This window comes from Hordeum vulgare, chromosome 2H, assembly GCF_904849725.1.
Source record: "Hordeum vulgare subsp. vulgare chromosome 2H, MorexV3_pseudomolecules_assembly, whole genome shotgun sequence".
In the NCBI taxonomy this organism is placed as follows: domain Eukaryota; kingdom Viridiplantae; phylum Streptophyta; class Magnoliopsida; order Poales; family Poaceae; genus Hordeum; species Hordeum vulgare.
The window spans coordinates 616,366,753-616,438,841 of NC_058519.1; the positions used below are offsets into that span (position 1 = coordinate 616,366,753).

The window sequence follows — 72,089 nt, forward strand, 5'->3', positions numbered from 1 at the left end:
GTTCTTTAGTATAGGGATCCCACACTATTAAAGGGGATCGATAGGGCTAGTAAAAGACATGCTCAAGTCATTGCAAACTCCTTACCTCTTCTAAAATCTACATAGTTATTCAAACAATTGTGGGGTAAAATCTTGTCTTACTCTTTTCCCCACTGCCCATTGCAAAAGTGCACATAACTGAGGTGGCCGGATGTCCGGCCCCTGCGCCCGATGTCCGGGCCTTCCTAAGTGGCCTGATATCTCGGAGACCCCCAGATTTCTGGCTCTTGATATCCAGAGGGCATCAACTTTTGCATAAAATGAGTCGCATGTCCGGCTTATCGATCGATGTTTGGGATGCTGGATATCCGGGGTCTCGCGCCGAATATCCGACCTGCCACGACCAGAAACGTGGTTTCCTGACCCACTCTCACACCAGATGTCCGGGCACTTGCCGGATGTCCAGGACCTCACAGGAGGGACGGATGTTTGGTCACCCCTCGAACATCCGGATGCTCTGTTTTTCTTCTGTGCATCAGTTCCCTCGTGTGATATTGTCTACACGCCGGATGTTTGGCCTGTGGCCCGGATGTCCAGCCTATGTTAACTACTTACTCCACAATGGCCTTATCTTCACTACCACTATATATAGTCTTCTTCCACCTCAATATAAGGTTGACCATTCATTTTGAGCTAACCCTAGAACACATATTTTTCTCACTTACATCCTCATACACCAAATCCAAGATCTCGGAGGCATTTGAGAGTATTTGTGAGATGTTCTCCAATCAAGTGATAGATCCACTCTTTCCCCTTCTCTTGACCAAAGGAATTGGTGATTTGAGAAAGTCTTGAGCTTTTCCCCGTCGTCGTTATTATTCTTGGAGGTTGGAGACTCCTAGGCAGTAGGAGTACTTCGGTGAGTAATCAACCATTGTGATAACCCCTGGAAATTTTGTGTGGGTTTGAAGACCACCACAAGGTCTACCACTAGTGGATGAGAAACGCCTTTGTGGTGTTGTCTCAAAGAGAGACTAGAGTGAGCCTTCGTGGCGTTGGTGTCCCTTTGTGGTAACATCCACCTCTCTAAATGGTGGCGTAGCTTCCCTTCAAGGAATTGAACATCGACACACAACCTTGTTTCTCATAGTTGCGGTTATTCGTAACCTTAACTCCCTACTTGTGGTTACTCGTCTCTTGCACTTACTTGTATTACATTGTGCTTTCCTATCTTATTACTTGTTGCTGTGGTAATCTACTTTGCACCGTTATCACCTTAGCAATTGTTAGGATCACTTTCATATTCCGCGGTATTGCCAAAAATTGCTAAGTAACAATTAAAAGTTTGAATTATACTTGTTCGCCCCCCCCCCCCTCTAGGTCCATTTTCCATCCTTTCACTAAGACAAACCATGTCTAGCTGAATGCATGGGTGCATGCCAACTTTCAACTTTCTCGGTGTGGTGTATTTTTTATAAAATGATTGAGAGTGGGCATCCCTTTTACCAACTCTCTTGCAAATTAAATGAGCGTGTATTTCATGCTCACTCGGAAGAAAACACATTAGGATAGAAGATAAAGACTTCCCTTGCCGTTTCCATGAGTTGTATGCGGACACAATTTTTTTTTTTTTGAAATTTAGAGATGAGACGTGCAAGTTTACTTGGAATGGCCATGAAGTACCATGCGTAGGTAAGTATATATTAGACACTTCTCAAAGAACCTTGGCTCAAAGATTTCAAATGCATAACCAGTATTTCTGCTTTGTGCGGATGTATTTGGCAAGCAAATGTTATAAACAAACATCGTGATGTTGAAGCATCCATGATAATATAATTTCTATGCAAATATACACAAACATAACCAATACCCCGTCTTCCTTGCCTAACATCAACTATTTCATTATTTATAAAGTAATATTCATTGAGGGTTCACAATCAAAGAAGATGTTCAACATAGTGTATTTGCACGGAAGTTTCTCTTCTTTGCACTAAGCTTCCATGAACTGTTCAGATTACCAATGATGTGTTTGCTAAACTTTACTTCCTAAACCCAATGTACCGTCACTACTCCGCACAAGATGAGCATACGAGATTGCTTTGCAATGCTAGAGTAAATAATAAGGAAAAAAAAGCAAGGAAGATACTCAAGCTATTCTTTATTATAAATACTCACACCAACGGATACAATAATATATAAACATTGAAAAGACGATTGCACGGGTTGCAAGTATCTCATACTGTAACTCCTAAATCATGATATCTATTATTAAAGGACAGTCTGTAGTTAACTATAGAGAGTATCATTTTTTTGATGGGTGTATCATATTAATTGTAGAAAATCTATTTTTTTGACAAAAAGATTATGTTGACTATAGAAAGTAGCATCGAGCGTGAGATGGAAGGATCAAGTTAAATATGAAGAGTATCATTCTTTTGACAGGAGTATACTGTTACTTGAAGAGTATCACTCTTTGAACGAAAAGATCATGTTAAGTATGCAAAGCATCATCAAGTGTTGGACATGGATCACTAAAATATGTATGTTTTCATTACGCATGAACAATTAGGTAATATAACCAATAGTCAAGCTAAAAGATAATAAAAATGATAAATATAGTGATACGATGCCGGGATACCTCTTCAAGATTGACAACTCGTCTGGTATGCGGCCTCGCGACCGGCATGGATGCTAGAGCAGCGACTCCGGAATCTAAGTTTTTGTTTGTGAAGTCTCGTCTTTCGCCATTTAAGTGACGTCGTCACGTCGGGTGATGCGGTCTGTCGTAGATGTATTGATTTTGGATTATTTTCCTTTATCAGATAATCAAGTTTCTTCTTCTTAGTAAAACGGTAGAGCGCGCGTCGGTTGCTTGAAAAAAAAACGCAGTTGCCTACGCGTCGCCAGGCACAAAGTCACAGGGTAGGTTTATGCCCGTTGCCACGCACGGCACGTCCCGGCAGCAACACGAGCGAGCGCTGGAGGTAGAGAAAGCAGTGACCGTTCTACCAGGCCACCCGTACCGTACCCAATCGTTTTCGCCCGTTTCTCGTGCGCACGTTCCGTTTCCAGCACATGAGATGAAAGTGGGTAACCCCAGCTGCAAAGTGAACCGAACGCGCGCGAACCGGCCTGAATCTGACGGACGACGGTCAGATCGCATCCCTCCCCGGTCGGCGATGTCGTCGGCATTCAGTGCGGTCGCGGCTAGCCAAGGCCGAGCTGACGTGATTTGGTCAACCACTCTATCCGTGACGGGTGACGGCAGCAGAATTCTGGTGCGGTTTCCCGAGTGCTGGTCAAACCCACGGCACGAGCGCTCCTTTACGCAACGAGAAGCAGAGCTGCTCTGCTTTTCGATCTCTGTTGGTTTGGTGCAACGGTTCCAAACAAGCGCGGTAATTTCACCCCTGCTAGGAGATTCTTCTGTGAGTGATCACCGCTGACCTAGTGCTCTACTGTACGTGATTCCGTGGGCAGCGAGTGATTTACCGAACTTGGATCACTCGTTTCTCAACGGAACCATATTTTCAATAAAGAGTGTCTTTATTGATTCATAATGAAGCATCAAGCGGATACAATCACAATATAAACTTTCGAATTTTGTATAGCTAAGATGTAACAGTAAACGGTTAACAACAACAAAAATCACACCGACAAAAGGCAAAGTCATGAAAGACCGAAGCTATATTTTGATGGACATAAGAAAAAATCCCGAGGCGATCAAACAAAGATAGACAATATACAACAACGAGACTCATCAACGGAACCATATGCATGATAAGGTCACAATGTGTAATAGAAACAGATACAACCCTTGAGATTATGTTTAGGATTGCACTTGATTGTAATAATATTCTTTGGCTAGACAACTTTTTCATATTTTATCACTTGTCTAACCAATCTTCTTTTCGTTTTCACGGTTGCGTATTTTTTTTCTAACACGAGATTGAACCTCCGGCCTCTGCATCGGGTGATGCACACCAACCATATTATTATGTTATTTACTCCTTTTATCTATTAATACGAGGCCACTTCATATTTTTATGTCTAGCTTTGAACACTAATTTTACCAACAAAACATGACTCATATGTCATAAAATGTATGTCACTGGATGCACATTTGAAAGAACTTTTCAATAATCTATTTTTTATGAATTATATCCCATATTTTATTGAGCAAAATTATAAATCAAAGCTTGACACGAAAAACGAAATGGCCTTGTATACAAATATGAAGAAAGTAACAATGCTTTACAAGTTAAAACATATATCCTTATGAATCCCAATCTATGCCATAAATGATACTTCATCTACAAAACTGATGATAATGGTGCTTATGATCAGGGTTGCTTGGCTGACATCACTCCTACACATACCATCTAAACTCGAAGCACCGGTCCAGCAGACCCTTAACGCACACATCATACACGCATTTCAGAAGTCGCCACCGTCATCTTTCACGAACCCATTTTCGGTGTAGGGATCAATGAAATGGTCTTATTAGGCCTGTCGTCGATGTACCACGACGCCATATAATGCCACTGTCATGCGCTCGTCCATCATCAAGAGTTTGCTGCCAAGACCCACCTACACCACGCCATCGAGACTCGTCGACTTCGACTCAGAAGACCACACCGCTCCACCTTAGGACCCCTCGACCAACACTCCAAAAAAGTTGATGCCCCATGAGGGAAAAACGGCGCCGTGCCACCATCATCCAATCCGGGAGACCCATATCAAAGTGAGCGGTTAGACGACAACTGCAGTAATGATGCCTCCGACAAGAAGATGATGTAAATACACCGCCATCGTCCATAAACACTGAAGTCAACACAGTTTTCAACAGCGGCCGCACCTCCCTGTACGCACAACTGGTTTCCGATCCACAAACCTAGGAGGGTTGTGGATCTCCCACATCAAGTGTTGTTGAGGCCGGAGACTGCTCTGACCACGACGCACCTCCGGAGGACAACATGCAAAAGAACAAACTTAAAAAAGTATGATCTCAGGTGGTCAGAAAGTGGAACCATTCAACACATTATGGTATGAGACTCATCGGCTTACAAGTTTGGATACCAAATCACTCCTTCACTCTTATACCCCTTGGGAAAGACGATTGCTAACATAGAAATAAAAAAGCTATTGTCTAACTCAAAAATGAGACCAACATTGTTGGCACCATCGCTAAGTCGGGTTGAGCCTCGAGGCTACAACATCGGTGAAAAGAAAGCCCTCCTTTTGAAGGCTAGGTTTTTTCCTTTGCCTTTCATTCTTTTCCCAGGAGAGGCTTTATGATTTTTTAAGGGCGGCTTTATGATATCTTCTCATGGAGTAAAACATATATGCCTCCTTTGGTTTACGTAAATTTTGTACGAATTCTAAGTACTAGCATTTTTGTAGGAAAAATTTCTTTGGAGCTCTTTGGTTTGTAGGAATGAATTTATATTCTTACGTAAGATAGGAACCAATGCTTCACATTTGAAATGATTCGAATGACATTACTATCATATGAACCAAAGGAGACTATAGTAGATGGCTAGACGTGTAGCAAGTGCCTGTTTTTTTAGTAGAGTCCAATTCCTCAATCTGTTAATTAAGAAAAATAAAATTACCCTCATCAGTTTGTACAAATCAATGACATGGAACATGGCATGACACTAGGCAGCAATGCAAAATGCGCACACACACACGCCAAAAAGACCACAATCGAGTCTAATAACTAGCTCTCTTCTAACCAATAACTCCAGATTGTGGCTGCACGATCCCCATATCGGTATATGCCAGACACCCGATCATGCTTGTTGAAGACCAGACCTCTAATTTTGATGTCAAGCTATGGAAGAGAAAAATAGAAGTTTTCATGTAACAAAACCCCAGTTACCACCCAAGTCGCCTATCCTCGGATAGAGCCTATTTCGAATAACATGGTGTATAGTTGCACCCCCACCCCCGTTGTGCCCGCCCCGCTGTCACTAGTTAGAACGGACGAATGCGAGGCAGGGCATCGTTATTTTTCCCTGTTATTCTTCTATTATTTTTCTTCCCACACCATAGCCAGGAAAAGTCAAAAGAGAAAGAAGTCCAATAAATCTTTTAACGCTCGTTCCAAGTTGGGAGTACATTTTTGCTAGGCCAGGGTGCCAAATTTTCCTTAATTTCAGTCTCTTGTTTCCCATATTTCCCCTTTTTCCCAGTTTCTTCTGATTTGGTGTTTCTTTCACTTTGTTATCCTTTCCAATTAATATTTCCCTAAAATACTGAATACTATGTTAGAAAAATCCACGAATATTTATTTAGACAATAAAGGAATATGTTTTGAAATTCATGACTATTTTCATAAATTCACGATTTTTAAAATTCATGAACATTTTGTAAAATATTATTAATGTTTTGTGAATATTGAGAAAATCATAAGAATTTTGCAATTTACATATATATACGAACCACGAATAAATAGAAAATAAAAAAAACAAAATAATTTTTTGAGACATAGAACCAAAATAAATAAATATAGAACTCGGGCACCATAGTGGGTCGGCCGAAGAGCGCTGTGGACATTGTGGCTTCTTCAGCACCACTATAGTGGGTCGGGCCGATGCGCTTGCCGACGATGGGCTACTCATGTACGCACAGGTATAACCCAGCTCGGTTCAAAGGCCTAGGTTAAGCTCGAGAAGTTTCCTCTTTTAAAACAAGCAAATCCCTACTTCTGCTATTTCTGGAAGTAAATAATTCGAATTACGCACCTATTTATAGCAAGAAATCAACGTCCATTAAACCCTGCCATTTTGCTCCTATTTATCTCGATGACGGTCTTGTACATATATACCATCCACATACAACTCCATTTGCTGCGAACACAAACATCGAAAACCATGGGGCCTTCACGAGCTCTCCCTTGCCTCGTCCTCCTCTTCCTCCTCTCCATGTCCAGCGCTTCCGTTTTAGAAGACACGTGCAAGTCCTTCGGCGCCGGCAACCCGGACATCGGCTACGACTACTGCATCAAGTTCTTCCAGGCCAGCAAGGACAGCGCCACCGCCGACAAGCGTGGCCTGGCCGTCATCGCGTCGAAGCTCGCCGGAGCGGCAGCCAAGAGCATCGGCAAGCGCATCCAGGCCCTCAAGGCCTCGGAGAAGGACAAGCACATCCTGTCGGGCCTCAACGACTGCGGCGATCTGTACTCGCAAGACGTGGACTTGCTCGACGTGGCGGCGAAAGGCCTCGCGGCGGGCACACCGCGAGGCAAGCAGGACGCGGCGGCGAACCTCAGCGGCGCGCTGGTCGGCCCCCAAACCTGCGAGGACGGCTTCAGCGAATTGGGCGTCAAGTCGCCGCTCGCAGCCGAGGACTCCGAGTTCACTAAGGATGTCTCCATCGCGCTCGTCATAACGAACTCCCTATAACTGGCTTCATTATAAGTGCATCGTTTCAAATCACCCCTTCATATGAGTGCACTTTTTGTTGGAATTACCGTGTGTGGTCGATTTGAAACAGAAATAATTTAATTAATGACGCCCAATCTGCTATGAGCATGGCGATCATGGCCTCATGGGGAATTTTTTTTTCTGTTTGAGATTTGCTTATACCGCACTCTCCGCGTGGTATGGCCTTCTGGGGATATTCGTGCATTCATAATTTGCGTGTTGATACGCAATATAGGATGTCTACGGAATGAGACACGCCCTATTTTAATTTCGGGTGCAGCCTGCCCGTTGAGTACTAGTACTATTTTCTACTTCCTCCGTTTCTAAATATAAGTCTTTTAATCGATTTCACTAAAGGTCTACATACGAAACAAAATGATTGAATCTATACTTTAAAATATGTCTATATACATCCGTACGTAATCCATTAGTGAAATCTCTACAAAGACTTATATTTAGGAACGGAGGAAGTACGTTTCAAAATTCTTGTCTTAGATCTGTGTAGAAATAAATATATTTAAATACTAAAATGTGATTAGATACATTTGTATTTAGACAATCTAGAAAAAATAATTAAAACGGAGTATATTTCTTTACGGAGGAAGTACATTGTAAATCATCGCAGCGACCATGGCCTCGTGGTGAACTATTGCCCTTAGTCTTTTAATACTTTTCAGGTTGGCCGTTAACATTATCCTTTTGGTTTCCGCTGCCTCTGCCCCTTCATGCAAACTGTGCATGCGGTGAAATGATCATTTGGAACCTGATGGGGTGTTTAGTTTCAACACTGTTCATCTTTCAGTTTGCGCAAAGTGTTCACACTTAAATGAAGGCCGTGCACGCTTCGAGGAAGGTGGCGGCCGAGCGTTCTCTGGCCTTCATGTCCATCCAATTGCCCGAGGAGGGGCGATTGGATCTGGAGGCCGACCTCTGGGTCGGGCAGCTGTGACTGGCCTGTTGACGGTGACGGGGTGGTGGCTGACCCGTTGACGGCGGTGGGGTGGTGGCCGGCGGGGCGGTTTGGAGCGGTGCGTCGGAGCGGCGGTGGCCCGTTGGTACGGCTGCGGGACAACACAGATCTGGTTGGCTTCATCGGCGAGGTGGACAGTAGGGGCTCCTCGACGCGGCTCCGGGATGACCCCGTGCTGGGCACAAGGAGGCGTGAGCATGCAAGGACGAGGGGCTCGGGCATGGTCTGGTCCCGCTTGAGTGTGGATGGTGCAATGGTCTTCGACGAGGCGTGCGGCCAGCAAGGGGCCTGTGGCGTCGTGCGGTGGGGCCAACAGATGTGGTTCTTCGTCCACGGGCAAGTTTGATGGTGGTGAGGGTGCTGATGATTGGTGGGCTTGTCGACGCCAATGCGGAATGATGTGCGGCTGAGGTGGCATGGAACTGGGTGAAAATCATGTCATGGCCTCGTGCTATGACCAGCAATGGCGGCGGCTATGGCCATCGTTGACCTTCTTGGAGGCATCGTTGCTTCGGGCTCCCACCCCTCGTGCACCCACCCCTCCTGCACAAATCTAGCCATTTCGGCCTCTTCGAGGGAAACCTTGATCTGTGATCAGACGATGGCGGCGCCTTGGTGTTGTATTCCCTCTTGGGGGCTTCGTCTTGGGAGCTTGGCATCGGCGAGAAGGGCCGATGGATGGCGGTTGACGGCGGGTGTGGCGTCCTGGCTTTTGCAGCAACGATGATGCTAGAAGCGATGTCGGCGACGCGGCAATGGTTGCGGTAGTCGGCTCTCCTTTGTCGTGTCCGTGGTTTTGCCTCGGTTTGTTTGTTGTTATGGAGTCGAAGCTACGGCGGCGGGGCCCTGTGGTATACGATGACTGGCTGCATGTAGCCCGTTCAGCGATCTCCCGTGGCACCAGTTGTGCCTGGTTTTATCTTAGAGTCTTCTCCGTCGTAGTCGGAGTTGCGTCGTCAGGCCGTAGGTGGTTCAGTCTTTGACACAGATCTTGTAGCTTCAGGTGTCCTTTTCAGCGTGCGTTGAGTCGATGATCGCCTGCGGTGGAGTTGGAGTTGTTTGCTTAGAGTGTAGGGATGGCGTTGACGCCTCTAGGGGAGGAGTGATGACGATGACGCGTGTGTGCTGTCTCGTCGAGTCCCTCTTTGGAGTGGTGTGCGTGGGCTTTCTTATGTGTGCCGCTCAACGATTGTAACGGTTGTCACCCGGTTTTCCATAATTAACCGGACAATCTGGTTTTCGCTCGGTTTTTTCCAAATTAACTGAGCAACTATTTCTTTTTAATAAATGCAGGACAACTGTCACTTAAAAAAAATCTTTCAGTTTGCGTCAAAGACACGGTTTTGCGTTGAGGTAATTGCATCGGTGGTAACTGAAATTGCCATGGATGTTCAACTTAATGCCTGAACTTAAAAAAACATCAAACTAATTCTAAAACTTGGCAGATGAGTGTAAATATGATGCTAATGCCAAACGTTCGGTGTGCCAAAATGGCACTGTCTGTCAGTATATTAATGTAAATTAAAATTAAAAACATTACACCACGACTCAAATCTGCAGCTTCAAGACAAGCAGCGCTGAGCAGTACACTAACAACGCTTCTATGCGAATTTTGCTCGCTCAGACTTTATGAATTCTAAATGAATAGGCTCTATGTTAGATGCGCTGCAGCCAGTGGCCCATTTAGCACATGTTAACTGTTTTACAGAAATGTATAACGTCTGTAAATAATTGTCAGAATAATAAAAGTTAGATTCAAATATTCATGCGTTATTCATAATTACAGTTTGAATTTTTTTACTTACTAATTTTTATTTAATGAACATTCTTGTATAATCCATGACTGTATATTTTAAATGTTTGTATTTATTAAAGATTTTTTCAAACAATCATGTAAATTTTTTAAATATTATTTCTTATATCATAATTGAATATTTTGAAAATTATAGGAACATTTTTAGCTAATTTATTTTATTGTATACCTCGATATATCTACTTGGTGTGCATACAAATATTTGTGTACCATGAGGTTATTATTTATTTACAACATATATTTATTAACCCACAATGAGGCAAGGGGCCTGGTGTATAGAATTCTTTTTAAAACAATACATGCACACAAATATTTGTATACGTCAAATTAATTACTATTAACACACGAATATTTGTACACCACGAGGTAATTATTAATAACACATGAATATTTGAACCTAAATATTATTATTTTCTTTATAATTTACAGACTTTGATTTTTAAAAGTTAACATGTGCAAAATGGGTCTATGGCTGCAATGCATTTAAGCACGAGAGCCCTTTACATTGACATTGGAGGTATATTATGTACACTGATGCCCCTTCGTTGTACTCCCTCCGTAAACTAATATAAGAGCATTTAGATCACTGTTTTAATTATCTAAATATTCTTATATTAGTTTACAGAGGGAGCAGTGGTTAGCTCATGCAACCTGGCTGCAGCAGGTCGCCGGTACGAGATATTTCAAGATTAATTTTTAGTTTCGATTTTCCCTCTATACTGATTTAGGTGGGACCCACTAGGCATAGATACATAAAGTACTTAAATAATCATATTTCATCACTGATTAGGTGGGACCCACTAGGCATAGATACATGTAGTTCTCAAATAATCATATTTCATCATTACAAGTGGAAGATATGCCACATCAGTCAAAACAATGCCATGTCAGCACATTTTACATCTACATATTTGTTTAGCACCATATTTCCACGCTTCAGTCAAGTTTAGAACTAATTCGATGTATTTTTTAAATTCAATCATTAAACTAAATGTTCAGGACAAGTTAAAGTATCATCGGTGTATTACCTCTTTCGCCTTTCTGTTCTCTTCTCTAATGATAGTGGAACCTGTTCCAAATGTTGTATTAAAGTGCCCCTTCCAAGCGTTCACACGCATACATGCTCAGCATTCCAAGATTTTTGCGTTGAGTACCAAATGAGCTCAAGGAGAAAAACTGCATGCATGCAATGCACGTCTGGCTGGTGCTAATTACGTGATAATTAGGCCCTCTTAATGCTTCACTTTTTTACAGGTAATAAGGTTGTCATATAGGCGAAAAATATGATATGACAAGCTAATTAATAAGAAAGAGGTGAGTGTGATGATCGTAGAAAGAAACATTGCTAAACGCGTGAACGTAGGCAAAACACTTAAATAAAAGGAGCCTAACAATGCATGAACAATTTCAGTTACAAAATCATTAAATGAAGAATGCTTAGTAACAATAAGTGAAGCACCAATTTGTTGGGGGCTTAAGTTGCTATTCTTTTAATGTGCTTAGCACCTCATGTAAGCACATTTGCCTTGAAATAGGCCTTAGTTCCCACCCTTAGGAGAAGTGCAATTAATCTCACGTTTCTAAATACTTAAGCCACTTACAGTTTTGAAATTTCTATTATTTCTTGGATACCCAACACATCCGGACGGAGGGAGTACAATGTTTTCTATAATGTGCGCGCATTGCATCAAACACTTTACATGCATTAAACAATCTAAAGTGGGAGAAACATATCTAGTAACATAGATGACAACTAATCGAAAAATATGACGTGGTGGCTAATTAATGAGAATTGAGAGAAATTGAGTAACATAACTAGCTACTCATACTACGAGTAACATCAAGAGACCAACACAAGATGAATCTATAAGGTAATAAATAAAAGACAGTGCATGTTACTACCCCTATGTTACTACCCACTATGGAGGTAGTAACTTAGACTAGTAACATATGCATGTTACTCACTCCTTAAACTAATATAAGAGCATTTAGAATACTACTTTAATAATATAAATGCTCTTATATTAGTTTACAGAGGGAGTATTACTCTATGTTACTTCTCATCGTGGATAGTCTTACAATAAGGAATACTATCAATCACAACGACGATAGACCATGAATTAAAAAAAAATAGTGTGTGTTGCATCGAACACTTGACATGCATATTACATGGTTGCATCGAACACTTGACATGCATGTTCCATAGGGGATGGGGGTTTAGGGCATCTCCAACGCGGACCTTGAAACTACTCACAACCATCTGGACTATGCACCTTTTTGTAAATCGAAGACAAATGTGGGGGTTGGGGGACGGGGGGGGGGGGCCTTGGGGCGCCCGGACCACAACCACACCCATTTATGACTGCTCTGACCCACCCAAAATCTGACCCCTCACACGCACGTGTTCCCGTCCAACGCGAGTTACCCATGTCCATGCTGATGTAGAGTGGCCGTTGCGCATCGATGCCGGTCCGTGACCTCTCACTCGCACCGACATTGAAATGGTGCGTCGGCCAAAAGAGCACCGCCCGCTACATGCCCGAGTGAATACACCTCCTCGCCGCATTGAAACACCTCTATTGAACTCGTGTGTGTGTGTGTGTGTGCTGAGAAACCTACTTCGGCCACCTGTCCGTCCATTTGCCGCCCATCATTAACCACTTCGTGACGGCACATTGCCATCCACCCTCTATATAAACTCCAGCCTAGGCCATAGTCGTATTCATTCTGCTCCGGCCCATTTCCCCTCTTCTACACCAAGCTCGTCATGTCTTCCTCGTGGTCCAAAGCCCCATGGGACAACCTTTCGTTCGAGCAGAAAAAGGAGATGGCCGCCATGGATGCTGGCTAGAAGGCAAACACAGTCTGACGATGACATCATGGAGGACGCGGGTGAGCACGAGCCGCTGTCACCCTCCTCGCTGGTGCAAGCCGGCATAACCATCATTGAGGCCATTGCCCACTACATGTACATCGGTACATGGTGCGGGAGGAGTGGGAGGCCAAGTTCCGACAAGCGCACGGCCGACCAGGCCTACAACCTCCACCTCCTCAATGAGCAGTTACATGCAGAGGAGCAACTCGCACTCGGCACTGCCATCACACCTTACTTAGACATGGCGGGGTAGGAGGCGCTCCTCGCATCCTAACGCCCCGACGGCGAATTTGGTCGTGCCTAGTAGCGGTACATCTAGCATCATCCGGAGTTAGAAGACACTTACAAGGAGTTTGATGAGGCAGCAGATGAGGTGCTCGGCAAGAGCGAGGATGAGGCCCACAACGCCAGCACCTCCACGACCACGAATACGACACATCCACGAGCGCCACCGATAATGAGGAAGAGTAGCTCATGGGAGGTCACGGGACCTCGTGTCCCATGAAGGCCACCGCTCCTCTACTCCCACTACTAGGAAAAGGGCTATAGATGATATAGATACTAATGGCGCACCACACAAGCAGTGCACCACTACTATATAATAGTGACGCACCATGTGAGGTGTGCCATTAGTGTGGTGGACACTAATGGCGCACCACACACTCGGTGCGCCACTACTATATATTTTTTATTTTTTTTGCAAAACTACTAATGATGCACCAGCAGCTGGTGCGCCATTAGTAAGCAGGGTTACTAATGGCGCATGTGTTAGTAGTGCGCCACTACTATAATTTTTTTTTGCAAACTACTAATGGCGCACCACAACTAGTGCGCCATTAGTAACCAGTGTTACTAATGGCGCATCTGTTGGTGGTGCGCCACTACTATTTTTTTTTTGCAGAACTACTAATGGCGCACCAGAGGAGGTGCGCCATTAGTAACCAGGGTTACTAATGGCGCATATGTAGGTGGTGCGTCATTAGTAACATGGGAAAATCGACGCTTTCCTGCCCCTGTCCGCCACACACATGAAAATAGACCGCAAAAATAGACGCGCGTAGACGAAAATGGACCGCCAAATGTTTTTTTTTCAAACCCCCAAAACCGAGCCGTGCCCGTGTCATGCTCTGTGTTTCCTCGCCGAGCCGATCTGCTCCCCGCGCCACCGCCTGCTCCCCGTGCCGCCCACCGCACCTCCACCCACCGGCCACCCACCGCATCTCCACCTACCGGCCGCACCCTCCTCCGCGCCGCGCCCCCAGTCGCCGTCACCATGAGCTACCGTGAGCCGGCCCTCCCATCGGCGCCGCCGCACCTCCCTGTCAGCTAGGGTTGAGGTCGCCGCGCCCCTGACTGCTCCGCCGCGCCACCTTCCCTCCGTCGGCAGGTACCCCCCCCCCTCTCTCTCTCTCCCTCTCTCTCTCTCTCTCTCTGACCATCCTATTTCTTCTTTCTTCACCAGATCCGGCTTCTCCGTCAGCACGGTGCTCTGGTGGATCTCCTCCTCGTCTGCAACATCAACAGCAGAAGGGCAGCAGCAGGACCGCCAAGCTCGCGAGCCACTGCTGGACGGCGGGGCTTGACGGTTTCCTCATCTACTGGGACTTTGCCACCACCGAGCTGGTGCGGAAGACATTCACGGAGCTCAAGACGGCCACCCGCAACTTCCGGCCCGACAGCGTGCTCGGCGAGGGCGGCTTCGGGTCCGTCTTCAAGGGCTGGGTCGACGAGACCACCTTCGCCCCCGCACGGCCCGGAACCGGCATGTTCATCGCCGTCAAGAAGCTCAACCAGGAGGGCTTCCAGGGCCACTGCGAGTGGCTGGTCAGTCTTCACCTTCTCTTCTCTTCTCTGAATTACTCTGCTACTGAATATGTTCTGAACTTTCTGAATCTCTGCATTCAGAATCAGTGTGTTGTTCAAATTTCTAAATCCATTGTTACTGAATATGGCTTCTGAATGTGTTGTGCAGGCTGAAGTGAACTATCTTGGTCAGTTGTCGCACCCGAATCTTGTCAGGCTCGTCGGGTACTGCCTCGAGGACGAGCAGCGCCTCCTCGTCTACGAGTTCATGCCGCGAGGGAGCCTCGAGAACCATCTTTTCAGAAGTAATTACCAATGAACCGTCCTCTCTGCTTCATTGATCAGTTAACCACACCTAATTACTTGTTGAGGATGTTGGTGGTAACAAGTTTTGGTGAATGATGAATGCGAGAGGATCCTCGTGAGGTACGACAAGGTGTCCGACTGGTCCCTCAAGGCCAAGATGATGGGCAAGAAGGCCGCCGAGTCGGCGCGCATCTTCGTCGACGAGTGCGGCCTCGCTGGCCTGCTCACCCCGGCAAGTTGACTTAATAAGCTGTTCTGTAATTGCTTCGGTTGCTTTTGTGACTTGTTACACTCTCCGTTACTAGTTTAATGTCACATGACATCATAATAAGGAACTGAAGGAATTAAGGGAACACCTTGGCAACTCATTTCCAGTGAACCTCTGGTTTTAGTTTTCACCACACAATGTACTAATATATGCTGCCAAGACAATATGCCATGTTGCGCTGCCATGTTCTTATGTTGTATCATTATGCACTATCAAACCACTGCACTGCCTTTGTTGCAATTTCAGGGTTGAAAATTTTGATGGAATTTATAAGATGCTTAATTCTAGTTGGTCTTTGTTCTATGAGGCAACACAGTGGTGAGGAAGAAACTTACAGTCTCATATGTGGGAAAAGTAATAAATCATATGAATTTGTGTGCTTCTCAGGGTGTCATATCGGATATGCTGGTGTTGCTTGGTTGTCTTTACATGGAACATGATGATACGGAGAATTGGTGATAGCTGGTGCATTATGGTCTCTGCCAGTTAGATTATTCGTTTTAATGTATGGCTATGGGGTGAGAAAGGGCCAAGGAGTTTTGTGTGCAGTATGTTAACCTGATGATGACTTGCCGGTTTGATAAGGTTTTGTGCTATTTAATTTATTGCTGCTGATTCTGGTGTTCTGATTGTGTTAGTGATTTGCCTTGATGAAGATCAGATAGTGGCCTACCTGAGTTATATGAAACCTATTCGAGATTTATCAAAACATGTGTTGGTTTATGAATGCTATAACAAATCACGTACGTGTATTCTAGATAAAAGAAGCAACCAAGCTAGTAGCTTCATGGCATTTCAGCTCATATAGTTTTTTTATATAAGAGAGATTCTGCAGTTTAATAGAACACATCGTGAATAATTATGAATTTCCTTTTTTTAGGACTATTTGGTTTGATTGTATAGCACATGAGGGAGCATTTAATCTCTTGCGCAAAAACACCTTGCCCGAAAGAAATAATCGATATTGCCTCTGATACTACAACCCGATTTATCTCTGTTCTTGCAATAGGTTCTTTGCTCCTACCACATGATTTTTTGGCCTGCTATGGTCGTGTAATACATCCTGATGCTACATTCTCCGGCACCATAATTGGTTTGGCTGCCTACATGCTACCATTTCTAACTGCTGAATTCATAGCAGGTGGTTCGGTTACTACAGTCTCACAGACTAGTCGTGCTATCTTCAAAGTGGTTACTAATCGTAGTAAGTTTACTGAACATCCAAACAAGTACCCTGTTAAAGGCCACGAAATGTAAAAGTCAAGCAGCTATATGCCCTTGTGACATTTAACCTTTGTGCCATGTAATTTCTTTACATGCCCTTCTGATGTTTACTTTATTTTTCATGTAATACTGTAAATGTGCATTTGTTCATTTGTTGTCAATAATTTTATCTTTAATGAACTTGTATGTTACTTTGGTTTGGACAGTCGTTCAACTTATATATAATCGATGCTATTTATTAGTAGGACCATGAGTCGTGCTGTTATAGTTGTAATATTAAACTTTAATGAACTTGTATGTCTCTGTGAATTGCTACTAACGTTTTGTTTGGCTAGTGCATAGAGATATCGTCGTATGTCGTGTACAAGGGTAAGGTTCCCGAAGTCTACGACGACTGGGAGGAGTGTCGGAGACAGGTTCACCGATTCAGCGGTAACAGTTACAAAGGGTACACCACAAGGGCGGAGGCGGAAGTTAGATACGCGCGCTATCTAGCGGGAGAGAGGAGGGAGCGTTGGAGGAACCGGATGAAGACCAATTTCATTGCGATTATGCTCATCGTGATGGCCGCAGCTCTCTTCTATGTGATGGTAGTTTAGATGGTCGATATCGACTTGTAATGTGAAGACAAACTCGCTACTCGCGGTCTCCGGACTTGTAATGTTCTAACTTTGTTCGGTATTTTAAATTCGGAGACTAATATGATGAATTGTATTCGGAGACTAATCTTCTATTGTATTCGATAAATCTGTTGTTTAAATGTTGTGCTATCTATATTCTGTGCAATAATATATTTTGTAATCTATGCAAATATCAGAAAAAATAAAATAAATACCTAATATTCATACTAGTGGCGCATCACTCAGCACACTAGTGGTGCATCACTCAACACACTAGTGCGCCATTAGTAAGCCAGAGCATATGGGTAAATATGGCCCTGGGAGGCATACTAATGGCGCACCATAAGCTATACTAATGGCGCACCGAGATCTATACTAATGGCGCACCGGGATCTATACTAATGACACACCAGGATCTATACTAATGACGCACTACTTGGTGCGTCATTAGTATACCAGATACTAATGGCGCACCATGAGCAATACTAATGGCGCACTACCTGGTGCGCCATTAGTATACCAGATACTAATGGCGCACTTGTGGTGCACCATTAGTAAAAAAATCTAATGACGTATTGCTAGTGGCGTATCTATAGTGCGTCATTAATAGCAAAAATAGGTGCGCCATTAGCAAGCCTTTTCCTAGTAGTGTCCCGTTGAAGCCAGGCTTGACGGGCGGAATATCGTTGACTGATTAGTCGCCCAGGCTACAGAGGTGGAGCTGGTGAGGTCAAGGCGGAACTGGAGAAGGCGAAGGCAACAAATGGAGCTTCACTTCCTGAGGGGCATGGCTTGACATGAGGAAGGGACGCCGCCGACCATTTATATTAGGTTTAGAATAGGGTTTAGTAAAAATATGTTCAAAATATAATAAATTTATCCGTTTTATATGAAATAAGCCGGTTTGCATGAATTCCGTCCACCTAGTTGAAAACCGGCTTGAAATGTATACGCACAGTGTTGGATTGCCATCTCCCGCATCCTTGTCCGGAACTAGTCTTACCCTGTATGCACACAAATACGATTGACAATTGAGGGTTAGCGTTGGAGATACTCATATCGGGAGATGGTGGTCGCCGACACACGAGGTAACAGAGGGGGACTCTGCTCCCCTGACTTACTACACAGTGCAGTGGGGTCACAGACAGGTGGGGCAACCTTCTTTCGGACCCACATGTCAGTGGTCCAACTGCACCCTGTAGTACATCAGAGGAGCCTCATCAACAGAGGGAGGGGCAGGGGTGTTTGGCCCAGACGAAGAGCCCGACTCTGCCGCTGGCACCTTAAGACTAGTGGTGGTGGAGGAGGAGGTCATGAGGCAGTGGCATCGGCCTCGGGGCTCAAATGGCGGTGGAAAAGGAGAGAAGAGGAACCACAGAGTGTCTGACGCGAGATCAGTGTTGGTGGATGACAAGGAGGAGTGGCCATCGTATGGCGTGAGGTCCGCAACGGATGAGACAATGGTAGATTGGGCAAAGAGCAGAGCTGGTGGTGCGTGGTGTTAGGAATTGGGGAAGGAACCATTCTTGTTAGATTTAGGGGAGAAAGCATTTGTATTTGATTTGGGATACGTAATCTCTTCTATGTAAGAGCATCTCTAGCAGACCCGTGTATCGTCGACCTGCAAAAGTCATTTACAGTTTGTGAAAAAAGGTTTTGCGGACAGGCGTGGGCGACGACCGAGCAGACCCTGCAAACCTGCGAATATCCTTTTTCGCGCGCCCGGTTTGCGGGGTCTGCTCGGCTGTCGTCCGTCGCCGACCCACAAATCAGTTATTTGCACACATTTTATTTGCTTCTATATTTTCTTCAAAAGCATTGGATACATAATAATTCACCAAATCTTTGCTAAAATAGCAAGATCAAAGAAATCAAGAATCATAATTTGGCATTTTTGAAGATATCCAATTTTCATAACTACTCCTACTAGTTGGACCAACATCATCTTCTCCATGCATTCATTGTTGATCTGTGAATTCTTGATCTTACATTCTTCATTCATCGGCTTTGATTCTAAAGAATTAGACGTTGCTTCCCCTCTAATTTCTTTTCTAATTGCATATGCAGCCGCATCATTAGCCTGAATTATACTAAGGAATGCACGAACATTTATTAAGTTTCTTCCTATCAATAAATCGATATATTCTTCTTCCGAGTGTCAAAGTGAGCATTCACCTTCCTACACACATGAACATCTAATAAGCTACCAAAATTGAATCAAATAAGTTGACAAAGCCGAATGAAAACAAGAACATACCCCGTCGATATTGCATTTGAAGAATACCCATCTGAGGTGTTGCCGCGTGCTAGATGTGAGCCGCAACACTGTCTCTGTGCAGTCGTCGCACTGTATGAGTGGCATCGACAAGCAGGTGAGCCGCTGCGTGAGCACCGAGCGCGAGCGACGACCGGTCGAGTCCTTGCTGGCAAACCGACGACGGCCACTAGAGGATGGACCAGTACCTGCATGCGGCGATGAAGCTTTGCCGGGGCTGTGCGGGGTGCTCCCCGACTAAACCATGGCTTGGCGCAGCCACTCGTGGCTGGAAATGCCACATCCGGCAGGCACGACAAACAGTTGCGGATCTGCAACTTTCCGGCCGGCTGAGGCAACAGGAAGGGGTATAGGTCAATCTCGGGCGTGTGGCGGCTCGCCGGCGTTGTCCCGGCGGCTGGTATGGCGGGAATCGTAGGCGGCAGCCCGACGTCGGTGGGCGGGGGAAAAACACGGCTGAAATGTCCAACCCGCCAACCGCTCTCGCTATATACAGGGTACCGATGATGCGAGGGGGAGAACCTGCCTTTTCACGGTTTGGGATGGGAATTTAGTCGCGTCCTAAAAAAATATTTACGGACACGACGCGTTCACGCGGTCTGATCGGACAACTTTTTTCGCCTGAATCCGTATTTTAACAGTTAATTTATGGATCGAACCATTATACGGGATGTGGTAGAGATGCTCTTAATATCTATCCCGTGCTCGATCCGCCGTGATGAATATGAGAGTGAGGTGGCGGTGGCGAGAGTGACGAGAGATTAGGGAGAGTGGTAGCGAAATTGGATAAGTGCGTGAGATGGGCTCCCAAAAAAATGATTCCTGCATATATGACCAAAATTCCACAAAAGTTACACACTTTATTTCTATGCATGTTCCTCATGAAAAAAGTTTTTTATGTGCATATATATTAGTTATGACCAAAATTTCGTAGAGGTAAGCCTGAGGTAAATGTAATTGTTTTGGCATAAAATACAGATACATATAGAAATATGAAATACATATATAAAAAGCAGGAGCAAAGATCGAGTGGCTTCATCTTCAAACAATATGGATCCATCCCTTCGACGCCAGGCAGCGGCGGAGACAGGCCCCAGGCAGCCCGGACTACTGCCTCCGGCTTGAGGTTTCTTCCCTTTGATCACTCTGCGAGCACTGTAATGGTATGGGTCTTTGCCTGATCCTGACGCCGCCACTGACCCCAGGGGCATCTTGTCCTTGACGTTAAATGTCAAGGAATTTAGCAATAACCAGAATCTGATACTCAAGCATTATATACCACCCACCTACAGTTCCTCCTGGAGTATTATATCAAATATTTATTGATAGATACGCACGCAATATATGTTAATTATAATACCGTAGCCATCTTTAATTGTTTTGCCAAGGTCCTTCGACATTGATCGATATATATCCGTGTTTATTGTTCTAGGCTAGATGAGAATCTCCTATATATACCACCCCACCTACAGTTTGACCTCAACACACAAAAACATCTCAGAAACCCAGGAAAATCGTAGCAGCAAAGCCATGAGGCCGTCGCAAGCTCTCTCCCTTGTCACCCTCCTCCTACTCCTCGCCTCGTCCAGCGCTTCCGTCCTACAAGACACGTGCCGAAGCTTCGGCAGCGCTGACATGTACACCATCTGCATCAAGTTCTTCAAGGCCAACAAGGAGAGCGCCTTGGCGAACAAGCGCGGCCTCGCCGTCATCGCCACTGGGATCGTCAGCGCGACGGCCGTGGCCACCCGCAAGCGCATCGCCGCCCTGATCACCGGGGACAAGGACCAGAAGATCCAGGAGGAACTCACCTACTGCTACATGCTGTACTCCCGAGCCGTGGGCCTGTTCGAGGAGGCATCCAAGAGAATCTGGTCGGGCAAGTCGGACGACGCCGTGAAGAGCCTCGACTCCGCGATGAACATCCCCCGAGGCTGCGACGACGAGTTCCGTAAGGCGGGCATCAAGTCGCCGTTGGACGCCGAGAACGCCGAGTTTGAGATGGAGTGTGCCATCACTAAGGCTGTAACGCAGCTGCTGCCTGTTGTATAGTTTGCTAGCCGCCGAGGGTATGTATCTGGGTAACAACAGCGAGTCCATAGCCATTTCCCTGAGCAAACTCCTCGAAATTAATAAGCCCACAATGTTATCACTGACCTATGCAACACTTGTTGGTGCGTATTTCTTTTCTGTGCTGATTTAATTAAACAACTGTGACGGGAATACCCTCCCCTCCTGCACAACATCAGGTGAATTGCCCTGCAACATGCGGCTGTGCATCAACCACTCTTGTGCATAAACATGAGCAGAGAAAAGCTACTGTTTTATGCAAAGAATAAATCAAAAAATAACATAGATGCAACTCTTGTGTAGTACACTTATCTTCAGAGACAATAAGTCACTTGTCATTGAAATTCAGCAGCTCTTGTACAATTCAGAACCAAGTGTACTAAAACAAGTCCCTTGTACTACCTCATACCAACGAAAACATGTTTTAGAGCATCTCCACCGGGGCCCATCTATCCTAGCCATCCATCTCCGCATTGCGATTCGTGCAAGTACTTTTTTTTTGTTTCTCCAACATAGAACATGTCTTGGAATCGAAATCTTTGCAGAACAACAAAGCTTTCTAGCTAGAATCTATGATAAAACTTTTAGATTTTTTGGTACAACATAAATATACAAAATAAGTTTTATTTAATGAAAAAAATATTAGTTTTAGTATTTATGTGTGACCAAAAATCCTGAAAGATTTATCCTAGATTCTAGATAGGAGGCTCTGCCGCGCTGTAATTGTTTGAACTTCAAGACATGTTCTATACGAGAGAAATAAAAGAGAATAATTCATGTAAAAAGTGAGTTGTGTCGCACAAATCTTAAAGCGACATTGGAGAGTCAGGATAGAGGCGCCCAGGTGCACGTGCTCTAAGAATCTACATCCCCTTATACCAACTAAAGATATCCAAGTTCAAGGCGATATGTTTCATGTAGCTTATCCTAAAGTGGAACAAGGCTATATATTTCATCTCTAATCCACGGCGGCGCTGCTCTTCGGCCTGTGGCGGCAGTTTCACGGATCGATGGGCCGTTTCCCCCTAATCCCCATGGTTGCACGGTGCTGCATCCCCTTCGGCCTCCGCGGCGAAGCGAGGGAGCGCAGGAGACGCCCGCGCCAATCCCCAAAACGAATCATATTTTCGTTGTGACCTTCTTCATTACAATGTTCTCGTACAGAAGAATACCCATCTTTTCCCCACCACGTTTTGGTCTTATGTGCTGGGACGCCTCTAGATATATGTGTTTCGGCTTTGGATGTCGTTTATAGCTGCATGTTGCAGCATGACAAGTCACCTGATCTCTATCCGATTTGGAATGGGGTATTCGTAGTCAGTACATCACCCATACCTGCCCGGTCGCTACCCACGTGCCTCGCACCGACACGGTCCATTGGTCCACCTTGGCCCCCTGTCGCCTACTGTCACACACATGCTGCACCGGCCAACATGAGGTCTCCGCCTCAACTCCGATCCTTGAATCATAACGTGCGCTGCCCGATGCTCCGCCCCGACGTCATGTGGATCCCTCATTCTTCGGGCGCCCCGATTCCTCTCCTGGACATCGTAATATATCAACAAACTGGAAGGATCCCGGTCCATCTCCCAAGCTCAGCGTCGACACTAATCGCACTATAGGTAGCTCGGATCCGTTCCATCTCTTGTAGGTTCATCAACTTCCATTTTTTCTTAGATCAAGGGAGAGAGAGCGAGAGGGGTGTTGACCCGCGGGGAGAGAGAGGAGAGAAATTTGGATATGGATGAGATTTGAAGGCGAGATGCCGCTCCAGCGAGCGGGAGGCGCAGTCGCATACCGTTGCATGGGATGGTGCGGTGGTGGCCGGAAAGACTCGGGGGCCATATTTTTTGCTAGAGGCTTCTCTCTCTAAGAAAGCATACGGTGGATAGATTAATTATTGTTGGGCAATTGACAGAAAAGCGTATAGTTATGAAATATTTATTCACGGCAATGATCATGCATATAGCCATCACGTCCATAAGAAAGTTGACTGACTTCTGCCTGCATCTACTACTATTACTCCATCAATCGATCGCTATCCAGCATTGCATTTAGAGTATTAAGTAGAAGCTGAGTAATGCTTGGAGCAACATGGCATGTTGTAGACAAATTAAACCCAATCAATATGAATAAACCCCGACGTTTTACCCTTAATGGAAGCAATACAATACGTGTCATGCCCTTTTCTATCATTCGAATTGAGCGCCGCAAGATTGGACCCATCACAATGCACCACCCCCACTGAAGATAAATCAATCTAGTTGACCAAACCAAACCGACAGATCGGAGAAAATATGCATCTACTACTATTACTCCACACATAGATCGTTATCTAGCATGCATTTAGAGTATTAAGTAGAAATGGAGTAATGCTTGGAGCAACATGACATGTTGTAGACAAATGAAACCCAATCAATATGAATAAACCCCGACGTTTTACCCTTAATGGAAGCAATACAATACGTGTCATGCCCTTTTCTGTCACTGGAATTGAGCATCGCAAGATTGAGCCCATCACAATGCACCACTCCCACTCAAGATAAATCAATCTAGTTGACCAAACCAAACCGACAGATGAGAGAAAAATATGAAGCTATAATAATCATGGATATAAGAATTCAGAGATGAATCAAATATTATTCATGAATAATCTGAACATAAACTCACAATTCACCGGATCCTAATAAATACATCACAAAGATGATTACATCGAATAGATCACCGCAGGAATCACGGTAAACTTTGTATTGAAGATCAGAGAGAGAGAGAGAGAGAGAGTAAGAGAGAGAGGGAGAGGCAGAGGGAGGGAGAGAGAGAGAGAGAGAGAGAGAGTAACACCCCTGGATACACCCACCGGGGTGCATTACTCTTGGCAGGATCTAGTTTGGCGCCACAAATCAACACTAGTCTTTCCTGTGCACTTTTTCCTCACTCGTGCGCACCCGGGAACAACTTCTCGGTCGGTCACCCATCCTGAAACTACTCCAAGCTGAGCATGTTTAACTTTCCAGTTATTTTTAAATGGGCTTTCGGAAAAGAAGGAATTCCTTATTGATATAAGTAGTCTATCATCCCTAATAAGCCAGGCTATTACATACATCGACAGTCAGAGAAACCGGCGTCCTCGTTGAGCCACATGAATGTTCCCTTTGGGCACATACGTCTATGCGTCCAGTCCGGTACATGTGTCATGCCGTGTGTCACGACGGATCACAAACGTCATGAACAACATGACCGCACACCTATCGACAAACAACCGTGTAACCGTGAGGGTCGGCTTTGATACCAACTTGTAACGCCCGAGACACACCGTCTGGCGGACGTTACTCCTGGCGGGAACTAGTCTGGCCCCATAAATCAACACTAGTCTTTCCGGTGCTCTTTTTCCTCACTTGTGCACACCCAGGAACAACTTCCTCGCCGACCACCCATCCTGAAATTGCTTCAAGTTGAGCACGCTTAACTTGGTAGTTCTTTCTGAATGGGCTCTCGAAAAAGAAGAAATTCCTTATTGATATGAGTAGTCTATCATCCCTAATAAGCCAGGCTATCACAGAGAGAGCCATCTAGGTACTAGTTATGGACCCGTAGGACTATGGTGAACTATACATCACCATGGGAGCAACAAGGTTGATGTAGAGGTTCTCCATGATCGACCCCCTCCGGCAGGGCATCAGAACAGGGCTCGCGATGGGCACATGATGGAACAAAGACTTGCGGTGTCAAAAAAGTATTCCGAAGGCTCTCTAGGGTTTTCCCAATATTAGAGAATTTATAGTGGAAGAATTAGGCCAGGATGCTATGGGAGGTGGTCCCAAGCCATCAGGGCGCGACCACCCCCCTAGGCACGTCCTATTGGCTTGGCGCCATCCCGTGTATCCTCTGGTCTCCCTTGTAAGCTTCCAGGTCTTATTTTTGTTTTAAAAAATCATCAAAAAGTTTCGTGGCATTCACACTTCGTTTGGTACAGTTTTCCTGAAAGGTCAAAAACAAGCAAAAACAGCAACTCACACTCGGCACTAGTTAACAAGATAGTGCTTAAAAATTATATAAAACAACATATAAAATATACTAGAATGATAATATAATAGCATGGAACAATTAAAATTATAAATACGTCGGAGACATATCAAGGACCCCGGTGAAGGCCATCTGCGAGCGGGTGAGAAGTTACTAACGCATGGTTGGTGGGTTAAATCTGTCAGCGGATGGGCAGTTACTGACTCGTGGGACCCCAACAGCGGACCCGTCTGTCGCCGGGTGCGTGGTGGTATCTGGGCGCTCTCGTTGATCCATGGGATGCTCCTGTCAGCGGGATCATGTGTGAGTGGCTATGATGTTGTACGGGGGCAGAATGGGCAAAAAAACTTGGTTTACTACAGCAGGAAGTTTACTCGAACTGGAGACCACCCAACTGACCAAGTTTGTCTACGTGTCTTGTGAAACACTCCTGGCCCTTCCTTTTTTTGCTCTTTTTTTCTGTTTTCCAATATTTGTTGCAACATTTAAATTTAATTTCTTGTTCAAATGCACACCAAATGTTCTATTTCTTTTCTTGTGTTTCTTCATTTTTGAATCTTTTCATCCAAAGAGTACCTTATATTCTTTCACTCTAATGTTTCTATCCTAATAAAAATGCAATTGCACCAAGTGAACATTAATATATTACCTTAATATATTGGAACACGCACATTACATAGATAGGTGGGACCCTATAGAGATATTAGGGCTTACTAGCAGCATCCTTATAATTAACTTAGCCAGACATACGAGGCAATACCAAATACAACCTGGCACCTACACCACAAAGTTCATTCCGGGCACCCGGTCACTCGTCATCCTTGAGGAAGACGTAGGGGAGAGTGTGCATGTCGTTGGGGGTGAGGAAGATGTTGTCGAAGTTGGTGAGGATGTTCTGGGTGATGAAGGCGATGAAATCGCACCTACATCAGAAGACTTTGCCAAGGGGGAAGGAGGCATCAAAGCGGTCGGTGAAGTGATCAAGGAGCCCAATCCGTATGCCTCCGTTGCCACGAACCTCTTTGACGCAAAACATCACCGAAGAGCCTCGTGGGAGGTTGCGGTAGCTGGCCCCAAGGAGAAGTTCGATAACTCTATGTCACCCCTCCACCTTTAGATAGTCCACACCCGGAGGGTGTCCTTCATGATGACCCCGGCGGGGTAGTGCATCTTCGTTACGGCGGCCGGTTAGTGGTAGGCTGGGCCAACGGGGTAGTGCATCTTCCGACGGTGGCCGATCGGCAGTAGGGTGGGCCGTTGAACTCCATCTTGTCTCCTTTGGCTTTTAGTGAAGAAGAAGGGGTGCAGATGGATGTGAGATCAAGTTGATTGGTTGTGGCTCAGGGGAGGTTGTGCTCTTCATGTTGTCGGGAGTCGAGAGGACAGAGTCCTCGCTTGCTGAAACACACATGGCAGCCCTGACTAGTCCTCGCTTGCTGAAACTTGCTTTTTTATTTTTTTGTACATTTATTTTAATACTAACAAGTTTTTGAAATTTACGGCATTGTTTCGAAACTTGAACATATTTTGAAATGATATAATAAACTCAACTAGTGCCTTATACTTCTCCTTTTGCAATTCCGGTTTCATGGAGGAAGAGAAGGATTCTACATAGCTATTTTTTGGGTGATAAATGACTTTTTATTGACTTGAAATGTTGCATCAAGGGATAGAAACTACAATGAGGGCACACCATACGTCTGAACGAGTAGGAGGCACACATTCAACATCAACCCTCTTAAAGTATGACGTCATCAAATAGCAAAGCCATTCAAGACCTAATCTAAAGGAAAAAAGAAGCAACCATGATCCACACTGAACAATTGTTAAATCAATAAAGAAGATGCAAGCATACATGATCCGGACATAGTTACCTTGTTGGAAAAGGCGTGTATGTACAAAGTCGGAACAACAAACAATGATCAACCAAATTGAAAATCATTTGCAACCACTGCATGATATTTGGTAGTTTTGAACTTTTTCTTCAAATTTATGAACATTTTTTAAACCAGGATAATTTATCAAAAATTTGATTTTTTGGAAAATGAGAACGTGTTTTGAATTTTCCAAACTATTTTGGAACACATATTTTTTTTGAATTTGCATACAAATTTAAAAACCTAGAACTTTTAAAAATCCAGACGAATATTTCAGGACACAAAGTTTTTTCAGAATTTTGAAAAAAATTCTAAATCTCTGAACATTTTTTAAAAGGGAAACATTTTGAGATAAAAAATAAACTAAAGAAATATCGGAAAAACGGAATAAAAAATGAAAATCATACCAAAATCTTTCACAAGAATCCCAAAACCGGGTAAACAGTGCATAGGTCAATTGCCGGTCTGTTTTCGTTGCTCGGTCGGCATTCGGAATGCAAAAAAAAAGGATGCCACATCACCCTTCCCCTCCTAACTTTTCCTTTCGAGTTGGTCGTCCCAATATTTTTGACATGAACACACAAAGTTTGGTTAGAAATAAATTGAGTCCAAAAAGGAATATAATTACTCCTTCGAATCAATATTATTAATTCTCAATGATTTAGTATAACTTTAGCATAACTAGCAAATATGCCCGTGCGTTGCAACGGGAAAAACTATTAGATTATGCAGGTGTGGTAGATATAAAAAGTATGATTTCATAAACAAAAAATATGATGTTCATCGCGACTTCATTTCTTAAGGCGTCACAACATAATATTTCATGGCTGAGCAAACTGCACTTACGGACTCTGTCTGAGCTATACTGATGAATGATGTGCCTCGACTTAACTTAGCGTAACAGTGCTTACCATAACCAGTATTCTGGTACGAGAATAAATATAATTGTGTATAAAACTAACCCATAAAAAGTTGTGTCAATTTGATTGGGCTTAGCGTTGTACAAAACACGAAAACCTTTTTTTGCCTAACGTGAGGGACTAAAAAAATTCATAAAACGACCTTCAGAGATCTCGTAATAAAACCTTTATGTAAGCGACATTTAGTTTTGTTCATTATTTACGGATGTGTTTTAATTTTTACGAACATTTTCTAAAAATAGATGGAGATGTTTTTCAAATTCCTGAATATGCTTTGAATACCGGATCATTTTTAAATTTTTTGAACATTTCTTACTTCTTGAAAAATTATTTGAAATTGTGATTTTTTTATAATGTGTGAGCAATTTCTGAACTCATGAACTTTTTATAATTTTCCGATTTTTTTTCTGAATTCACAAATGGTTTATCAATTTCCTACTTTTTTTCAAACTCACAACTTTTTGATATGCAAGGGTCTAAATAAAATCATGAAATGACCTTTACAGATCTCTTAATAAAACCTTTACGTAAGCGACAGTTCGTTTTGTTCATTATTTATGAATGTGTATCAATTTTTATGAAGATTTTCTAAAAGATGATGGACAATGTATTCAAATTCATGCATATGTTTTGATTACTGGATAATTTTATACAAAAATCATGATCATTTAGTATTTCATTACAATTTATTTGAAATCGTGATTTGTTTTATAATATATGTGAGCAATTTTCGAACTCATGAATATTTTATGACTTTTTGAATATATTTGTCGAATACACAAACAGTTTTTGATAATATATGTGAGCAATTTTCGAACTCATGAATATTTTATGACTTTTTGAATATATTTGTCGAATACACAAACGTTTTTTGCTTTTTCCTACATTTTTTATACTCATAAATTTTTAATACTTTGTTCTTTTGAAATCTGAAATTAATATAGGAAAGAAAAAACAAAAATGAAAAAAAATACAAAACAGGGACGCCCCGACCTGCACATGGGTCGGCCCATGCTTCAGAGAAGTAAATAAAAAGAGAGAAAACTAATTTCTTACTTCTTGAAAAATTATTTGAAATTGTGATTTTTTTATAATGTGTGAGCAATTTCTGAACTCATGAACTTTTTATGATTTTCCGAATATTTTTCTGAATTCACAAATGGTTTATCATTTTCCTAGTTTTTTTCAAACTCACAACTTTTTGATATGCAAGGGTCTAAATAAAATCATGAAATGACCTTTACAGATCTCTTAATAAAACCTTTACGTAAGCGACAGTTCGTTTTGTTCATTATTTATGAATGTGTATCAATTTTTATGAAGATTTTCTAAAAGATGATGGACAATGTATTCAAATTCATGCATATGTTTTGATTACCGGATAATTTTATACAAAAATCATGATCATTTAGTATTTCATTACAATTTATTTGAAATCGTGATTTGTTTTTTAATATATGTGAGCAATTTTCGAACTCATGAATATTTTATGACTTTTTGAATATATTTGTCGAATACACAAACAGTTTTTGATAATATGTGTGAGCAATTTTCGAACTCATGAACATTTTATGACTTTTTGAATATATTTGTCGAATACACAGACATTTTTTGCTTTTTCCTACATTTTTTATACTCATAAATTTTTAATACTTTGTTCTTTTGAAATCTGAAATTAATTTAGGAAAGAAAAAACACAAATGAAAAAAAATACAAAACAGGGACGCCCCGACCTGCACATGGGTGGGCCCATGCTTCAGAGAAGTAAAGAAAAAGAGAGAAAACTAATTTCTTACTTCTTGAAAAATTATTTGAAATTGTGATTTTTTTATAATGTGTGAGCAATTTCTGAACTCATGAACTTTTTATGATTTTTCGAATATTTTTCTGAATTCACAAATGGTTTATCATTTTCCTACTTTTTTCAAACTCACAACTTTTTGATATGCAAGGGTCTAAATAAAATCATGAAATGACCTTTACAGATCTCTTAATAAAACCTTTACGTAAGCGACAATTCGTTTTGTTCATTATTTATGAATGTGTATCAATTTTTATGAAGATTTTCTAAAAGATGATGGACAATGTATTCAAATTCATGCATATGTTTTGATTACTGGATAATTTTATACAAAAATCATGATCATTTAGTATTTCATTACAATTTATTTGAAATCGTGATTTGTTTTATAATATATGTGAGCAATTTTTGAACTCATGAATATTTTATGACTTTTTGAATATATTTGTCAAATACACAAACAGCTTTTGATAATATATGTGAGCAATTTTCGAACTCATGAATATTTTATGACTTTTTGAATATATTTGTCGAATACACAAACATTTTTTGCTTTTTCCTACATTTTTTATACTTATAAATTTTTAATACTTTGTTCTTTTGAAATGTGAAATTAATTTAGGAAAGAAAAAAAAATAAAAAATAATACAAAACAAGGGCGCCCCGATCTGCACATGGGTTGGCCCATGCTTTAGAGAAGTAAAGAAAAAGAGAGAAAACATGTGAGAACCAGGAATCAAACCCTGGTCTCGAGTCTGGAGACTTAATCGTTTGCCATTGCACTACTCATCGGTTGTTGTTCTCCTAATGTATCGGATGGTATAACCACAAAGAACGACGCCGACTTCTGAAATCCGAAAAAGAATCGTTTTTTGACTTACGAGTGGCATTGATGGGTAATTTTAGCCAACTATGAGGACAATTTAAATGACGGACGATCAGAAACCGTATTTGCTTTATTATTAGGAAGATAAATCAACGAAAATTAACGTAGACCAGAGAGAATAATGGTCCATATTAATTCTCGGTGATTTAGTACGATTTTGTACCAAATCAACGACTATTAATATGGATCGAGGAGAATAATTTATGCATGGCAAAACATAATATTTATTCAATACTTACTTTTTCGTCGATTTGTTCAAATTGCAAGATTGATATATATACTCATCAGGTTTTGTAGTTATGATCACGGCTATATATATGCACCATCCAAATAAGATTTGTTATCAAACAACACATATATGGTAGTTTGCCAAAAAAAACATGCAAGTCAATCGGTGCAAGCTCTCTCCTTTCTCCTTTCTCCTCGTCCTCCTCTTCCTTCTCGTCTCCTCCAATGCTTCAACACTAGATGAAACATGCAAGTCAATCGGTGCAAGCAAGATGAACATCAGCTACGACTATTGTATCAAGTTCTTCGAGGCCAACAAAGCCAGCACCACCGCGGGCAAGCACGGCCTCGTCGTCATCGCCACGAAGATCACCCGAGCCGAGGCCACGAACACCCGCAAGCGCATCACTGACCTAAAGGCATCATTGAAGGACAGGAAGGTCAAGGAGCGCCTTTCCGTCTGCCGCATGCAGTACACGTTCGCGGAGAAATGGCTCCTAGCCGCGGCCAACGGCATCAAGTCTGGTCATTTGCAGGACGCGAAACGGAACCTCAACGCCGTGATAATGGGCACCGACACCTGCGAGGAATGGTTCCGCGAGCTGGGCATGGCGTCGCCGTTGGGCGCCGAGGACGATGCGTTCACCAAGGGCTGCTCCATCGCTCTAGCCATAACGAACATGTTGTAGCTAAGCTAACCAACGAGGATGTGTGAATCTGGCTAACAACTCTAGCTACGAGCTCCATGGTCATTTGGATCGACCAATAAACTGTTGGAACCTGCAATTTCGTATCAGTGAACTTTGCAAGTATGTTTGGATGGAATTTTGTTTGCTTATGGAGTTGAATTATTCTTTTGCTGGAGCTTGTAGAATTATTTTTACGATTTCTTGTTTTTCTGGCTTACGACCGTGGTTAAGGAGGAAATGGATGTGGTCCATTAATGTTCATTCTTATTTAGGAGATCTGATTTCATATAAGAGGCATTTACAATCAGATCCCCCATATCCACCCCAAAGCCTGGGTGGGCTGCCCGGTTTGCAAGTTTTTTCGGCATTACTGATAAAATTCCCGTGGTTATTATTAGATTCAAATATTTATTTATGTATGAGCAACCAATAAATATTAATGCAATAGGTTTGCTAAGATCTTTTCGACATTGATTGATATAATTCCGAGGGTAATTATTAGAATCCAAATATTTATTCATGTATGAGCAACCAATAAATGTTAATTCAATTGGTTTGCCAAAAATCGGATTTAAAAAAAAGAAGGAGATTTAACCCCTGACCTTTGCATCAATAGATGCATGAAGCCATCTTTATTAATTAATTCATAAAGATCTGATAAGAATATACAACAATCCATCCGAAACCATCACTCATACCTACAAACTTGATAATGTGGATTCATTCCTCATATCTAAACCGGTGTCATCGTCAATCAATCCACATAACGTATCAGGAGCAAGAACCGGTGCAGCCTACCATTGGATCATTGACCCATCTTCACGAGAGATATTCACATCATCTTTACCACACCAGACATCCGTCGACATCACCATGACGTCCAACGACGCCATCATCGTGCGCTCATCCGCGCAGACGCGAAGACTCTGGAAGATCCAAATATTTGTTCATATGAGAAACAATTAAAAGCTACTACATCCGATCCATAAAAAGTGTCGCAGTTTAAAACCGCAACACTTATTTTGGATCTGAGGGAGTAATTCAATTGGTTTGTAAAGATCTTTTCGGCATTGAATCATATATTTCCCGTGGTTATCATTCTGGCGACAATACCCTATCTTCTATATATACCATCCTCCACACATATAATATGATAAGATATCCAAGATCAATATCGATACTCAAAACATCTCATAAACCCAAGAAATCATGAGGCCGTCACAAGCTCTCTCGCACCTTGTCCTCCTCCTGGTTCTCACCTCGTCCAGAGCTTCCGTTTTGGAAGAGACGTGCCGTCTCTACGGCGGCGATAGGTACGAGTACCCGCATACCTATGACTACTGCATCAGATTCTTCCGAGCCAGCAAGGACAGCGCCGCCGCAGACAAGCACGGCCTCATCTTCATCGCCATGAACACCCGCAGGCGCATCGCCGCCCTCAAGGCGGGGGGCAAGGACAAGAAGATCCAAGCCTCCCTCGCCGCCTGCGACCAGCTCTACTCCAGCGCCGTGGGCCGGATCGACGAGGCTGCCAGGGTCATTTCATCGGGAAAGTTGTTTGACGCATTGACGAGCCTCGGCAACAACCTGGCCGTCGGCTACAACTGCGAGGAACAGTTCCGCAAGACCGGCGTGCGTTATCCGTTGGCCGAAGAGGAGTACGACTTCTTTAACGAGTCCGTGTTCACTAAGGATTTGACGGCGCGGCTGTGGTATTAGCTAGCCGTCAAGGATATGTATTGGGGTAACTTATGCAGGAGTCTAGGGTCATTTGGATGAGCAAACTCCTCGAATTTCTAAGCCCAGAACGTGATCACTGAACTATCCAAGACGTGTTGGCGCAGAATTTGTCCCCGTGGATTTGTTTTAATTTCAAGCTGACGCAATAGTGTCTTTTTTGCTCTCGCTGCAGAAATTTGCATTACCTAGGACGTGTTTCATAGCGGCTAATCAGACCCGCGCAGAATAAAAATAGATTGTTTGGTAAAAATAGATTGTTTGGTAGCGTGTGTTTGCTATTTTTTCTTAGAAAAAAAGAGTAACTCTGGCCCCTTTATATTTAAAAAAAGAAACAAACAATCCGCGATTCCACAGTTTCGGACATAACAGAGTATAAGCAAAAGTAAAGCAAAAAGTGCCACAACCGATAAAATAGGTCTAGATGCCTAACCATCTTTCCTATTACTGAACTGTCATCCAAACCTCACTAGTGGAAAACGGACCTTTGGCCGGGACCCTTTAGTCCCGGCCTGCCTCTGGACCGGGACTAAAGGCCCGGCCACGTCGTCCCAATTCTCAATGCCTCCCTCGAGGCTTTAGTCCCGGCCCGTAAGGAGCCTTTAGTCCCGGTTCGTGTCTCAAACCGGGACTAAAGAGCTACGCGGTGGGCAGTGATGGTGGCAACCGTTCGTATCCCCCTTTAGTCCTGGTTGGTGGCTCAACCCGGGACTAAAGGCCTAACACGTGGCTTGCCGTAGTGGTGGCAACCATTGGTATACCTCTTTACTCCCGGTTGGTGGCTCAACCCGGGACTAAAGGCCCAAACGGTTTGCATCCCGCGTCGTTTCGGGCGATGAAAAGCACGAACCGAAGCAGAGTCGTCATTTGTCTGTTTCTTCTTCTATCTCGCTCTCGCTCTGTTCTTCTCCTCTCTTCTTCCCTTCTCTTCTTCCACCATGCCAACTCGCTTTGGAGAGGTGCTCGCACATGGCAAGACCAAGCTCGATGTTGTGTACACGAACGAGAGCAGGGAGATGCCGTATTTTCTTGAACAATTGAAGGAACGATGGCTTGACGCCGCAATGGATCATGAGAAGTTCTTGGGGCTTGATCTGGAGTACACGGCCGATCAACGCGGTGTTGCCGTCATCCAACTATGCTTCGCACACCATGTCTTGATCTTCCAATGGGCGAGGTAAGTTTAAGGCTTTCTTTGATCCAAGGTAATGACATTGTAAGTTTATTTGTTTCATTCATAGTTGGTTCCCTTCAAATAGTTGTAGTGAAACAATTTTGATTAGTTGAAGGGGAACACAATCTGATTGGAACAGTGTTCCATAATCTGAAAAATCGTATTAGAATCAACTAGTGTTTAATATGTTCCATTGGAATCATAATTGGTTCGTTTCAAATAGTTGTAGTGAAACAATTTTGATTAGTTGAAGGGAACACAATCTCATTGGAATAGTGTTCCACAATCTGAAAAATCTGATTGGTTCAATATGTTCCATTGAAATCATAGTTGTAGTGATACAATTTTATGCGGTGTTCTTTGATCCAAGGTTATGAAAATTGCATATAGCTAGTGATCTCTCTAGGTTCCATTGGATAGCAATATGATATGTCATAGTCATGAAAATTGCATATAGCTAGTGATCTCTCTAGGTTCCATTGGATAGCTATAGTGATCTCTCTAGGTTCCATTGCATATGTTCTATTTGAATCCTAAAGATAATTTTCTCTTTAGTTGTAGTGAAACATGTTTCCTTATTGCAGCAGTATGTAACATTTGTTCCATTTTAATTTGTTTCTGTTGCATTAGTGACAACCATTGTCCAGAACTCATGGACTTCCTTCGCAGCGGCATCACTTTTGCTACCGTTGACATAACGAACGACAAGCTGAAGATGAGGTACAGCTTCGGTATTGAGATACCAACTGGTTGCCTCATTGATCTCCAAACGGTATTCAGGCTTCGACATGCCAGGACTTCAATGGCTCATATGGCAGTTGCCTTGATCGACGAGGAATATGGTGATATGAAGACCAATTTTCCAAAGTCTCAGCACAAACTTTGGGAGAAGGCCCCACTTGATCGTATCAACATTGAGTATGCAGCAAAAGATGCATACGTTTCATACGAGTTGTACCGCAAGATTCGAGTCGTCAACTATGGCCAGCGTCACCTCGAATAAGGTGGACATTCTGATTCGAGTCGTCAACTATGGCCAGCGTCACCTCGAATATATATATCTATGATAGCTATTATTATGTACTATTTGGACTAGTATCATGTACTGCTTGGACCAATTTATATATGTCTAGTTTCTGTTTGTGCCATTATAGTTTCCAAATTTGAATGGTTTAGCCCTTTCTAACTTCATTTGCTACTTTTGAATGGTTTAGCCCTTTCTAACTTCATGGTATCATGGTATCATGCATTTCGACCACATATATATACAAAAAGTCTTCAGTTCAAATAAGTTCAGAAAATGAATCCCTTTTGTAACAAATCTGTTTTTGATTAAAACAGTCATTTAAAAATGAAAGACCATTAGTCCCACGTGGCGTGTAGCGGAACCACGTGGCGTGCCGCGGAACCACTTTTGTTGTGGGGGTCGCTTTTCCTTCTTCTCCTTGTGCTAGATATATTTGTTATGCATTAGGGAAAGAAGGAATAGCGACCATCATCGACGGTCAAAAAATCAGGTGAGGGAGTGTCCACCATACATGAGAGAAGAAGAATGCCGACTGTTGTTGTGGGGGTTGCTTCTCCTTCTTCTCTTTGTGCTAGACATTTGTTATGCACTAGGGGAAGAAGGAGTAGCGACCATCGTCGACGGTCGAAAAATCAGGTGAGGGAGTGTCCACCATACATGAGAAAAGAAGAATGTCGACTGTTGCTGTGGGGGGTCGTTTCTCCTTCTCCTTGTGCTAGATATTGGTTATGCACTAGGGGAAGTAGGAGTAGCGACCATCATCGACGGTAGAAAAATCAGGTGAGCTAGTGTCCACTATATATGAGAGAAGAAGAATGTCCACCATATACCATAGGTGAGCTAGTGTCCACCATATATGAAATTGTTGAAATTTTGTGATGTGCCTGTGAATGGTGCATTTTGAACACACAAAAAGTATGGAGTTCAAATAAGTTCAAAAAAATGAAATCCCTTTGTAAGAGATGAGTTCTCGTTCGAAACGCTGATACTTCGAGAGAGATTGTCCGTTTTGTACACGAAGTGCATCCAGTTTTTGTCGTAGCCCTCTCAACTTTTTAACACATACTATGTGGGTGAAATTATGATAGCATGCCAAATTTTAACATTTTCAGAGTTCATTTTTAGTGCTTTTCAATTTCAGGGTCAACTAGCTCAAAAAAAAAGTAAATGCACGAAGAATATCAAATGAAGTCAGAAATTGTTGAAATTTTGTGATGTGCCTTTGAATGGTGCATTTTGAACACACAAAAAGTATGGAGTTCAAATAAGTTCAAAAAATGAAATCCCTTTGTAAGAGATGAGTTCTCGTTCGAAACGCTGATACTTCGAGAGAGATTGTCCGTTTTGTACACGAAGTGCATCCAGTTTTTGCCGTAGCCCTCTCAACTTTTTAACACATGATATGTGGGTGAAATGATGATAGCATGCCAAATTTCAACATTTTCAGAGTTCATTTGTAGTGCTTTTCAATTTCAGGGTCAACTACCTCAAAAAAAAAGTTAATGCACGAAGAATACCAAATTAAGTCAGAAATTGTTGAAATTTTTTGATATGCCTTTGAATGGTGCATTTTGAACACATAAAAAGTATGGAGTTCAAATAAGTTCAAAAAAATGAAATCCCTTTGTAAGAGATGAGTTCTCGTTCGAAACGCTGATACTTCGAGATAGATTGTCCGTTTTGTACACGAAGTGCATCCAGTTTTTGTCGTAGCCCTTTCAACTTTTTAACACATGCTATGTGGGTGAAATGATGATAGCATGCCAAATTTCAACATTTTCAGAGTTCATTTGTAGTGCTTTTCAATTTCAGGGTCAACTACCTAAAAAAAATTAGTTAATGCACGAAGAATACCAAATGAAGTCAGAAATTGTTGAAATTTTGTGATGTGCCTTTGAATGGTGCATTTTGAACACACAAAAAGTATGGAGTTCAAATAAGTTCAAAAAAATGAAATCCCTTTGTAAGAGATGAGTTCTCGTTCGAAACGCTGATACTTCGAGAGAGATTGTCCGTTTTGTACACGAAGTGCATCCAGTTTTTGTCGTAGCCCTCTCAACTTTTTAACACATGCTCTGTGGGTGAAATGATGATAGAATGCCAAATTTCAACATTTTTAGAGTTCATTTGTAGTGCTTTTCAATTTCAGGGTCAACTACCTCAAAAAAAAATATAAGTTAATAGTTTGGATAGTCAAAATAATTACTTTTGAAAATAGAAAATATTTTTGCATTATTTATTCAATTTCAAACACTTTTCATTATCATAGTTTTGTCAAATTCTCAAATATGCAAAAAAAATATTAATAAACATAGTTTTTAATTGAAAATAACAAAATAGATAATAGTTTGGATAGTCAAAATAATTAATTTTGAAAATAGAAAATAGTTTTGCATTATTTATTCAATTTCAAACACTTTTCATTATAATAATTTTGTCAAATTCTCAAATATGCAAAAAGAATTTTTAATAAACATAGTTTTTAATTAAAAATAACAAAATAGATAATAGTTTGGATAGTCAAAATAATTACTTTTGAAAATAGAAAATAGTTTTGCATTATTTATTCAATTTCAAACACTTTTCATTATCATAGTTTTGTCAAATTCTCAAATATGCAAAAAGAATTTTTAATAAACATAGTTTTTAATTGAAAATAACAAAATAGATAATAGTTTGGATAGTCAAAATCATTAATTATGAAAATAGAAAATAGTTTTGCATTATTTATTCAATTTCAAACACTTTCCATTATCATAGTTTTGTCAAATTCTCAAATATGCAAAAAGAATTTTTAATAAACATAGTTTTTAATTGAAAATAACAAAATAGATAATAGTTTGGATAGTCAAAATTATTAATTATGAAAATAGAAAAAAATTGAAACTATATGAGAATTTATAGAGAAAATTCAATCTAAATTCAAAGTGAACTCACTTTGAATTCAGGTTGAATTTTCTCCATAATTTCGAATATAGTTTCAATTTTCACTGAGTTTAGGCCCATAAGCCTGCCTTAGAGAGGAGTTCGATGGAGAAGCTGCGACGGGGCTTATAAACAATTGTTAGCCCCCCTCGCTGGGCGAGGTGGGACTAAACTTATCGTGCAGCCGAGGAGGGGCTTTAGTCCCGGGTGGAGCCACGCCCCGGGACTAAAGCCCCTCGCCTGCCGCTGCCGAGGAGTGGCTTTAGTACCGGTGCGTGGCTCCACTCGGGACTAAAGGCCCCTGCTTCCCGCCTTCTGGTCTGCCCGAAAAGAGGCCTTTAGTCCCGAGTCGTGGCTCCACCCGGGACTAAATGGGGTCTTTAGTCCCGGTTGGAGCCACACACCGGGGCTAAAGATCCACCTATATAAGCGGGACTTTGAAAAATTCCCACCCAAATCGTCCATTTCTCTTCTTCTTCCTCTCGTTCTCTGCCCGGCGCGGCACAGCGACGAACTCGACGACGCCGTCAGGCTGCCCGCCGTCCTGCTCGCCGCCGCGTGCCGTCGTCCTCGCCGTCGCCGTCCTCCTCGCCGTCGCCGTCCTCCTTGCCGCGCGCCGCCATTCTCGCCGCGCGCCGCGCCGTCCTCCTCGCCGCCGCCGTCGACACCTCCGGCCAGTAAACCCCCCGCCCCCTCCTCCCCAACACTCCGGCCAGTAGAAGAAAAGAAGAAAAATGAGAAGAAAAGAAGAAAAAGGAGAAGAAAGGAAGAAAAAGGAGAAGAAAGGAAGAAAAAGGGAAGAAAAGAAGAAAAAGATTTTTTTGTCATTTAATTCCTATTGTTATTAGGTTTGTGCTAGATTATTAGGGTTAGTAATATTTAGAATTAGGAAAAAGGAAAATAAGAAGAGGAGGAGAAGAAAAGAAGAAAAGGGAGAATAAGAAGAGGAGGAGAGGAGAAGAAGAGGAAAAATAGAAGAAGAGGAGAAGTAGAAGAAGAGAAAAAATTAGAAGAGGAGGAGAGGAGAAGTAGAAGAAGAGAAGAGGAGAAGTAGTAGAAGAAGAGGAGAAGTAGAAGTAGAAGAAGAAGTAGAAGAAGAGGAGAAATAGAAGAAGAGGAAAAATTAGTTTAGGGTTACAAGAAGAAGAAATATTGTATAGTGTATATGCTTAAGTGTTAATAGTGTTTCTTAGATTATTGCTTAATTTTTCTATTGTATATGCTTAAGTGTTAATAGTTTAATTTTTCTATTGTATATGCTTAAGTGTTAATAGTTTATTTTTAGCAAGAAAATTAATAGAACTAGTTTATTTTTTTAGTTCATTTTACGATGCCTATCCCGCATCCCCGTCGTCGACTCGGCGGAGGACACCTGCTTGATCAGAGGGGCCCTGTCCGGGACTGGGCTCCGCCGGGCTGGTATTGGGAGGTGCTACCTTCCGGGGGGCGTAGGTTGGTGAGGAGCCAGCCCGTCGTTGACCCGATCCTTGTTTGGTGGCGGTCGCGTGGGCCAGTGAGGGTGCCGAGGCTTCCGGACACCGCGGAGGTGGTACGTCACCGTGTCAGCGAGGAGGATGAGCACGTCCCTCGGTACATGGTTGCGTTGGAGGGCAGGTTCGAGCATACCTGGCAGGTTCTTCGGGGATCTCACTGGAGCTATGATCCTGTGATGGTTCCTTCTCTTTGGGTGTCCACCGCCCGCGCCGATACCCGTCGGGCGCTACGGTTCTAGATGTATCAGTGATGCTATATGTATGATAGTATTCGAGGAGTATTAGTGATAATATTCGACGATGTACAGACAAAAGAGATGATGTATTTGCTTATAATTGAATGCATGCTAATTTGAGTACTACTTTATTTTACGATTTGGTTTTGCTTATTGAATGCTCAAATTGGAAAAGTACTCCTACTTTGAATACTATGCAGAAATGTAGGAGTCCCGGGTGGAGCCACGACCGGGGACTAAAGTTGTTTTGGAACGGAGTTCCTGATAGAATAATTCTTTTTTGGTAGAAAGGTTAAGAGAATCCGTTTTTTGCAGAACTATGGATCCACATATCAGGAACCTCGAAGAGGAAGAACTTCTCGGAGATATAATCAAAGACGGCCCCGACGTTGAACCAGCTGAATCTCCGTCGTCATATCTAAACCCCTCCAGATATGGAATGGAGGTCGAGCGACACGAAGATGAAGCCGATGGGGCAGGAGATAGGTCCAATGACGGAGAAGGTGATAGCTCCACTGATGGAGAAGCCGGTGGAGAAGCCGGTGAAGAAATAATAAAGTCCGACGAAGTATACATATGAAGTTCGACAATCACTTGTAATATGTGAAAATAATTGGAGATAACTCTATATTGTATACATATACATTCATTTGACGAATGTTTCTCCCTCTTAGGCCTCCACATCGAGCAAAGCTACGAAACGAGGCCCGACTAGAAAGTTGGATGCACGGACGCATTACACCTTTGAGGTGATATTGCCTACGGGCGAACCCAAGCTTCCTAAGAATGCTGCTAACACATTCAAGAAGCAATGCAGAGTTCTCGTTAGGGATCACGTCCCGATCAGCATTCGGGAGTGGAACAAGCGCAACGAGGCAGCCGACAGTGACTATGTCGCCGAAAGGTACAAAGATAATCTTTGGAATGATCTCATGTCACATTTCAACCTGCCAGAATGTGAGAATGAAGACGCCACAGACAAACTGAGGGCCAAAGTCAAGCAGTGGACTCTAAGGAAGATGGCCAAACTGTTCCGTAGCTGGAAGAAGAAGCTATGGAAAAACTATCTGAAGACAAAGAAAGTGCCAGTATTCGAGGGGTATCTAGTCAAGCACGCGAATCACTGGAAGGCATTTCAAGAGTACAAGGAGTCAGAAGATGCCCAGGCATTATCAGAAAAGAACAAGATAAATGCCGACAAGAAGAAATATCACCACAAGTTGGGGCCAGGGGGCTATGAGACTGCCATCCCAAAGTGGGATAAGAAAGAGCAAGATCTGCTAGATAAAGGCATCGTACCTGAACCACTCCGTGATGAGTGGGAATTGAGAGCAAGAAATTGGTTCCTTGCGCATGGTGGGTCATACGACGAAAAAACAGGGGACCTCATCTGCAGTGACGGTCTTAGGATACCCAGGGAGAATTGGAAAAGGATAGTGAAAGAAATTAAGGAGGGAAAAAGAAAGTTCATTGCAGATAGAGAGAAAGATTTGCTCACACTGGTCCTCGTCAATGACGAACATGGAGGACGAACGCGAGGCTTCGGTCCTTCTTACCCGTGGTGGCTTGGGTTTGCCAGAGATCAAGACACTTACAGAAGCCGAGAGAGAGCAAAGAAGAGGTAGAAGGATGAGGAGAATGACAAGTTCAACCAGTTGCTTGCCAGGATTAACGAGCAACAGAAGCAGATTGATGAGCTTAGAGGAGTAGCGCGCCAGGAAGATCCTGCACTTGATATTACCGGCGCCCCATCTAAGCGGAAAAGCAGCGTGGCTGAATCTGAGGCCCCGCCCGACGATGCACGAAGAATGATAGAGGGCGGTCCCAGCTACCCCGTGGATGGAATCAAGGAGTCAACATCATGTGAACTCCATCAGAAATTCAAGAACATATCCATGAAGGTGGCCGTCAGACAAGCTTTACCTTCTAGCCCTGATGCACGCTGGCATGGCCGTGAGATTCCAGCTGGCTTTGCTAAAGTCGGGGTGGATGAAATCATGGCGGGGTTTCATGATATGGAGCTCGACATAGCTGGACCCGAAGATGAGAGGACACTCGGAGAAGTACTGGGTGGAGTCATCCTATGGGACAAGAACTACATCAAGCTTCCAGGCTCGGCCCCAAGGACAACACCGCCTTCGAGTCGTCGCAGGTCACCTACACCTCCATTACCTCCAAGCCCTCCACATGACGTCGGCCAGCACAACACGAGTCCATCTCGATCACCGCCGCCGGACTTGGGTCGTCTGTCTCCGCCGCCGCCCGCACAGGATACTAAGCGGAAGCGTGCCACCAAGAACGCTCCGCCGACGATTTCTAAGCGACGGATCCCCCCAAAGCGCAAACGGTCGCCCCTCCCAAAGGTACCTCATGCTAATCTTCCTATCAGACCTTATGATCGTACCCCCGAGGAAAACGCCAGGATAGCAAAGAAACATCATGATGCACAGATGAAAAAGAAGGAACCCGAGCCCCGCCCGGAATACACCGAGAAGCAAATAGCATTTGCAAAATACTTCACGACCCTTCCATCACAGTATGACTTACACCACAAGCCTGATGACTATACACACACATTGCAGAAGGAAGTGAAAAAGAGCAGATCACGTGCAAGTGCAAGTGGGAGCAAATCAAGTTCAACTACATGCAAGAAAAAATCAGACGTTCCTCAGCTTGGACAACAGGCCAAACAGTCGATCCCACCCCTCAAGGTGTTAACCGAGAATGTTCCCCCTCCGGTGTAGGGGCAAGATTTTGAATTAGCAAAGAAGTGGGCGGTTGAATGGGGTGTCTCGGTTGAAGATGTTCTGGCTTCCCAAGACGACAGGTTCCCAAGGCTGTGGTAGCCCCTAAGCCACAGTTTGTCATGGGAGAGCCTTTGGTCAGCAAAGATGATCTCCCAGCAAATATGTGTTACTTGCATACATGGTACTTAAGTGAATCAAAGAATGGGAGAACGATGATCGTGGTGAGTGTCCCACGGGAGTACTATGGCCGCCCCAAAAAAATCCATATCGACTTTGATGAACTCTTCCAGATATACAATGGCGACGCCCTCGACAAATCGCTTATGAGTTGCTATTGTCTGTAAGTTTTTCAATTCGTTGTCTACATATAACTTGTTTAGTTATTTCAATTCATTGTCTATATATAACTTGTACTCTATTATGCAGAATGAAGATTCTGGATTGTAAAAGTAAGAACATCCTAAATATTGGGTTTATTGACCCAGATAAAATACATATAGCGACGCTAACTGATAAACCCAAGGAGACGGAGGAAAACCTTCTAAGGTTTCTAACAAATCAAAATTTCTATGACCACATACTGTTTCCATACAATTTCAGGTGAGGGTCTTTACACTGTTGTGTCCATTCACTTATAAGTGTAATTGATAAGTTACTGACACACACACACACACACACACACACACACATATATATATATATATATATATATATATATATATATATATATATATATATATATATATACATGTGCAGCTTCCATTGGATTCTGTTGGACATTCAAATTGATAAGGGAAGAGTTGATGCCTTCGACCCATTATCGAGACCCTTGGAACAGTTCCAAAGCCTGCAGAACATGCTACAAGGGTAATTTCAATCATTCTTGCGCTCTATCGGTCTCTTTCGATGATTTTATGATATATCAATTAATGAAAAACTTAGCAAATCATTATCCTTGTCGGGCAGGGTTTGGAAGCGGTTCAAGTGCGTGACTCCCGGTATCGAGCCTGAGAAGCTGACCTTTAGAGCGGCTCAGGTAAGTAGTAGTATGATATACTTCTATTTTCAATACATTTATGATGCTAGATTATTATTTTGATTATATATATTCTATTCTCGTAAAGTGCGACCAGCAGCCACGGGGGACGCATTTGTGTGGATACTATGTTTGCGAGACCATTCACATGTTTACCTCTGAGCACAAGGATCACAGATTCGACGTAAGCAATGAACATTCACACCTCTATTTTTACCCGTCATTCTTTGTTATCATGATTGATATTCATATTCATCTCCTCTTCTTATATAGTACACGGCCATGAGGATGAAGGTCCTACTAGAGCAACGCGCGATTGCTGTTGCAGAGGAGCTTGCGACCTTTGTGAGGACGGAAGCTATAGATGACAAAGGACGATTTAGTGTAGTTAGGGGTCATTACTGATGTTCGTCCATGTAATCGAATAGACGGGCTCTAGTCCCGATAATTCAGATCTTCATATAATTGTATATATATATGCTCGCTTGTAAGATAAGTTAATCTTATATATATATGCATAATTATTTCTATTTAAATTATATGAAAACTAATTCCCGAACACCAAACGAGGCATCACGTTAATCTCCCGAACACCTAAACCCTAAATCCTAAAACCCAAAAATAATTTCATTCAAAAAACCCCCCAAAATAAGCAAAATCTGAAATTCTTTAGTCCCGGTCCGTGTAACGAACCGGGACTAAAGGTCCTGCCCCTGGGGCGCTACGAGGCGCCCACGTGAAGCACCTTTAGTCCTGGCTTGTAACAGGGCCGAGACTAAAGGTTAGGCCTTTAGTCCCGCCCCTTTAGTCCCGGTTGGTGAACCGGGACTAAAGCCCCTTACGGGCCGGGGCTAAAGGCCCCGTCCCCACTAGTGCCTGTTGTAGATATCCCGCGCTACCATCTCCCATCGGGTAGGCCCGGTAACCAAAGGCTCTTTGGTTTCCGCAGGAGTGAGTAATGACCATGTACAGATCAATGCCGCATCTCTGTGTAGTACCTGTAAAAAATTAATATGCGCATGTCTGTTAAAAACCACATCATTCCTACAGTTCCATAGCCCAAAGAAGTGCACAAACTCATATATGGATGTGTCTAGCAATACTCGTGTCAACTCCATCTAGTCACGTTTCAAATAACGTGGCAATGCTATCCGAAGGGATAATATTAAATGCTATACGAACAATTTGTATTTACTATTTGATCCTCATGGTCGGTACATTACATCACCTCCAATCAGCTCTACAGAAAACGTTAAAATTAACAGTTTTTAGCGAGCCAGGATGAGGCGAGACACACTGAGGTCACATGGTTGGCTTCCCTTACACTAGAAGAGGCTGGAGGGATGCTAGCTAGTATAGAGCATGTACGTGCTATCTTCTTTTACCTTTAATTAGTAGACCCTTTCGTCTTTTTTTTCTTTGTCACTTCTAATATACACAACATTGCTTCTATTAGATAAGCTCTATACGAAAAAGATGCATATCGATGTTATGGTTCCATTCAGGTGGTTGATCTGTAGTTTCGTCAAGTGTAACTTTTCAATTACATGTTCTTGTTTGTAACTATTTTGTGTGAATTTTGTCAAATTCGTCGCGCATGGTGGACTGTTTGGGTGCCGGCTGCGGCGTCGACGAGCGCTTCTCATCCTCTTTGTTCTTCCATTTATTATCCTCGGTCTTCATGTTCCAGAGCGGCTCCATAGGGTTCCACATGATGTCGGGGAACTTCAGCTGCTTGCTCTCCGTCTTCTCCTCCAACTTGTTGGGCCCGAAGATTGCGAGCCGGTTCTGCGGCTTGATGCCACGCAGACTCCCTGCTTGTTGCACATGAACCGGACCTCCCGGTTCGAGATATTCGCGGCGTGCATCTGGCCGGGCCGCACGGTGGTGCTCGGGTACGACGCCGTCGACGAGGTGCGGTTGTCCTTCATTGTGTGAAGGTGCGCGGCCACCGCGATGTGACGCTTCCGGAGGGCTTCTACTAGAACATGTTAGGATGGAGAGAGGCGATGTACGGCGGGCCGGCCAAGGGCGACGAGGTGCCAATCCCCAGCGTTCACGGGGACAGGGGAGGCGTGCGCTGCTGCTGTAGTTGGCTTTTCGCCGACTAGTGAATTCCTTGCCTCGCGGTCCATGCGGTGCTTGAAGACGAAGACGTGGGCGTGTGCACAAGTCGACGTTGCACGGGACGCGGAGGTGGAGGCGACAATGGTGGTGGAGGAGGAGGTGGCGGCGGTGTCTGAGAAGTGATTTCTTCAGGGGCTCTTGGTCCGTGCACATGACTTGATGCTCCGCTTGCACTCAACCTCGTCGGCATCGGCATCGGCATCGTCCCAGAGTGAGAAGGGGGAGACGGAGGGCATGGCAAGCGTTCCCGTGGATATCAACCGGTGTGTCCTCGCCCTACACGACGTGACCGTGGTTGTTGTCGACTCCTCCATGCAGGAACATGGTGACAAAGAGAGCATCGCTGCCGCCGTAACCGTCGCGGCTTAGGTCCTTTCAGCCGCAGCAGAGCGTGAACACAACTCCACTGAACCGCCACGTCTCCACCTAGACCTTTTAAATCTGCAAAGAAATTTCCCAAATTATTTTGGAACACATGGTTTTTTTGAATCTGCAAACAAATTTTTAAATCCAGAAAACTTAAAAATTCAGACAAATATTTGAGAACATTATTTTCTTTTAAATCAGAACATTTTTTAAAAATTTCTGATTATCTTTTACAAGGGAAACATTTTGAGATAAAAAGAGAAACTGAAGAAATATCAGAAAAAACATAAAAAAATAGAAACTAATAAAAATTGGATAAAAAATGTTCTGATTATCTTTTACAAGGGAAACATTCTGAGATAAAAAGAGAAACTTAAGAAATATCAGAAAAAACATAAAAAAAATAGAAACTAATAAAAATTGGATCGGAACATTCCAAAGAATGCCAAAACTGGGGAACCAGTGTATAGCTAAACGGATCGACCTGTTTCCGTTTCTCGCTCGGCATTCAGAATGCGACAAATAGGATAGTCTTTTATCAGTTTTGCCACGGCACCCTTCCCTCCCAAATTTTCTTTTAGAGTTGGACCTTCCAATATTTTTGACATAAACACGTCCAAGTTTCTTTAGGAATAAATTGAATCCGAAAAGGAATATATTTGCTCCTTCCGATCCTATTAATTATCGGTGATTTAATACAATTATATACTAAATCAACATCAATTAGCATGGATCAGAGCGAGCAATGATCCATATTGATTCTCGATGAAATCAGCAAGAATTAATATGGATTGTGGAGAGAAATTTAAAAATAGCAAAACATAATATTTATTCAATACTTACCTTCTTCATGATTTGTTCAAATTGCAAGATTGATATGCTATATATATGCACCGTGTACATATGATTTGTTATCAAATACACATACCCGGTAGTCGTGCCAAAAACCATGAGGCATTCGCAAGCTCTCTCATGTCTACTCGTCATCCTCTTCCTCCTCGTCTCCTCCAATGCTTCCACTCTAGATGACACATGCAAGTCCATCGGCGCAAGCAAGAAGGACATCGGCTACGACTATTGCATCAAGTTCTTCCAAGCCAACAACGAAAGCGCCACCGCAGACAAGCGCGGCCTCGTCGTCATTGGCACGAAGATCACCCGAGCAGAGGCCACGAACATCCGCAAGCGCATCGATGCCCTCAAAGCCTCTGTAATAACGGACAAGAAGGTGAGCGGGCGCCTCTCCGACTGCCGCGTGAACTACACGGCCGTACAGAGATGGCTCGAAGTCGCGGCGAAGAGCATCAAGTCGGGTAATTTGCAGGAGGTGAAGACGATACTCACAAACGTGATATTGGGCACCGACACCTGCGAGGAAGGGTTCCGCGAGTTGGGCGTTCCGTCGCCGCTGGCCGCCGAGGACGCTGAGTTCAGCAAGGACTGCTCCATCGCTCTCGCCATAACGACCATGCTGTAGCTAATTAAGCTAGCCGCCGAGGATGTGTGGATGTGGCTAACAACTCTAGCTACGAGTCCATGATCATTTGGATCGACCAATAAACTCTTGGAACCTGCAATTTCAGATCTGTGAAGTTTGCAAGTATGTTTGGATGGAATTTTGTTTTCGTATAGAATTGGGGTTTTCTTTTTTCTGGAGCCTATAGAATTACTTTCCTGGTTTCTTATTTTTCTGGCCTAAGATGGTGCTTATTGAGAGAATTGATGTGACCCATTAATGTTCGTCCTTATTTAGGAGATCTGATTTCATAAGAGAATCTATAATCAGTCTCCCGTATCCCACAAAGCTTGGGTGGGCTGCCCGGTCTATCACGGGACGAAAAACAATACCCAACCAGGTTCCCCATAACCGACCCAAACACCTAGATTGGTTGGCACTCCCTATGCCCAGTCTAAATCAATGACAGATGTAGGAACACCCGCATGTGCCCGGACGTGTCCGTCATGTCGGACTGACTATTAGGGCCCGCACTAATTCATCCATATCAGTCCCCCTCCTTACCCTACCATCCCTCTTGTCTTCTCTATTTGTCCTCGCCCGCACAGTTACAACCGGTCAAGGTCACCCCCATGGGATACCACCCCATTCTTCTAGATCATCAATGGATTCGTCATTGGATGATGACTATGAGTGGAAAACAGAGTTAATTTAAAATATCTCCCTCTCTCTCTTTCTATCTCTCTTTCTCTCTCTTATTGTGAAGGGCTCTCTTCGTGAAGGGTATGAAATATGACCTCAGTTCATACCCTTCACAAAGCGAGCATTGATAGTTATGCTGGAAGAGAACCTTATCGCTTTTGGGCGATGCGGCTATTTAAGCCGGTCACATTGCTCCTCGTGCAGCTAGGTGAGGCCGAACCCCAACACTGCCGGCCCTAAAATTTTCTATTTGTATGCATTTTTTGACCAAAATTATCGATGTGCATGCGTTTGCATGTATTTGGTGTTTTAAAAATAGGATTTGTCGTTATAAATGGCAAAATTTGATGTCCACTGGTCACTGTTCGTAGGCACATCTGGGTGCATATGTAGATATATCGGGACCTGGATTAGCCAATTTCGGGTGTAGATGCTTAGGGAGAGAAACACACGGTAACTAATTTTATATGCAAAAGATGCATGCAAGGTAATTAATTCTGATATCTCTATCTCTATCTTCTCTAAATCTCTCCCTAATAATGAAGCAAATAAGGTTTCTGGTCGTCCGTCGTGAAAGTTTTGCAAAAACACCTCTCTGTTTCTTCGTAATCAATCCGTGGTCCTTCATTAAGTGGAAAAAACGTTTTGTTTTTTCAAAAACTCCCCTGTCCTCCACCGGTGGTGGATCGGGACGGTCCGGTCCCGATCTGGTTGAGGAGGAGGCCGACCCGTCGACGTCGGCTCTGGCGCCGACGAGCGTCGCGACGGTGGTCAGAGGTGTAGGCGAGACCGAGGGGCGAGTGGGGCGGCCGAATCTGGCGGCGGGCGCAGCCCAGCATGTGGCGGGGTGGTGAGGCTGGAGGCGGCGGCGCGCGGCAGCGCAGGCGCGCGTGGTGGCGAAGTGCGGAGGCGGCCGTCCGACGTCCTCCGCGTCCGTGTAGGAGAAGCTCACGGCCGGGCTGACCGTGGGGGACGTGGCGGTGGCGCTGGTGCTGCTGCCCGAGGTCGCGGAGGCCGCGTCCCTGGGGCTGTCCCCGTTGCTCAAGAACTTCCTGCTCAGCATCGTGTCCGACGTTTCTCCCTCCTTGGTACTAAGATGACGAAGCAGAGTAGTATCAGGTCCCGAAACTGCCGTAAATGCAGTTGTTTCTGATCAGATTCACGGGAATCAGTCGGGTTGTGTATTTTTACAGAATTCAGTTGCGAACATAGCAACCACCTGCAGTGTGCTCTGTCTTTAGGTTGGATCCAAAGAACAATTTGGAGGGTGCGAATTAATCATGTCTGCATTCTTTTGTGCTACGTCTTCAGACTGTACTGCCATATGTCATCTCTGATATACCGCTTGCGGCTAAATCATCTACTGCTCCATGTTCACAATTAGCCAGCAAGATGGAAGAGGAACTCGATGGTTGGCTCTCGGCAGCTGCTCTCACCAAGTCACCTGATGTTAGGGCCGTGATTGCACCGTAAGTTGCTGTTTATTGTATGTATGGAGGTGGAATTCTGTTCTCGACCCTTCCATAATAATAACAACAAGCTTCTCTTTCGTTGCAGCCATGCTGGTTATTCATACCTCAGGGCGTTGTGCAGCCTATGCTTTTGGCAACATTGATCCAACTAACATGTGAGTTAAGCAATTTGTTGCTACTGTTTTCTTTCCTAAAAAAACAAACAAATATTGTTCTCTCGTCATGTTTACAGTTTTAATACCAACGTACTGCTCGTGTTGTATTAAACAGTAGCAACAAATTGCTTAACTCACATGTTAGTTGCTTGCGGGCTGTATCCAGTACCTGAATGTTTGTTTACTTCCCAAGCTACTCCCCCCTTTCCAAATTACTTGCAGTGTGTTTGGCAGTCTGAAGGGAAAGGAATGAAAGATTACAAGAGAGTTTGTCTTAAAAAGTGAGAATTTTGAAATAGAATGTTTAATAAATTATAAAATGTCTGTGGATTCAAAAATACTCGTGATTTTGCAGAATTTTTTTGAAATTTTGAAAACAAATATTCGAGAAATCAAGCAATGTTCATGATTTTTTAAAAGTTCATGAAGTACTTTTTATAATGAAATTGTGCAAAATTTTGTCAAAAAATGATCATGAATGGAAAAATATTCTAAAAGTTCAAAAAAAAATGGTTTGTGACTTATAAAATAGTTTTTCATTCATAAAATGTTTGCTGATTTAGAAAATGATCACCCATTTCTTTGTCCCGTTGCAACGCACGGGTTCTTTTGCTAGTCTAATTAATTCTGATATCTCTATCTCTATCTTCTCTAAATCTATATCTAGACCTTCTATCTTTATCTCTATGTTCTCTCTCTCTATCTTCACTTCTTCTATCTCTTGTGACGCACGCATAGCACGGAGGGTTTGCATTAACCCGAATGGCATTCTCTGATCTAGTTGTGTTGGGTTGTAGTCTTTCAGATAATGCTGGATGAGATGAGAATACATCTGGTTTGATATCTCACTACATGACTACGATGTGTTAGAGTTCAGAGTTTTATTATTTCCGCAAAGTCCAGCCATAGGTGAGCATACGAGATTATGACACTAGTGGAGAACGGGCATTAGTCCTGGTTGGCAAGGGCTTTTGTCTCGGGTCACTAATCGGGACTAATAACTTAACACTAAAGCCCCCGCCCCCTTTTAGTTCCGGTGGGCCATGATCCGGGGCTAATGCCCTTCCACATGGAAGGCAGCGTGCGTCGGGGGGCGGGGACCTTTAGTCCCGGTTGGTAACACCAACCGGGACTAAAAGGCAGCCACACATCAGCATCTGCGAGACATTGATTTTTTTAAGGAGGGGTTTAGGGGTTTCATATATAACGATCACTTGCACCCATCCATTTTAATCAAATATTATGTCATATAACTCATCATCATCTTACTCATCATCATCTTAATTACACCGAGTTAAAATCTCATAAAACAGAAAAAGATCATAGTAATCATCATTCTAATCGATCATGCCAAGTTAATATAAACGAGAAAAACTTCTCGCTCATAGGACCTAGTCCTCTCTCCTAGGTAAAATGCCATAATACAAAATAGCACCTATGTATCCGTGATGAAGCAGAGAGATCCAACGGTCTCCAACTTGTGGCTTGCAATCCTTCTTTATTTCTCTCCATGCTTCAATTTGGAGCCGTCCTTGTGATGTGCGCTCAGTTATGGAAAATCGAACTGAACCCTCGTAGGCCTTTTAATTGTCATATGACCTTTGCCATGCATCAATGGAGGCACAACATCATTTGGCAGTTTCTATTGAAGAACATAATAGTAGCCTAGTTAGTAATGTAATCAACACCATTTATGCTATAGTATTGTACTTAATTTACAACTCTTACCAAGATATTTGCGCGAATGTCATCAGCCCTCAACCTATGCAGTAGTGCCATGTATGAAGTATAATTTATGCCAGGTCCCATATTATACGGAAAGTAGTCCCTACCAAACAGGACACCAATAACAAAGGTGATAAGAACATCCTTCTCCTCCAAAGTCATATGTGATCCATAAGTGTAGTGTGTCGTGTCAACTGTGTTCCGTGTTTTTATCGAAGAAGGGAAATAAGTTGTAAATTATAAATTAACAAATTTAGTATGGATGAACACGAACTATTTTTAAATATAAAATGCAAATTACTTGACAAAATATGGTTCAGAAACTCACATGAAGGTAAAATTGGAAGCATATCAACATCCACCCAAATGTCAATATTACCTTCGATATGATCTTTAGGATGAAGATCGAAGGTTATTTTCATATCCTCCTGAAATTCATATGCCTTGGCTAGAGCTTGCAAATTTGAGCACCCTAATTCCATGTTATTAACTACATTCATTACTTTGACCAGAAATGTGTGACCATGTTTAGTCCTCACGTTAGCTCTCATCGTCTCTATACTCTCGTGGTCTTTGAACCCGAGCCCGTACAAGACATACCTTCTTGCATGGCAAGGGAGGAACTAATCAAATTGTATAAAAACAGAAATTACATGTTGAAGCAAAGAAACAGAAGTCATGCTTAATTACGAAAAAACACTTGTCATTGTTGCGTACTGTACAAACATTGAATGTCTCCCGATAGTCGTCGAAGAGTTCACACTCCCAATAATCATCGCCAGACATTCTTGTGTTGATGGATTAATTGCAATGAAGTCAACTATATTGAAATACACTACATTGAAATAAACTTTAATAAAATTTTACAACTATTTAATAAACTTTTCACCAAAAAATCAAATATAATATTACTCCTCACCGACGATCGTTAGGGACTCCTCCGGCAATCGTTGGAGACTCCTCACCGGCGATCGTCGAGGACTCCTCATCGGAGATCGTCAAGGACTCCTCCCGCGATCGTCGGGGACTCCTCACTGGCGATCATCGGGGACTCCTCCGACAATCGTCGTGAACTCCTCACGGGCGATCTCGGGGACTCCTCCGGCGATCGTTGGGACTCATGAATTGACCTACGTCTACCTATATTTTCGATAGCATCCATAGCTTAACTAATCGAGAAGAAAGATAAAACAATTTAGTATTCACTTTAGCTACCAACTTCATCATATATGTAATATCACTAATACATCGAATAATCCACTTAATGCATCATCAAATAATATCGAATATAATCTCAAATACATCTCGAGTATTATCACTAATACATCTGGAATGTAATCATATAGCATCACTAGCTAATAGAGATCGAATATTATCGAATAATCTAGTTCACTTGCGGTTCCTGATCAAATTGATCATCCAAAGATTTGCCGCTGTACTAAGGCGCGGGTGATGGACACCCAAAGATAAGGAACCATCATAGTATTATAGCTCGGGTGAGACTCCTAAAGAAACTGCCAGGTATTGCAGAATGTGACGTCCAATGCAACCATGTAGCGATGAACGTGCTGTTAGAGCATATATCTCCATATGTGGTTTTGGTAATTGATGACAATTCCTATGGACTAATGGTTGCCTTAAGTTATATTTATAGGATTTGTCCATAGGCACTTCTTGAAGTCCATCTGTTGGCTTCAAGGAGTTTATATGATGACCAAGATGGTATTCAAGGTATTATCCAAAGAATGGTCATAGATACACTAGGTTGATCAAGATCTTAGACAAAGAGCAAATCAACATGATCAACACACAAAGCATATAAGATGTACCGAGAGGAATCAAGTGATCCCATGGTGTGGTAAGCATTGTCCATTACGTGTTTGTGTACTAACCCATGGTCTTTGTGAGAGTCCTATGTGGGGGTTAGGTGTGCTTCCATGGGCTTGCGTCAAAAGGAAGATCTCATACAACTCATGAAGGATGACGTCAAGTGGCGATCGTCATCAAGATTATGGTGTGCAAGTTCAAGTGGATCAGCACGAATATATCATTGAAACTATTGTTAATGATCATGTGTTGATAAGGACAAGCTCATGTGCTAACAAGGACAAGATCAAGATAAGCATTCCTGAGCACTACATGCTTGATTCTTGTGGATGTTCACATGGTGGACAAATGAAGATGAATACATAAGCTAGGCTTTCCACATTGTGTATGGGAGAGCTACTTGAAGACTTCATCATGTCTTGCTTTCAACTTGAGCCAAGAAGGAACAACAACTTCAAGCTCAAGTGAAAGGGCTAACTCAAAGGTATCACTTCCTTTGACGTCAGTTGTGCGGAGTGATGATCAGTGAATAAAAGTATACACTCAAGTATGGATCATCAGTACCCCTTTTATGATTCTTGAGTCTTTAGGGATCTCGCACTATTAAGAGGGGATCACAGGTTTTGCGATGAACTTGCTCAAACTACATCTCCACTGTTCTGCTCAAACCACATCTCCACTGCTCTGCTGTTATCTGAAAACAGAATCAGTGCCTCGGACATCCGGCTTCCTCCGGACGTCCGAGGGCCGGACGACCGACGGCTTCGGAAGTCCGGAATTATATACCAGAGAAATCAGAGCCATATAACTCGGCGTTCCGGCACCCTCCGGACGTCCGAGGTCCGGATATACGACCAGCTTCGGAATTCCGGAACTATGCACCAGAGAAACTTGAGCCATATAACTCGGACTTCCGACTCCCTCCGGACGTCCGAGGGCCGGTCAAGGGTCGGACGACCGACCAGCTTCGGAAATCCGGAGCCCTGCACCAGAAGAACATGAGCTCTACAACTCGGATTTCCGGCTCCCTCCGGACGTCCGTCCCCTTTCGGAAATCCGGAACCTCCCACCAGAAGAAGTTGAGTCGAATAACTCGGATTTCCGGCCTTCTCCGGACGTTCGGTCGCTGTTCAATTCACAGTATTTTCAGTGATATCTACAGGCCTCGGACGACCGAGCCCTGTCGGACGTCCGACCCCTCGCGGACGCCCGAACTTCCGGAAACTGTCGGACGTCCCGACCGTGTGTGACTTAAAGTGTCCCCAACGGCTGTTTTTCTCTCCCCACTATAAATACCCCGTCCCACTTCGTGAGAGGGTTGCCCAACATAGCCTTATCCTCATAAGAACACACTTCTACCTCACACACATTTGCTCACACCAAATCTTAGATCCCAAGAGCATTTGTGAGCCCCTTTGAGAGTTGTTCCAATCAAAAGATAGATCGTCTCCCTCTCCTCCTCTCAACCCAAGCTATTTGAGATTTGAGCAAGTTTTGAGCATTCCCCGTGATCTTGTTACTCTTGGAGGTTGGAGACTCCTAGGCGGTAGGAGTTCTTCGGAGAGGAATCAATCCGTGTGATTACCCCCGGAAAAGTTTGTGAGGGTTTGGAAGCCACCTCAAAGGCTTACCACTAGTGGTTGAGAAACGCCTTCGTGGTGTTATCTCAAAGGGAGAATAGGGTCAGTCTTCGTGGCGTTGGTGTGCCTTCGTGGTAACATCCACCTCTCTAACGGTGACTAGCTTCCCTCCAAGGAAGTGAACATCGGGATACATCTTTGTCTCAGTGACCTTGGTTATCCTTAACCCTAACTCCTTACTTGTGGTTTACTTGTGTTACTTGAGCATACATACATTGCATATTGTTTGTGCTCATTATATTGTGTTGGCTATTTCTTGTACAAGATTAATCATTCAAGCATACCCTCTATATCCACACGTTCATACTTGCAGCCCTTGATATATCGTGTGATATAGTGTGATCTAGTATCTTGTGTTGTTCACCTACTTGTCGTGTGATATAGCTCAAGTAAGTTTGTGTAACTTACTTGTGCTTGTTAGTAACTGTATTGTGTCCATATTGGTAGATCGTGTTGTTGATACACGTTGCGGTGCCTAGTGCATTTAGGATTTGTGCTTGACAAGTACCCTCTTAGTTTATTTCTGCATTAGTTTCAAGCCAAATCCGAAGAAGTTTTTAAATAGCCTATTCACCCCCCTCTAGGCGTCATCGATGTTTTTTCAATTGGTATCAGAGCTAGGTCTCTCTTTAATTAGGTTTCACGACCTAGAGAGTATCGATGTCGACTATTGGATTAGTGCACAATGGCACCTTTGACTTTGATGGCACAAATTATACCCTATGGAGAATCCATATGCTTCATCATTTTTGGGCCATGGGCCCAAATACTTTACGAATTGTTCTTGTAGGGATTGCCGACAAAAAGGATGATGCATCTTCACCTACTAATGAAATGTATCTTGATTGTGAGGCTTTTCTTGCCATTCATCGACCATAAGTCCTGAAGTGTTTAAGTCTATCTCGACTTGCAAGTCAGCTCATGAAGTTTGGACTAAACTTGAAGATATATATGGTGGGTCCAATCTTGATGAAGACGATGTCGGGGAACGTCGCATGGGAAACAAAAATTTTCCTACGCGCACGAAGACCTATCATGGTGATGTCCATCTACGAGAGGGGATGAGTGATCTACGTACCCTTGTAGATCGTACAGCAGAAGCGTTAGGGAACGCGGTTGATGTAGTGGAACGTCCTCACGTCCCTCGATCCGCCCCGCGAACAATCCCGCGATCAGTCGCACGATCTAGTACCGAACGGACGGCACCTCCGCGTTCAGCACACGTACAGCTCGACGATGATCTCGGCCTTCTTGATCCAGCAAGAGAGACGGAGAGGTAGAAGAGTTCTCCGGCAGCGTGACGGCGCTCCGGAGGTTGGTGATGACCTTGTCTCAGCAGGGCTCCGCCCGAGCTCTGCAGAAACGCGATCTAGAGGAAAAACTATGGAGGTATGTGGTCGGGCAGCCGTGAGAAAGTCGTCTCAAATCTGCCCTAAAAGCTCCATATATATAGGAGGAGGGAGGGGGGCCTTGCCTTGGGGTCCAAGGGACCCTCAAGGGGTCGGCCGAGCCAAGGGGGGGAGGAATCCCCCCCAAACCGAGTTGGACTTGGTTTGGTGGGAGGAGTCCCCCTCCCTTCCCACTTCCTCCCTCTTTTTTCCCACCAGCCCACTAAGGGCTGGTGTGTCTCCCCAAAGCCTATGGGCTTCCCCGGGGTGGGTTGCCCCCCCCGGTGAACTCCCGGAACCCATTCGTCATTCCCGGTACATTCCCGGTAACTCCGAAAACCTTCCGGTAATCAAATGAGGTCATCCTATATATCAATGTTCGTTTTCGGACCATTCCGGAAACCCTCGTGACGTCCGTGATCTCATCCGGGACTCCGAACAACATTCGGTAACCAACCATATAACTCAACTACGCATAAAACAACGTCGAACCTTAAGTGTGCAGACCCTGCGGGTTCGAGAACTATGTAGACATGACCCGAGAGACTCCTCGGTCAATATCCAATAGCGGGACCTGGATGCCCATATTGGATCCTACATATTCTACGAAGATCTTATCGTTTGAACCTCAGTGCCAAGGATTCGTATAATCCCGTATGTCATTCCCTTTGTCCTTCGGTATGTTACTTGCCCGAGATTCGATCGTCAGTATCCGCATACCTATTTCAATCTCGTTTACCGGCAAGTCTCTTTACTCGTTCCGGAATACAAGATCCCGCAACTTACACTAAGTTACATTGCTTGCAAGGCTTGTGTGTGATGTTGTATTACCGAGTGGGCCCCGAGATACCTCTCCGTCCCACGGAGTGACAAATCCCAATCTTGATCCATACTAACTCAACTAACACCTTCGGAGATACCTGTAGAGCATCTTTATAGTCACCCAGTTACGTTGCGACGTTTGATACACACAAAGCATTCCTCCGGTGTCAGTGAGTTATATGATCTCATGGTCATAGGAATAAATACTTGACACGCAGAAAACAGTAGGAACAAAATGACACGATCAACATGCTACGTCTATTAGTTTGGGTCTAGTCCATCACGTGATTCTCCCAATGACGTGATCCAGTTATCAAGCAACAACACCTTGTTCATAATCAGAAGACACTGACTATCATTGATCAACTGGCTAGCCAACTAGAGGCATGCTAGGGACGGTGTTTTGTCTATGTATCCACACATGTAAATGAGTCTTCATTCAATACAATTATAGCATGGATAATAAACTATTATCTTGATACAGGAATTATAATAATAACTATACATTTATTATTGCCTCTAGGGCATAATTCCAACAGTCTCCCACTTGCACTAGAGTCAATAATCTAGCCCTCACATCACCAGGTGAATTACATTGTAATAAATCTAACACCCATACAGTTCTGGTGTCGATCATGTTTTGGCCGTGGAAGAGTTTTAGTCAGCGGGTCTGCTACATTCAGATCCGTGTGCACCTTGCATATATTTACGTCCTCCTCCTCGACGTAGTCGCGGATGAGGTTGAAGCGTCGTTTGATGTGTCTGGTCTTCTTGTGAAACCTTGGTTCCTTTGCCAGGGCAATGGCACCAGTGTTGTCACAGAACAAGGTTATTGGATCCAGTGCACTTGGCACCACTCCAAGATCCGTCATGAACTGTTTCATCCAGACACCCTCCTTAGCCGCCTCCGAGGCAGCCATGTACTCTGCTTCACATGTAGAATCTGCTACGACGCCTTGCTTGGAACTGCACCAGCTTACTGCACCCCCATTAAGAATAAATACGTATCCGGTTTGCGACTTAGAGTCGTCCGGATCTGTGTCAAAGCTTGCATCGACGTAACCTTTTACGGCGAGCTCTTCGTCACCTCCATACACGAGAAACATCTCCTTAGTCCTTTTCAGGTACTTCAGGATATTCTTGACCGCTGTCCAGTGATCCACTCCTGGATTACTCTGGAACCTGCCTGCCATACTTATGGCCAGGCTAACATCCGGTCTAGTGCACAGCATTGCATACATGATAGAACCTATGGCTGAAGCCTAGGGGACGGAGCGCATATGCTCTCTATCTTCATCAGTTGCTGGGCACTGAGTCTTACTCAATCTCGTACCTTGTAAAACTGGCAAGAACCCTTTCTTGGACTGTTCCATTTTGAACCTCTTCAAAACTTTATCAAGGTATGTGCTTTGTGAAAGTCCTATCAGGCGTTTTGATCTATCCCTATAGATCTTAATGCCTAGAATGTAAGCAGCTTCTCCTAGGTCCTTCATAGAGAAACTTTTATTCAAGTAACCTTTTATGCTCTCCAAAAGCTCTACGTTGTTTCCAATCAGTAATATGTCATCCACATATAATATTAGAAACGCCACAGAGCTCCCACTCACTTTCTTGTAAATACAAGATTCTCCAACCACTTGTATAAACCCAAATGCTTTGATCACCTCATCAAAGTGTTTGTTCCAACTCCGAGATGCTTGCACCAGTCCATAAATGGATCGTTGGAGCTTGCACACCTTGTCAGCATTTTTAGGATCGACAAAACCTTCGGGCTGCATCATATACAATTCTTCCTTAAGGAAACCGTTAAGGAACGCCGTTTTGACATCCATCTGCCAGATTTCATAATCGAAAAATGCAGCTATCGCTAACATGATTCTGACGGACTTAAGCATCGCTACGGGTGAGAAGGTCTCATCGTAGTCAACTCCTGGAACTTGTGAAAAACCCTTTGCCACAAGTCGAGCTTTATAAACGGTCACATTACCGTCAGCGTCCGTCTTCTTCTTAAAGATCCATTTGTTCTGAATAGCCTTGCGGCCCTCAGGCAGTATCTCCAAAGTCCATACTTTGTTCTCATACATGGATCCTATCTCGGATTTCATGGCTTCTAGCCATTTGTTGGAATCTGGGCCCACCATTGCTTCTTCATAATTCGCAGGTTCATTGTTGTCTAACAACATGATTGACAAGACGGGATTACCGTACCACTCTGGAGCAGCGCGTGATCTTGTCGACCTGCGTGGTTCAACAGAAACTTGTACTGGAGTTTCATGATCATCATCATTAACTTCCTCCTCAACCGGCGTCGCAACGACAGAGGTTTCCCCTTGCCCTGCGCCACCATCCAGAGGGATGAGAGGTTCGACAACCTCGTCAAGTTCTATCTTCCTCCCACTCAATTCTCTCGAGAGAAACTCCTTCTCGAGAAAAGCTCCGTTTTTAGCAACAAACACTTTGCCCTCGGTTTTGAGATAGAAGGTGTACCCAACTGTCTCTTTTGGGTAACCTATGAAGACGCATTTTTCCGCTTTGGGTTCCAGCTTTTCAGGCTGAAGCTTTTTGACATAAGCATCACATCCCCAAACTTTAAGAAACGACAACTTTGGCCTTTTGCCATACCACAGTTCGTATGGTGTCGTCTCAACGGATTTTGATGGTGCCCTATTTAAAGTGAATGCAGCTGTTTCTAATGCATAACCCCAAAATGATAACGGCAAGTCAGTAAGAGACATCATAGATCGCACCATCTCTAACAAAGTACGATTACGACGTTCGGACACACCATTACGCTGTGGTGTTCGAGGCGGTGTTAACTGTGAAACAATTCCACATTGTCTTAAGTGAGCACCAAACTCGAAACTCAGATATTCACCCCCACGATCAGACCGTAGGAACTTGATCTTCTTGTTATGATGATTTTCCACTTCACTCTGAAATTTCTTGAACTTTTCAAATGTTTCAGACTTGTGCTTCATCAAGTAGACATAACCATATCTACTTAAATCGTTAGTGAAGGTGAGGAAATAACGATATCCGCCGCGTGCCTCCACGCTCATTGGACCACACACATCGGTATGTATGATTTCCAACAAGTCACTTGCACGCTCCATTGTTCCGGAGAACGGAGTCTTAGTCATCTTGCCCATGAGGCATGGTTCGCACGTGTCAAGTGAATCAAAGTCAAGTGACTCCAAAAGTCCATCAGCATGGAGTTTCTTCATGCGCTTTACACCAATATGACCCAAGCGGCAGTGCCACAAAAATGTGGCGCTATCATTGTTTACTCTAACTCTTTTGGTCTCAATGTTATGTATATGCGTATTACTATCAAGATTCAATATGAACAATCCTCTCACATTCGGTGCATGACCATAAAAGATGTTACTCATAGAAATAGAACAACCATTATTCTCAGACTTAAAAGAGTAACCGTCTCGCAATAAACAAGATCCAGATATAATGTTCATGCTCAACGCAGGCACTAAATAACAATGATTTAAGTTCATCACTAATCCCGATGGTAGCTGAAGTGACACTGTGCCGACGGTGATTGCATCAACCTTGGAACCATTTCCTACGCGCATCGTCACTTCGTCTTTCGCCAGCCTTCGTCTATTCCGCAGTTCCTGTTTCGAGTTGCAAATGTGAGCAACAGAACCGGTATCGAATACCCAGGCACTACTACGAGAGCCGGTTAAGTACACATCAATAACATGTATATCAAATATACCTGATTTTTCTTTGCCCGCCTTCTTATCTGCCAGATACTTGGGGCAATTGCGCTTCCAGTGACCCATACCCTTGCAATAGAAGCACTCTGTTTCAGGCTTAGGTCCAGCCTTGGGTTTCTTCGGCGGATTGGCAACAGGCTTGCCGCTCTTCTTCGAATTGCCCTTCTTGCCTTTGCCGTTTCTCTTGAAACTAGTGGTGTTGCTCACCATCAACACTTGATGCTCTTTACGGAGTTCAGACTCTGCGACTTTCAGCATCGCAGACAACTCGCCGGGAGACTTGTTCATCCCTTGCATGTTGTAGTTCAACACAAAGCCTTTATAGCTTGGCGGCAATGATTGAAGGATTCTGTCAGTGACTGCTTCTTGCGGGAGTTCAATCCCCAGCTCAGCCTGACGGTTTGAGTACCCAGACATTTTGAGCACATGTTCATTGACAGACGAGTTTTCCTCCATCTTGCAAGCATAGAATTTATCGGAGGTCTCATACCTCTCGATCCGGACATTCTTATGAAAGATAAACTTCAACTCCTGGAACATCTCAAATGCTCCATGACGCTCAAAGCGACGTTGAAGTCCCGGTTCTAAGCCATACAAGACTGCACATTGAACTATTGAGTAGTCCTCCTTACGCGCTAACCAAGCGTTCTTAACATCCTGATCAGCCGTAGCGGGTGGTTCATCTCCTAGCGCAGCATTAAGGACATAATCCTTCTTCCCAGCTTGTAAGATTAGCTTAAGATTACGAGCCTAGTCTACAAAGTTGCTTCCATCATCTTTCAACTTAGCTTTCTCTAGGAACGTATTAAAATTCAGGATGACACTCGCGTGAGCCATGATCTACAACACAAATATATTCAAAGTGGACTTAGACTATGTTCAAGATAATTAGAGTTTAACTTAATCAAATTATATGCTAAACTCCCACTCAAAAAGTACATCTCTCTAGTCATTTGAGTGGTTCATGATCCACTTACACTATCCCAAGTCCGATCATCACGTGAGTCGAGAGTAGTTTCAGTGGTAAACATCCCTATGCTAATCATATCAACTATATGATTCATGATCGACCTTTCGGTCTCATGTGTTCCGAGGCCATGTCTGCACATGCTAGGCTCGTCAAGCTTAACCCGAGTGTTCCGCGTGCGCAACTGTTTTGCACCCGTTGTATGTGAACATTGAGTCTATCACACCCGATCATCACGTGGTGTCTCGAAACGACGAACTGTAGCAACGGTGCACAGTCGGGGAGAACACAATTTCGTCTTGAAATTTTAGTGAGAGATCACCTCATAATGCTACCGTCGTTCCAAGCAAAATAAGGTGCATAAAATGATTAACATCACATGCAATTCATAAGTGACATGATATGGCCATCATCACGTGCTTCTTGATCTCCATCACCAAAGCACCGGCACGATCTTCTTGTCACCGGCGCCACACCATGATCATCCATCAACGTGTTGCCATCGGGGTTGTCGTGCTACTTATGCTATTACTACTAAAGCTACATCCTAGCAAAATAGTAAACGCATCTGGAAGCACAAACGTTAGTATAAAGACAACCCTATGGCTCCTGCCGGTTGTCGTACCATCGACACGCAAGTCGATATTTCTATTACAACATGATCATCTCATACATCCAATATATCACATCACATCGTTGGCCATATCACATCAAAATCATATCCTGCAAAAACAAGTTAGACGTCCTCTAATTTTGTCGTTGCATGTTTTACGTGGTGACCGAGGGTATCTAGTAGGATCGCATCTTACTTACGCAAACACCACAACAGAGATATATGAGTTGCTATTTAACCTCATCCAAGGACCTCCTCGGTCAAATCCGATTCAACTAAAGTTGGAGAAACCATCACTTGCCAGTCATCTTTGAGCAAAGGGGGTTACTCGTAACGATGAAACCAGTCTCTCGTAAGCGTACGAGTAATGTCGGTCCAAGCCGCTTCAATCCAACAATACCGTGGAATCAAGAAAAGACTAAGGAGGGCAGCAAAACGCACATCCCCGCCCACAACAACTTTTGTGTTCTGCTCGAGAAGACATCTACGCATGAACCTAGCTCATGATGCCACTGTCGGGGAACGTCGCATGGGAAACAAAAAATTTCCTACGCGCACGAAGACCTATCATGGTGATGTCCATCTACGAGAGGGGATGAGTGATCTACGTACCCTTGTAGATCGTACAGCAGAAGCGTTAGGGAACGCGGTTGATGTAGTGGAACGTCCTCACGTCCCTCGATCCGCCCCGCGAACAATCCCGCGATCAGTCCCACGATCTAGTACCGAACGGACGACACCTCCGCGTTCAGCACACGTACAGCTCGACGATGATCTCGGCCTTCTTGATCCAGCAAGAGAGACGGAGAGGTAGAAGAGTTCTCCGGCAGCGTGACGGCGCTCCGGAGGTTGGTGATGACCTTGTCTCAGCAGGGCTCCGCCCGAGCTCTGCAGAAACGCGATCTAGAGGAAAAACTATGGAGGTATGTGGTCGGGCAGCCGTGAGAAAGTCGTCTCAAATCTGCCCTAAAAGCTCCATATATATAGGAGGAGGGAGGGGGGCCTTGCCTTGGGGTCCAAGGGACCCTCAAGGGGTCGGCCGAGCCAAGGGGGGGAGGACTCCCCCCCCAAACCGAGTTGGACTTGGTTTGGTGGGAGGAGTCCCCCTCCCTTCCCACTTCCTCCCTCTTTTTTTTTTCCTTTGATTCTTTATTCTTGGCGCATAGGCCCCCTTGGGGCTGTCCCACCAGCCCACTAAGGGCTGGTGTGTCTCCCCAAAGCCTATGGGCTTCCCCGGGGTGGGTTGCCCCCCCCGGTGAACTCCCGGAACCCATTCGTCATTCCCGGTAACTCCGAAAACCTTCCGGTAATCAAATGAGGTCATCCTATATATCAATCTTCGTTTCCGGACCATTCCGGAAACCCGCGTGATGTCCGTGATCTCATCCGGGACTCCGAACAACATTCGGTAACCAACCATATAACTCAACTACGCATAAAATAACGTCGAACCTTAAGTGTGCAGACCCTGCGGGTTCGAGAACTATGTAGACATGACCCGAGAGACTCCTCGGTCAATATCCAATAGCGGGACCTGGATGCCCATATTGGATCCTACATATTCTACGAAGATCTTATCGTTTGAACCTCAGTGCCAAGGATTCGTATAATCCCGTATGTCATTCCCTTTGTCCTTCGGTATGTTACTTGCCCGAGATTCGATCGTCAGTATCCGCATATCTATTTCAATCTCGTTTACCGGCAAGTCTCTTTACTCGTTCCGTAATACAAGATCCTGCAACTTACACTAAGTTACATTGCTTGCAAGGCTTGTGTGTGATGTTGTATTACCGAGTGGGCCCTGAGATACCTCTCCATCACACGGAGTGACAAATCCCAATCTTGATCCATACTAACTCAACTAACACCTTCGGAGATACCTGTAGAGCATCTTTATAGTCACCCAGTTACGTTGCGACGTTTGATACACACAAAGCATTCCTCCGGTGTCAGTGAGTTATATGATCTCATGGTCATAGGAATAAATACTTGACACGCAGAAAACAGTAGCAACAAAATGACACGATCAACATGCTACGTCTATTAGTTTGGGTCTAGTCCATCACGTGATTCTCCCAATGACGTGATCCAGTTATCAAGCAACAACACCTTGTTCATAATCAGAAGACACTGACTATCATTGATCAACTGGCTAGCCAACTAGAGGCATGCTAGGGACGGTGTTTTGTCTATGTATCCACACATGTAAATGAGTCTTCATTCAATACAATTATAGCATGGATAATAAACTATTATCTTGATACATGAATTATAATAATAACTATACATTTATTATTGCCTCTAGGGCATAATTCCAACAGACGATACTATGATGACGGAGTTGGTGCATGAGCTCTTCACTCTTTTCGATCATAAAGAGTCCACCACTACTTCCATATCCGATTGCTTGCACACCTCAGCATCTTCAATCTCACAAGGTAATGACATGGTGAGTGAAGAAATATATGTTGATGAAAATGTCATAGCCTCCATGGACATGAGCATATCTAGCACCACACATAGTGTAAATTATTGTGCTGATAGGTCATGCATTTCACCTAAAGATCCCTCGACAAATGTCTATGGTGATATGCCTGCTCTCCTGTGTCCTCTTGATCAAAATATCTTGTTTCTCCCTAGTTGTTCTATGACTAATCATTTAGGGGAAATCAAGAAATATGAAGTACTTTTGACTAATGAAGAATCTGATTAACAAAAAGAATCATCATCAACTCCTCCAGTTCACATGTGCCTCATGGCAAGAGGTAATAATGAGGTATCATCTTCCCTGTGCAATAACGATGATATTTGCGATGAGGATGATGATGATGACTTGACTGAAAATATCTATGTGATCAGTAAAATTCTTCATAAAGCTAAAAATAACGCTCTTAAAAGGTTCCAAGATGTTCTTGCTTACTTTGAAAATTGTAATGATTCACTTAATCATGAACAAGCTAAAAGTGAACAACTTGAACATGAACTTGAGAATAGTCATCAAGCATGTAGAGAGTTAAGATCTTCAAAATGAGAGATTGAAGTCACTCATGATAAACTTAAAAGGAATTTTGAGGTCCTCCTTGAATGCAAGAATGTCAAGGGAGAGCTCGTCAAAACCTCTAAGATCTATGAGGAGCTTCAATCTACTCATGAGAAGTCTCTAATCGCTACTTACTCCTCTCATATTGTTGATGATACTTGTGCATCTAGCCCTATCTCTTTTGAAGTATCAACATTGAAGGAGAATGTTGAGCTACGTGCTCAACTTGATTTACTAACTAGCAATTATGGGAAGTTGGAAGAAAACCATGTAATGCTCACAAGCTCTCATGCCGATCTTCTAACATCCCATAATGTGCAAAAGTTAGCTCATGAGGCTATCATCACCAAGGTAACATCAAGTGAGCCTCATGTGGACAATGGCACTACTTCTAGTCAAAGTACTATATTTCCATGTGCTAGTCCTCGTAATTCGTCTTCTCATAATGTCGCTACCTCGTGTGATGAATTACTTTCCTTGCCTTGTTGCTCTAACATTGAAGCTTACACTTCCTCTAGTACTTGCATTGATACTAGCCGTGCAGAGGAAATCGAAGAGCTCAAGGCCCAAGTCACTTCTTTGAAGAAAGACTAGGAACAGTGTCATGAAGGGATGTCCACACTTAACAACGTCCTGTGTGAGCAAACATCTTTGAATGACAAAAATGATGTTGGAGTAAACTCAAACAAGAACAAGAGGGGCCTAGAACAAGTCAAGAATTCGGCCAAAATCATTTGCTTCAAGTGCAAAGTTAAAGGGCACCATGTTAGATCTTGCCCTCTGAAGACGAAGTCTCAAAGTCACAAGCAACAAGGGAAGCGGCCACAAACTCAATCACATATTCAGCTACAAGTTGAAGGAAGGCCTCTTCCCAATAAGACCCAAGCCAACACTCCCCGAGGTGAGAAATCAACTGGGAAGAAAGCAAAGGGTAGATGTTGCTACTTATGTCGTGAGAAGGGTCACGTCGCTTCGTCTTGCACAAGAAGTAACTTATCCAACCCAATCACTATTGATGATATCTATTCCCTTGGGAAGGATAAGGTTGGCAATGTGTTTGCCAAGTTTGTTGGTACTCAAAATGGTGTCAAGAAAAGAACCATTTGGGTTGCCAAGCCTATTGTGATTAACCTCTTAGGACCCAACGTAGTTGGGGACCAACAAGCTCAAACTTGATCAATAGGTCACTATGGAGGACATTAGAGACTTGGATACATAATGAAGAATTAAGGGGTCTTCATCATACATATTATCTCAAGCCAAGTCAGTTGGATTATCGAGTTTCTATCTTATATCCAATGTGCCTCCTTACGGTAACTTGTACTTAAACTGTTTACATTGTTAGGTGCTTGCCCCTTTTGCATGCTGTGGTTTTGTACCTTGCATACGTTTGTATATGTTGTGCTTCAAACTTGCTTATCTTGAGTAATCGAGTATGTGTATGTTGGTTTGCATATCATGTACATGTAGGTCTTATATTGAGCCTTTTGCATCTTGTTTGTATTTTTGTTGGCTCTTGTGAGAGACTAATGGATTATCCCATTGTGGGGGAGTGATGTGTTTTGCACATCTCACAATCCTATAAATTTGTATACATGGGGAATACCACTTAGTTTTGATATTTCAAGATTATCTAGTTTCTATGTGGTATGTCTTACTCATGAGAAATTCAAATTCTATATGGTCCATTAATTATCTCTTGTTGGTTTCAATTTGCCACTTGTTAATATTGTTGGTTTATCACATTATGGGGGAGTAATATGCTACGTGCATATTACAAACCTAGAAAATGTGTACACTTGAGGTGTTGCCACTTAGTGTTGATATTGTAAATTATCTTGTTCCTAGGGGGCATGTTAGCTCTACAAGTGTCATTTTCTTGCGTTTTATGGGTAAAGATGATCTTGGATATATTTGCGATCTACCAATGAGTATCACTTCCAAAATACCTCTTGTCCTTGACAATTGGTATTCCCATCATGTGATAGGAATTGCTAATCGTCTTTACATTGGATTTTGTGTTTCGTTTGTCTTCCTTGCCTCTTATGGATCTATTTTAACATGTCTAGTGTTTTTACATATATAGAGAACGTGATGATCCCATCGTGTGCATTTTGTATTTAAATGCAAATTCTATATAATGCACGTCGCTTGGGGGAGCTATCCTATTTTCTTTAGAACACTCTCTTTATTCACCCATCATAAAATCTTTTGATCCCCATCAAATGTGTGTTGATGGGAGGCAAGTCTTGCTCTTTATGATGCTTTGTGCCATCATGAAAATTTGTCGAGGGCTTGGTTTGTTGGAACCTAGCTCTCTTTTGGAAATTAGATACCTCGTGTTTGTTTTCCTTCAATTGGTTTCTTGTTTCCTTTTATTTGGCATGTGTCAATGGATATCTCATTCCTTGAGGTATCTTTAGTTGATATCCTTCAATTGATATTTCTTTTTTGTTTAGGATCTTATTATCACTTGATACCTTGTCTTTTGGTGAGTTATCAACTTTGTGTTGAGTTGATTCTTGAGAGTCTTGAGCATGCATATCTACTATATACAACTTCTTTTGCTTGCTTTCCTTCTTTGACCCAATATATAGGGGAAACTCCACCTTGTCATAAATTGGCTAAAGTGTGCATGAAATTCAAATTCATATCTATATGCACATATGTATGTGGAGTTTGTCCTATGTATTGCTGGTTTTCTAACTCTTTGGTCCCAATGAGTTTGGGCACCATTTTGTTTGTTTTGCTGTTCCAGGAACAACTGGAGATGCATTGGATGCTCGGCTCACCTATAAGGAAGGTGTTGAGACCATGTGATTATTGGAGCCAAGTTAGGATGATCAAAGAACAACTATCTACTACATCAATCCAATGTCGTCTCGGTAACAAGTATCCACTTCATGCATTCGTTTCTTGCAAAGGCCCCAACCTGTCTTTTCTTTTCCAGGTTGCATCATAGCATGAATCTCTTGATTTGTTCTTGTAGTACTTGTTTGCTTTCTCAAAGCATCCGAACGATGATGTCTTACTACTAGTTGGGATGTCTTTGATGTTCGTCTGTTGGAAGTTCATATTATACAATAAGAAAATATTAGGCCATGTGCTATGCTTCCAAGCAAAAGATCTCATTGATATATTTATGACTTCCTTTTTTTTGGATATCTAGTTTGTTCCTTCTTGTAACCATTTTGTGTGTATATCCTTCATTGTGGATATATATCATCATGATTGTCTTCTACTTATAATCTTTTACACATAAGAGAAGTTACATCTCTAATTGATATCCTCTTTTCTTTCACGTCCATCGTTACATTTCCTTTTTCAGTTTTTGGTGGCTTCGTGAAAAGATTTGTTTTGAGTGCGTATCTTATTTTCCTACATCTTGATGCACTCTTTGGCCGTGAAGATTATTTTTTCCTTATGCTTGTCTTGATGAGGGTTTTGCCATTTCAATTAGTATCCCTCCTCTTGATAAGGTTCTTACTTCCTATCTTCACAGTGGGTTGCCATAAGCGTTGGTTCTTATTTTGTTTATTAGTAAGCTTGTGAAGCCATTTTCTAGTATGTGTGTGTGGGAATGATATGTCTTGCACTTTGTATCTCATTTCATCAAGACTATGTTGATGAGTAATGCTCATCCTTATCTTAGTCCTCTCAAGTGCTTTGCCATGACTCACACACATTACTTTGGTTGAGCCTATTCTTAAGTTGCTTCTTTTACATGTTGCTCAACCATTTGTTTTGTGCAATCGATATGCTTATTGTCTCATCTATCTTCTTGCACTCGTTGTGTGTTTTTATTAATTTTGGGGGAGCAACGATCCTATTTTGTGCACCTGTATCAAATACAAAAATCTCGTATTAGTGCACAAATCATGGGGAGCTTCTCTAGTTTTTTTGATAAAACACTCTGTTGCCTTTATCATAATATCTTCTATTCATGTGGTTTGAAGGATCATATGATTGTTTGTTCCATCAGAAATCTTTTGATTGCTTGCCTCTATTTTTGTATGTCTTTGTGGCATATGATCCTTTTATTTGCAATCTTTGGGTCCTCAATATAGTTTGTTTCCCTCCAACTACTTATCATTGTATTTGTGTATTTCTCTGCACTCATTTGCTAAGAAGTACACAACACACCTTTTGGAGGACCACCTACTATATTGACTTTCTAAACTTTTTGTCCATTTTGGCAATCGATGCCAATGGGGGAGAAGTTTAGAGAGTTTACTTTGGATATGTTTAGAGGGTTTTGCTTTTATTGCGTAAGCATTTACGTCTTCACGCATGCATTATTACCTTGTATGTGTGCGCTTGGTTATGCTTATTTCCTAATATAAACTCTCTTGAAGTGGTTGTCTTCAATTACCAAAATGGGGGAGATTGTTAGAGCATATATCTCCATATGTGGTTTTGGTAATTGATGACAATTCCTATGGACTAATGGTTGCCTTAAGTTATATTTATAGGATTTGTCCATAGGCACTTCTTGAAGTCCATCTGTTGGGTTCAAGGAGTTTATATGATGACCAAGATGGTATTCAAGGTATTATCCAAAGAATGGTCATAGATACACTAGGTTGATCAAGATCTTAGACAAAGAGCAAATCAAGATGATCAACACACAAAGCGTATAAGATGTACCGAGAGGAATTAAGTGATCTCATGGTATGGTAAGCATTGTCCATTACGTGTTTGTGTACTAACCCATGGTCTTTGTGAGAGTCCTATGTGGGGGTTAGGTGTGCTTCCATGGGCTTGCGTGAAAAGGAAGATCTCATACAACCCATGAAGGATGACGTCAAGTGGCGATCGTCATCAAGATTGTGGTGTGCAAGTTCAAGTGGATCAGCACGAATATATCATTGAAACTATTGTTAATGATTATGTGTTGATAAGGACAAGCTCATGTGCTAACAAGGACAAGATCAAGATAAGCATTCCTGAGCACTACATGCTTGATTCTCGTGGATGTTCACATGGTGGACAAATGAAGATGAATACATAATCTAGGCTTTCCACATTGTGTATGGGGGAGCTACTTGAAGACTTCATCATGTCTTGCTTTCAACTTGAGCCAAGAAGGAACAACAACATCAAGCTCAAGTGAAAGGGCTAACTCAAAGGTATCACTTCCTTTGACGTTAGTTGTGCGGAGTGATGATCAGTGAATAAAAGTATACACTCAAGTATGGATCATCAGTACCCCTTTTATGATTCTTGAGTCTTTAGGGATCCCACACTATTAAGAGGGGATCACAGGTTTTGCGATGAACTTGCTCAAACTACATCTCCACTGTTCTGCTCAAACCACATCTCCACTGCTCTGCTGTTATCTGAAAACAGAACGAGTGCCTCGGACATCCGGCTTCCTCCGGACGTCCGAGGGCCGGGCGACCGACTGCTTCGGAAATCCGGAATCCTATACCAGAGAAATCAGAGCCATATAACTCGGACTTCCTGCTCCCTCCGGATGTCCGGGCCCCGGATATCCGACCAGCTTCGGAATTCCGGAACTATGCACGAGAGAAACTTGAGCCATATAACTCAGACTTCCGGCTCCGTCCGGACGTCCGAGGGCCGGTCAAGGGTCGGACGACCGACCAGCTTCGGAAATCTG

The 72,089-nt window shown here is 43.2% G+C and overlaps 6 protein-coding genes across 6 annotated transcripts; all 6 read left to right on the plus strand.

Moving 5' to 3' along the window:
* The first annotated feature begins 6,825 nt into the window (after positions 1-6,825).
* LOC123430824 (putative invertase inhibitor) lies at positions 6,826-7,531 on the plus strand. Its single transcript, XM_045114662.1, has one exon. The coding sequence runs from the start codon at positions 6,858-6,860 to the stop codon at positions 7,386-7,388; it is 531 nt and encodes a 176-aa protein (XP_044970597.1). The 5' UTR covers positions 6,826-6,857; the 3' UTR covers positions 7,389-7,531.
* Positions 7,532-14,189: 6,658 nt separating this feature from the next.
* Positions 14,190-15,273, plus strand: LOC123428772 (probable serine/threonine-protein kinase PIX13). The gene is made up of 3 exons (XM_045112923.1): positions 14,190-14,350; positions 14,498-14,891; positions 15,040-15,273. The coding sequence occupies exons 1-3, from the start codon at positions 14,190-14,192 to the stop codon at positions 15,187-15,189; spliced, it is 705 nt and encodes a 234-aa protein (XP_044968858.1). The 3' UTR covers positions 15,190-15,273.
* A 5,725-nt stretch (positions 15,274-20,998) lies between these two features.
* Positions 20,999-21,715, plus strand: LOC123430825 (pectinesterase inhibitor 12-like). The gene has a single exon (XM_045114663.1). The coding sequence runs from the start codon at positions 21,001-21,003 to the stop codon at positions 21,613-21,615; it is 615 nt and encodes a 204-aa protein (XP_044970598.1). The 5' UTR covers positions 20,999-21,000; the 3' UTR covers positions 21,616-21,715.
* Positions 21,716-31,499: 9,784 nt separating this feature from the next.
* LOC123430826 (pectinesterase inhibitor 12-like) lies at positions 31,500-32,206 on the plus strand. The gene has a single exon (XM_045114664.1). It carries the CDS (start codon positions 31,521-31,523, stop codon positions 32,055-32,057), a length of 537 nt encoding a protein of 178 aa, XP_044970599.1. The 5' UTR covers positions 31,500-31,520; the 3' UTR covers positions 32,058-32,206.
* A 1,010-nt stretch (positions 32,207-33,216) lies between these two features.
* LOC123430827 lies at positions 33,217-33,883 on the plus strand. Its single transcript, XM_045114665.1, has one exon. It carries the CDS (start codon positions 33,267-33,269, stop codon positions 33,774-33,776), a length of 510 nt encoding a protein of 169 aa, XP_044970600.1. The 5' UTR covers positions 33,217-33,266; the 3' UTR covers positions 33,777-33,883.
* A 13,970-nt stretch (positions 33,884-47,853) lies between these two features.
* LOC123430829 (pectinesterase inhibitor 12-like) lies at positions 47,854-48,511 on the plus strand. The gene has a single exon (XM_045114666.1). The coding sequence runs from the start codon at positions 47,875-47,877 to the stop codon at positions 48,400-48,402; it is 528 nt and encodes a 175-aa protein (XP_044970601.1). The 5' UTR covers positions 47,854-47,874; the 3' UTR covers positions 48,403-48,511.
* The last annotated feature ends 23,578 nt before the right edge of the window (positions 48,512-72,089 follow it).

Bases quoted from the DNA above. Each gene is read 5' to 3' on its own strand.
- LOC123430824 (XM_045114662.1), top strand. From the start codon at position 6,858: ATGGGGCCTTCACGAGCTCTCCCTTGCCTCGTCCTCCTCTTCCTCCTC.
- LOC123428772 (XM_045112923.1), top strand. From the start codon at position 14,190: ATGCTCTGTGTTTCCTCGCCGAGCCGATCTGCTCCCCGCGCCACCGCC. The intron at 14,351-14,497 runs GTGAGCCGGCCC...TCTCTCTCTCTC, and splicing joins CGCCGTCACCATGAGCTACC to TCTGACCATCCTATTTCTTC. The intron at 14,892-15,039 runs GTCAGTCTTCAC...TGTGTTGTGCAG, and splicing joins AGGGCCACTGCGAGTGGCTG to GCTGAAGTGAACTATCTTGG.
- LOC123430825 (XM_045114663.1), top strand. From the start codon at position 21,001: ATGAGAATCTCCTATATATACCACCCCACCTACAGTTTGACCTCAACA.
- LOC123430826 (XM_045114664.1), top strand. From the start codon at position 31,521: ATGCAAGTCAATCGGTGCAAGCTCTCTCCTTTCTCCTTTCTCCTCGTC.
- LOC123430827 (XM_045114665.1), top strand. From the start codon at position 33,267: ATGAGGCCGTCACAAGCTCTCTCGCACCTTGTCCTCCTCCTGGTTCTC.
- LOC123430829 (XM_045114666.1), top strand. From the start codon at position 47,875: ATGAGGCATTCGCAAGCTCTCTCATGTCTACTCGTCATCCTCTTCCTC.